The sequence below is a fragment of the Trichomycterus rosablanca genome, chromosome 1 (genome assembly GCF_030014385.1).
Source record: "Trichomycterus rosablanca isolate fTriRos1 chromosome 1, fTriRos1.hap1, whole genome shotgun sequence".
NCBI classification, from domain to species: domain Eukaryota; kingdom Metazoa; phylum Chordata; class Actinopteri; order Siluriformes; family Trichomycteridae; genus Trichomycterus; species Trichomycterus rosablanca.
The window spans coordinates 8,512,770-8,567,675 of NC_085988.1; the positions used below are offsets into that span (position 1 = coordinate 8,512,770).

Here is a 54,906-nt window from a genome sequence, read left to right on the forward strand (position 1 = left end):
ACAAAACTTAACCACAGGTCTACAGGTGTAGTTAGAACTACACGACTTAACCACACGTCTACAGGTGTAGTTAGAACTACACGACTTAACCACACGTCTACAGGTGTAGTTAGAACTACAAAACTTAACCACACGTCTACAGGTGTAATTAGAACTACACGACTTAACCACACGTCTACAGGTGTGGTTAGAACTACACGACTTAACCACACGTCTACAGGTGTGGTTAGAACTACACGACTTAACCACACGTCTACAGGTGTAGTTAGAACTACACGACTTAACCACACGCCTACAGGTGTAGTTCGAACTACACGACTTAACCACACGTCTACAGGTGTAGTTAGAACTACAAAACTTAACCACACGTCTACAGGTGTAGTTCGAACTACACGACTTAACCACACGTCTACAGGTGTAGTTCGAACTACACGACTTAACCACACGTCTACAGGTGTAGTTAGAACTACACGACTTAACCACACGTCTACAGGTGTAGTTAGAACTACACGACTTAACCACACGTCTACAGGTGTAGTTAGAACTACACGACTTAACCACACGTCTACAGGTGTAGTTAGAACTACAAAACTTAACCACAGGTCTACAGGTGTAGTTAGAACTACACGACTTAACCACAGGTCTACAGGTGTAGTTAGAACTACAAAACTTAACCACACGTCTACAGGTGTAGTTCGAACTACACGACTTAACCACACGTCTACAGGTGTAGTTAGAACTACACGACTTAACCACACGTCTACAGGTGTAGTTAGAACTACAAAACTTAACCACAGGTCTACAGGTGTAGTTAGAACTACACGACTTAACCACACGTCTACAGGTGTAGTTAGAACTACACGACTTAACCACACGTCTACAGGTGTAATTAGAACTACACGACTTAATTACACGTCTACAGGTGAAGTTAGAACTACACGACTTAACCACACGTCTACAGGTGTGGTTAGAACTACACGACTTAACCACACGTCTACAGGTGTAGTTAAAACTACACGACTTAACCACACGTCTACAGGTGTGGTTAGAACTACACAGGTCTACAGGTGTAGTTAGAAATACACACGTCTACAGGTGTAGTTAGAACTACACGACTTAACCACACGTCTACAGGTGTAGTTAGAACTACACGACTTAACCACACGTCTACAGGTGTAATTAGAACTACACGACTTAACCACACGTCTACAGGTGTAATTAGAACTACACGACTTAACCACACGTCTACAGGTGTAGTTAGAACTACACGACTTAACCACACGTCTACAGGTGTGGTTAGAACTACACGTCTTAACCACACGTCTACAGGTGTAGTTAGAACTACACGACTTAACCACACGTCTACAGGTGTAATTAGAACTACACGACTTAACCACACGTCTACAGGTGTGGTTAGAACTACACGACTTAACCACACGTCTACAGGTGTGGTTAGAACTACACGACTTAACCACACGTCTACAGGTGTAGTTAGAACTACACGACTTAACCACACGCCTACAGGTGTAGTTCGAACTACACGACTTAACCACACGTCTACAGGTGTAGTTAGAACTACAAAACTTAACCACACGTCTACAGGTGTAGTTCGAACTACACGACTTAACCACACGTCTACAGGTGTAGTTAGAACTACACGACTTAACCACACGTCTACAGGTGTAGTTAGAACTACACGACTTAACCACACGTCTACAGGTGTAGTTAGAACTACACGACTTAACCACACGTCTACAGGTGTAGTTAGAACTACACGACTTAACCACACGTCTACAGGTGTAGTTAGAACTACAAAACGTAACCACAGGTCTACAGGTGTAGTTAGAACTACACGACTTAACCACAGGTCTACAGGTGTAGTTAGAACTACACGACTTAACCACACGTCTACAGGTGTAGTTAGAACTACAAAACTTAACCACACGTCTACAGGTGTAGTTAGAACTACACGACTTAACCACAGGTCTACAGGTGTAGTTAGAACTACAAAACTTAACCACAGGTCTACAGGTGTAGTTAGAACTACAAAACTTAACCACAGGTCTACAGGTGTAGTTAGAACTACACGAATTAACCACACGTCTACAGGTGTGGTTAGAACTACAAAACTTAACCACAGGTCTACAGGTGTAGTTAGAACTACACGACTTAACCACAGGTCTACAGGTGTAGTTAGAACTACACGACTTAACCACACGTCTACAGGTGTAGTTAGAACTACACGACTTAACCACACGTCTACAGGTGTAGTTAGAACTACACGACTTAACCACAGGTCTACAGGTGTAGTTAGAACTACAAAACTTAACCACACGTCTACAGGTGTAGTTAGAACTACACGACTTAACCACTTGTCTACAGGTGTGGTTAGAACTACAAAACTTAACCACACGTATACAGGTGTAGTTAGAACTACACGACTTAACCACAGGTCTACAGGTGTAGTTAGAACTACAAAACTTAACCACAGGTCTACAGGTGTAGTTAGAACTACACGACTTAACCACTTGTCTACAGGTGTGGTTAGAACTACAAAACTTAACCACACGTCTACAGGTGTAGTTAGAACTACACGACTTAACCACAGGTCTACAGGTGTAGTTAGAACTACAAAACTTAACCACAGGTCTACAGGTGTAGTTAGAACTACACGACTTAACCACACATCTACAGGTGTAGTTAGAATTACACGACTTAACCACACGTCTACAGGTGTAGTTAGAACTACACGACTTAACCACACATCTACAGGTGTAGTTAGAACTACACGACTTAACCACACGTCTACAGGTGTAGTTAGAACTACACGACTTAACCACACGTCTACAGGTGTAGTTAGAACTACACGACTTAACCACAGGTCTACAGGTGTAGTTAGAACTACAAAACGTAACCACACGTCTACAGGTGTAGTTAGAACTACACGACTTAACCACTCGTCTACAGGTGTGGTTAGAACTACAAAACTTAACCACACGTCTACAGGTGTAATTAGAACTACACGACTTAACCACACGTCTACAGGTGTAGTTAGAACTACACGACTTAACCACACGTCTACAGGTGTGGTTAGAACTACACACTTAACCACACGTCTACAGGTGTAGTTAGAACTACACGACTTAACCACACGTCTACAGGTGTAATTAGAACTACACGACTTAACCACACGTCTACAGGTGTGGTTAGAACTACACGACTTAACCACACGTCTACAGGTGTGGTTAGAACTACACGACTTAACCACACGTCTACAGGTGTAGTTAGAACTACACGACTTAACCACACGCCTACAGGTGTAGTTCGAACTACACGACTTAACCACACGTCTACAGGTGTAGTTAGAACTACAAAACTTAACCACACGTCTACAGGTGTAGTTCGAACTACACGACTTAACCACACGTCTACAGGTGTAGTTAGAACTACACGACTTAACCACACGTCTACAGGTGTGGTTAGAACTACACGACTTAACCACACGTCTACAGGTGTGGTTAGAACTACACGACTTAACCACACGTCTACAGGTGTAGTTAGAACTACAAAACTTAACCACAGGTCTACAGGTGTAGTTAGAACTACACGACTTAACCACAGGTCTACAGGTGTAGTTAGAACTACAAAACTTAACCACAGGTCTACAGGTGTAGTTAGAACTACACGACTTAACCACACGTCTACAGGTGTAGTTAGAACTACAAAACTTAACCACACGTCTACAGGTGTAGTTAGAACTACACGACTTAACCACAGGTCTACAGGTGTAGTTAGAACTACAAAACTTAACCACAGGTCTACAGGTGTAGTTAGAACTACACGACTTAACCACAGGTCTACAGGTGTAGTTAGAACTACACGACTTAACCACACGTCTACAGGTGTAGTTAGAACTACAAAACTTAACCACACGTCTACAGGTGTAGTTAGAACTACACGACTTAACCACAGGTCTACAGGTGTAGTTAGAACTACAAAACTTAACCACAGGTCTACAGGTGTAGTTAGAACTACACGACTTAACCACACGTCTACAGGTGTGGTTAGAACTACAAAACTTAACCACAGGTCTACAGGTGTAGTTAGAACTACACGACTTAACCACAGGACTACAAAACTTAACCACAGGTCTACAGGTGTAGTTAGAACTACAAAACTTAACCACAGGTCTACAGGTGTAGTTAGAACTACACGACTTAACCACTCGTCTACAGGTGTGGTTAGAACTACAAAACTTAACCACACGTCTACAGGTGTAGTTAGAACTACACGACTTAACCACACGTCTACAGGTGTAGTTAGAACTACACGACTTAACCACAGGTCTACAGGTGTAGTTAGAACTACAAAACTTAACCACAGGTCTACAGGTGTAGTTAGAACTACACGACTTAACCACACGTCTACAGGTGTAGTTAGAACTACACGACTTAACCACACGTCTACAGGTGTAGTTAGAACTACACGACTTAACCACACGTCTACAGGTGTAGTTAGAACTACAAAACGTAACCACAGGTCTACAGGTGTAGTTAGAACTACACGACTTAACCACAGGTCTACAGGTGTAGTTAGAACTACACGACTTAACCACACGTCTACAGGTGTAGTTAGAACTACAAAACTTAACCACACGTCTACAGGTGTAGTTAGAACTACAAAACTTAACCACAGGTCTACAGGTGTAGTTAGAACTACACGACTAAACCACACGTCTACAGGTGTAGTTAGAACTACACGACTTAACCACACATCTACAGGTGTAGTTAGAACTACACGACTTAACCACACGTCTACAGGTGTAGTTAGAACTACACGACTTAACCACACGTCTACAGGTGTAGTTAGAACTACACGACTTAACCACACGTCTACAGGTGTAGTTAGAACTACACGACTTAACCACAGGTCTACAGGTGTAGTTAGAACTACAAAACTTAACCACACGTCTACAGGTGTAGTTAGAACTACACGACTTAACCACTCGTCTACAGGTGTGGTTAGAACTACAAAACTTAACCACACGTCTACAGGTGTAGTTAGAACTACACGACTTAACCACAGGTCTACAGGTGTAGTTAGAACTACAAAACTTAACCACAGGTCTACAGGTGTAGTTAGAACTACACGACTTAACCACACGTCTACAGGTGTAGTTAGAACTACAAAACGTAACCACAGGTCTACAGGTGTAGTTAGAACTACACGACTTAACCACAGGTCTACAGGTGTAGTTAGAACTACACGACTTAACCACCGTCTACAGAACGTGGGAAGGACGGGGGAACCGGAGCAGAGGGACCGTGAGCGGTTACATTCGGGTGTAACATCTGCCTGGACAAAGCCAGAGACGCCGAGCTGATGCCAGTCTGTGTGGGCACCTTAACTAGTACTTTATTTTTATTTCATCCTGCATAATTACATTCTTATCACTATATGATTAAACTAAATAAACAATAAACAGCCGACTGCAACATGAGCTAAATATAATAAAATCAGATAATGAATAAATACCCAGAATAAAGTTGTTATGTAGTTCTAACTACACCTGTAGACGTGTGGTTAAGTCGTGTAGTTCTAACTACACCTGTAGACGTGTGGTTAAGTTGTGTAGTTCTAACTACACCTGTAGACGTGTGGTTAAGTCGTGTAGTTCTAATTACACCTGTAGACGTGTGGTTAAGTCGTGTAGTTCTAACTACACCTGTAGACGTGTGGTTAAGTCGTGTAGTTCTAACTACACCTGTAGACGTGTGGTTAAGTTGTGTAGTTCTAACTACACCTGTAGACGTGTGGTTAAGTCGTGTAGTTCTAACTACACCTGTAGACGTGTGGTTAAGTTGTGTAGTTCTAACTACACCTGTAGACGTGTGGTTAAGTCGTGTAGTTCTAACTACACCTGTAGACGTGTGGTTAAGTCGTGTAGTTCTAACTACACCTGTAGACGTGTGGTTAAGTTGTGTAGTTCTAACTACACCTGTAGACGTGTGGTTAAGTCGTGTAGTTCTAACTACACCTGTAGACGTGTGGTTAAGTCGTGTAGTTCTAACTACACCTGTAGACGTGTGGTTAAGTCGTGTAGTTCTAACTACACCTGTAGATGTGTGGTTAAGTCGTGTAGTTCTAACTACACCTGTAGACCTGTGGTTAAGTTTTGTAGTTCTAACTACACCTGTAGACCTGTGGTTAAGTCGTGTAGTTCTAACTACACCTGTAGACGTGTGGTTAAGTCGTGTAGTTCTAACTACACCTGTAGACGTGTGGTTAAGTGTTGTAGTTCTAACTACACCTGTAGACGTGTGGTTAAGTCGTGTAGTTCTAACTACACCTGTAGACGTGTGGTTAAGTCGTGTAGTTCTAACTACACCTGTAGACGTGTGGTTAAGTCGTGTAGTTCTAACTACACCTGTAGACGAGTGGTTAAGTCGTGTAGTTCTAACTACACCTGTAGACGTGTGGTTAAGTCGTTGTACATAACAACTTTATTCTGGGTATTTATTCATTATCTGATTTTATTATATTTAGCTCATGTTGCAGTCGGCTGTTTATTGTTTATTTAGTTTAATCATATAGTGATAAGAATGTAATTATGCAGGATGAAATAAAAATAAAGTACTAGTTAAGGTGCCCACACAGACTGGCATCAGCTCGGCGTCTCTGGCTTTGTCCAGGCAGATGTTACACCCGAATGTAACCGCTCACGGTCCCTCTGCTCCGGTTCCCCGGTCCTTCCCACCGTCCCGCTCACTGCTGCTCTCCCTGTCCGGGAATCCTCCTCTGCTGGCCGGCCCACCGGTGTTCCCGGTGTTCGAGTGGTGGTGGACCGGCCGCCAGAGGAGGACTCCCGGACAGGGAGAGCAGAGTCCTATAACCTGCCACAGCTCACTTCCGTGTATTTATAATACAAGGAGGAGTCGGTACAAAAGAATCGATTCTAAGAAGCTCCGAGCTGATGTTAAGTTTAAGGGTATTTCTGGTCGAACTGGTCCACACCGAACACAGAATAGAAACAGTAAGTTTGTAGTGTTTAACTTTACACAGATGATTTTGAGTTAAATTCATTTAACCGATTACAAGCTGTTGGAGTTGAGAGTCGGGTTCAAATTCGGCTCCTGATCCTAAGAGTCGACACATGATGTAAGAACATTCGAGAAACAGTTTAGATCGAATGAAACTTCAGAAAAACAAACAAATAAAACGCTAATTTCTGGATAATTGTTTTTCACTTTATATTAGTAAATTAATGAAAGTTAAATCCAAGATTTTAAGCATATTGAAATGAAAGTATATTCTAAAACACAGGCGTATGTTAATACCGTATGCTTAACTGAATAATTGAGTCGATTCCTGAGTCGACTTCCTGTCTGTACACTGATGCAGATTAGCAGTCGATCTAATCTATTCATTTCTAGTGCTGACAAATGAGAAGCGTCTTTAAACATCTCAGCAAATGTACACAGCGACACTAAATCTGCTCAATTCGTCCCATTACAACACATTACACATTATGGTCCATACACACAGCATGAGTATCCACAAGGGGGAGCAATAGTGCTGTGTATCAGTGACAATTTGGCCAACTTAATACTATATTAATGCCCGTCAGGTGTCCACATACTTTTAGCCATACAGTCTACAACCCCTTTAGTGTGTTTTTAAGGGTCAATTCAGGGCATCAATCCATCCCAGGGCATCACACACACTCACTTATACACTTTACCATACTCTTATATCTGTGAGCAATGTTAGAGCAGCAAACCCACCTTCTGCATGTTCATGGGGAATGAGAGAACACTGGATCACTTGAAGGATACCCTTACAGGGACACGGATAACTTACAACTGTATCTCTGGTGTCTATATGTGATACGTCAAGCAGTCAGTCGGCCGCTTTTGAAGACCGTCGTCAAGCTTCTAGTACAACACTGGTTGGATTTTTGACCACTTGGCCAAATTCATTCATTCATTCACTGTTTGTTTTACCAACTCTTTATCCTGATCAGGGTCACAGTGGGTTTCATTGGTTAAAAGGTAGGAAACACCCCGGACAGGTCGTCAGTTCATCACACACACTCATCTAGGAGGACTTTAGTATCTCCTGTTAACCTGACTGCATGTGTCTGGACTCCACACAGAAAGGACCCAACTCACTCCACTTGGGAATCAAACCCAGGACCTTCTTGCTGTGTGGCATCAGTGCTACCCACCGAGTCACCATGCCGCCGAACCATTTTTTTATGTTTCTGGCAGGATTTTTTTTTAGTACAGTCTACATAGTATTCTTTGTGTTGAAGTGAGGGCCTTGGGAAGGCCATTCCCAAAATGTCTTTCTTAATTATTCCACCCACTTTCTGCAGTGCACCAGTTCAGCTAGCACTAAAACAGCCCTAGAGCACCACATTAGGTGTAGTGTTGTTGGGTTTGAATACCTTATTTCAGGCACACAGTGATGTAAAGCTCACCTGACAGAGTGTCCTGCTTTTCTTCCTTATTTAAGCCAGCTCTGCGCAGCAGCGGGCGTCACACCTTTTGTTTGTTGATCCTTTCCTTTTGTTTGGCATGGTGGCTTTCCAGAACGCCACCACTTTCTTTTTTAGGGACACCGGGTTACCCCTGGCACCTTCTAGGGCGTTAGGGTGCGTAGGTCGCAAGGCCGAGGTAAGCCAGGGTTAGTTTACTTTGTTTGGGACAGCTGGTGCGATTTCGTGCAGCCCTCGTGCTGCTTTTTGTTTGGCGTTTTGTAACCAGCCACCGCATGAACGTTAGCAGCGGGTTAGTGCTGGGCTAACGTTCACTGGGCAGCAGGCTCTTTAGTCAAAAGCTTTAAGCAGATTCCCCTCAACCGCTTTGCCTGAGTGGGTTAAGCCACGGCTTTGTCATTCCCCTTGGTTCAAATCTGTGCTTTTGGCATTATCGCCCTTCTCTCTCCTGGTCCTTTCCGGCTCCTTCCCAGCCTATCATGGGCTGGTGACAATGCCGGAGTGACCTGTATAATAAGCCGTTTTGGCTCCGGCTCCTTCCCAGCACAGCTAGTGCTGGTGACAATGCCGGAACAGCTTTTATTTAAAGCTGTATTTTGTTATATTTTGTTTTGTTTGTTTTCTCATCGACTGGCTTACCGGTGTGTCGGCACCTACAGCGCTCCTTATAGAGCGCAGGACCTCTTCTATCGCTCATGGCTAAATGTTGCGGTGAGTTAAGCGAACGCCTCGCTCCTGAGCCCCGCGCTTCCCCTTTCCTTGTGCGTGTTTTTTCTTTTTTCAGTTGCCTGCGGCGCCAGCGGCTTCGTTCGGGGTTCACCGCCCCGTTCCCATTATTTTCCCCTTTTATGTTGTCTTTTGTTTACTATTATTTATTGTTAAATAAAAACTATGATTTGAACTATGATTTGTTCTCTGCATCCTTGGGTCCTATCTCTCCCCTCATAACAGTTTCCATGTGACCATGAAGCTCAATTTGTATCGAGTTTTCTGATTGAAGTAGCAGAAAAATGTAAATTTCTGCACTAAATTGTTTTATATCTGCTGTTTTAAATACTGTATCTTCATCTGCTGTCCATAAAAATAATGAATCTGTGATATTACGATCAGGTTCCAACAATATAATAACATATGAACACAAGACAGACCAAAAAAATCTTCAAATCTTTATTAATACAAAGTCAAGCTTGCAATGTACAATTTATACAATGTGGACAAAAGTATCTGGACACCTGATCATGAGCTTGTCAGACAAGAACAAACAGTGACCTCTGTGTGATCATTTCAGCTAGAACAGTCGCTCTTCTGAGAAGCTTCTCACAAGACTTTGAAGTTTGGCTGTGTGTAGGAATTTGTGCTCAGTCTCAAGATTGCACTGATTGATCAGTTGATGTTCCGGTTCATTCCAGAGCTGTTGAGTGTAGCTGACGTCTGGACTCTGTGCAGTTTCTTTAGACCCAAGCTTTTCTTTACGTCTTTATAGAGCACACTGATGGAATCGGTAAGGGCCTTCCCTAAACTATTGCTGCACAGTTGAAAGCATATTATTTTCTTAATATAATTGATTTATTACACCTGTTAGCGACTGCTGTGGCTGAAAAACATGAATTCAGTAACTAAACGAGGTGTCCCAATACTTTTGTCCACATAGTGTATCACATACTTTCCAACCTTGTATGAAATTTACTCACTCACAGGATGTTCAGATCAGGACTTCACAAACACTTCCTGTTCTGAATCCTCCTCATATTATCACTATTTACATGAACCACAAACCTAGTGAACGGTTCAGTATCTCACTGCTGCTGGTTCAATCATATCAAACATGAAACACCATAATATTAAACACCATCAGAAATGATACAACTCAGCTCCTGACATAAACCTGAAATGTTACATCTGAAATGCTAATAACATACAGAGCTGTGAACAAGTATTCTACGTTTCACATCATCAAACTACTTGTAATATCAGACAAAGACCGACCACGCCTGGTCACATGATCACTCCAAGGCCTGCTGAATCTAAACTTCAATTTACGTTCCTGTCTGGTGATGTGAAGCAGGACAGAAGGTCTCAAAAAACACAGCAGCCACAGACCATCACGCTACCACCACCGTGTTTCACTGTAGGTGCCTCGTTCTACAGACACTCAAATAAAGATGCGAAACTAAGTCATTGTTCAAACTCTGGGACTCCAGTGAAGCACAGTGAGAGTCAGTATCCACAAATGGAGCAAACTTGGAATAGTGGTGAACCTTCCCAGGAATTGCGACTCATCCAGAAGCGCAGAAAAGAACCCAGATGATCATTTAAAGAGAACTGCAGACCTCAAACGCCTCGGTACAGATGTGAAACAAAGGCATTGTTAAGACTCTGGGACTCCACCAAACCACAGTATCCACAAATGGAGCAAACCTGGATGAGTGATGAACCTTCCCAGGAGTTGTGACTCATCCAGAAGAATGAAAAGAAAAGGTCCCAGAGGAACATCTAAAGACCTGCAGAACTCAATCGCCTCAGTACAGATGTGAAACAAAGGCATTGTTAAGACTCTGGGACTCCACCAAACCACAGTATCCACAAATGGAGCAAACCTGGATGAGTGATGAACCTTCCCAGGAGTTGTGACTCATCCAGAAGAATGAAAAGAAAAGGTCCCAGAGGAACATCTAAAGACCTGCAGAACTCAATCGCCTCAGTACAGATGTGAAACAAAGGCATTCTTAAGACTCTGGGACTCCACCAAACCACAGTGAAAGCCATTATCCACTAATGGAGCAAACTTGGATGAGTGGTGAACCTTCCCAGGAGTTGTAACATATTCAGAAGAATGAAAAGAAAAGGACCCAGAGGAACATCTAAAGACCTGCAGACCTCAATCGCCTCAGTTAAGGTCAATGTGCATGATTTCAAAATAGTAAGGACGCTGGCCAAAAAAAACACAAAGGCTCATCTTACATGCCAAAACATCTAGACAACCCCCAAGACTTCTGGGATAATATTCTGTTGACTGTTGAGTCAAAGGTGGAACTTTTTGGAAGACGTGGGTCCAGTTACATTTGTCAAAAATCTAACACCTCACTCCACCTTAACAAGATCAACCCAACAGTGAAACATGGTGGTGGTAGCGTGATGGTCTGGGGCTGCTTTGCTTCCTGCAGGACCTGGACAACCTAAATTCTGCTCTCTACCAGAAAATCCTTTAAACCTTTAAATGTGACAAATCAGCAAAATTAAATAAATCGGTTGGGGGGGGGAATACTTTTTCACAGTCCTGTATACAAAAGTGAGTTTAAAAATATTAAATGTTTGTAAACAGTTGGGGCAAAACATTTTTACAGGCACTTGTGTGGTGCGGCCATCTATAACACTAGCTCCGTACTGCAGACGTCTGGGTTTGAATCTTGAAAGTGCTTTGTGCAGACACGACCGGCTGTGTCTGAAGAGGGTGTGGCTGAAGCCTTGCAACAAAGCGGCTAATAAAAATAAAAGAAAAACTGCTCTTTTTGACAGTTCTACAAGCCCTCAGCAGTTCGGCTTTTCAGCCCGAGCTGGCTTGGTTACGTTTGTGCTTCAAGGCGAAAAAAGCTGCACTGACGCCCTCACAGATGTACCAGTCACCCACGCTCATGGGTGGCACCGATACACCCCCCATGCCATGACATCCCTCGCTCCTGAACTGATCGCAACCTGAACGATTCTTTTCTCATTCAGACTGAAGCACAGAACATTTCTCATTTTCTTTACACGTTTTTTTTTTTTCATGTACGAATCGTTCTCTTCTTTTTTACTTCACATTATGCCAAGTTCACAGTACAGGACTTTCAAATAATAACGATTAAATCAACTCATTTTAACTTGTACACAAGTGCCCTCTTGTGAAGGCTTTGCGTTACATCTTGTAAACCACAGTGGGACCAGATTATGTTTGTGTTGTGGTCAAAAAATCATGGACAACATGTGGGCCAAAACCCCTGCACTACACGACTGGATCTCTTGTAATCGGGAGTCTTTTAAGTCCTCGTGGTTTTCACACTACACACTGATGGGTGATTAGAGGGTCACACACTACACCATCTATCACCAGGAGGAATCACAGGCGAGTCTGTCTGGTCTCCCAAACTACATTTAGTCACCAAAACACAAGCGAGAGGTGACGAGGGGTTTAATGATACCACGTCTGAGACGGGTTTATCCTTTCAGAAATGGATGTCAGCACGACCAGCAGGGATGGTCTGTTCTGTTCTGCAGAGAGAGTCGGAGCTATATAATTTTTTTTTTGCAATGCAGCCTGGGTATTCTGGTTTGGTGTGGATGATAAGGTCACAAATACTGTAAAGCTTGTGCGTGTGCTGATGTTTTCTGATAGAAACCATGCTTGTTAACGTTTATAAGCTCCACCCCCAGGTTCCCCATCACTCCATATCTTGCATTCTCATTTGCTGAAGCTCGACTCATACATTGACTGCAACAATGGATCATACTTCAGGATTCTGAGTCGCCGACAGGTCCAGATATTTAGCACACTAGATATTTTCAGGTCTTCTCTCAGATCGAGTCGTTGAGCGATCGAGAGCTAAAAACAGGGCAAACATGGTGTAGTGTGAACTAGGCATAAATCCACTTCAAGTGAAGTTGAGCAGAGGGAGGTCAATGGCATTTCTGGACATCATAACTTTCTGACTCCAATGGAGATTTTTTTTTTTTACTCCATGTACTTATACAAAAACTTGTACTTATATAAAAACCACATATAATAAAAATAAAACACAAACGTTACACAAAACAACAATCAAAATAATTTTGACCTCTGATGTGGAAATACTAATCAAATACTGTAACATTAACACACTAAACACCGATCAGCCATAACATTAAAACCACCTCCTTGTTTCTACACTCACTGTCCATTTTATCAGCTACACTTACCATATAGAAGCACTTTGTAGTTGTGCTGGTATGAGTGGATCAGACACAGCAGTGCTGCTGGAGTTTTTACACACCTCACTGTCACTGCTGTACTAAGAATAGTCCACCAACCAAAAGTTTCCAGCCAACAGCGCCCCGTGACCACTGAAGATGACCGACTCACAAACAGAAGCAATAGATGAGCGATCGTCTCTGACTTTACATCTACAAGGTGGACCAACTAGATAGGAGTGTCTAATAGATTGGACAGCGAGTGGACACGGTATTTAAAAACTCCAGCAGCACTGCTGCTGTGTCTGATCCACTCATACCAGCACAACACACACTAACACACCACCACCATGTCAGTGTCACTGCAGTGCTGAGAATGATCCACCACCTAAATAGTACCTGCTCTGTGGTGGTCCTGTGGGGGTCCTGACCATTGAAATACAGGGTGAAAGCAGGTTAAAAAGCATGTAGAGAAACAGATGGACTACAGTCAGTAATATGGTAAGTGGAGCTGATAAAATGGACAAGGAGGTGGTTTTAATGTTATGACTGATCAGTGTATGTAATCTTTTGGTAGCTCAGTGGTAGCTCAGCGGTTAAGGTAACTGGACTTATAATCAAAAGATTGCCTGTTCAATTGCCACTGTTTGGCCCCTGAGCAAGGCCCCTAAACCCTTAATCACCCAAACTGTATAAATGTAAATGAAATGCTTTAAGGTAGCTCACAGAAATGCTCTCACCAATCAAACCGGAACCTCAGAAATGTGTGGCGTTAATCAACACTGAAAACAAAAGCTTAGTGGATGAGAAACCATAACGTTTATCAGCAGCTTGGTTCTAACTTTAAAGTTCCTCATCAGTTCCTCCTGAAACACAAGAAACAAAAGGAATCAGGTGAATCCAAACATGTCACTGTTATGGCTGCAATTCTGTTCACATACACTAAACAAGCTGCAGTTTAACAGTTACTTGGTACTGTTGGGGTGCCACTCGTGCACCGACGGTCCCGGGTGGTTCTGAGGGTTTTACCTGGTTGCTGCAGACAGTCATATTGTGAGAACCGGTTCTGAGTTCTGCTCTGTCCCTGTTCTATCCACTGTCTCCGTCGTGGGCTGAGGATGTTTTTCATGCCTTTCATTTGTCACTGTTTTGTTTCTGTTATTTTGGCCACTTGATTTAATCGTGATTGTCCTTTTTTTTGTTCTTGCAGGTGTCTAGATTCACCTCGAGCTTCAGTAGTGTGACGTGACCCACCCCAGTAAAACCCAGTTTAACCTTCCTTACTTTACATAATCACAGACTAAATGTATATTTAGGAACACTGCTACAATGGAAAGTTACTGGAAAGTGGCGTACGTGACATTTTATGACCTCAAAACCCAGTTCTAGCCGATTTAGTTCAGTTCATGTGTTCTAGCTAAGAAATCTCTGTTAAAGGTGGAATTTTACACAGTCCTAAGGTCACTGATGGGAGTATAAAGGGTGATTATTTTCTTTCCCTTTTATAGCACTCTCTGAGTCTCTGTGTGAGACTCTGTCGGTGTGATCCTTCTCTGCAGACGTGATTAAAACTCTTTTCTACACATAATCCAGGATTTTTCCACCACAATATTTAAAAAACATCGTCTGCAGAAATCACTGAAACTCAGAGACTGTTAGGACACACACATCAAGTGTAAGTGTATGTAAACCTTCTGATTTTAGCTGTACAAGCAACTTATCATCTTTACAACAAAAACCCAAAACCAACCTACCTGCAGCACTTTAAGAATGGAACCCATTTCCATTCATGGCTCTATCAGGGTCTAAACAAAGACAAAATAGTTCAATATTAGAACAGTTCACATATTTATTTCCTTTTACTGTAACAATAAAGTACATCATGTACAGCATAGTTGTGTGTTTCTGTGAGTATTTAAAAAAAATGTATAAACAAATGTTCGTTAAATAATTTAAAACTTTATAAAGATGCTTTATTTATCTTTAGCACAAGTGTATGCACATTTTTTCTCCCTTTTGCCCGACTGAGTCATGCTTCCTCTCCACCAATGCCGATCCCCACTGATTGAGGAGAACGAAGTTAACCCATGCCCCCTCCGACACGTGGACAGCATGTGTACGCATTTTGTCACCTACACTCTGATGAGTGCAATGCGAATCAGCACTGTGTACAGAGAGACACACCCTGACAGCACTATTATCCCGTCTCTGTGCAGGCGCCATCAATTATCCAGCAGAGGTCGTAATTGCATTAGTTAGAGAGAGTCCCCATCCGGCTTAAGCCCGCCCATATCTGAACAACAGGCCAATCGTTGTTCATGTGGCTGCTCAGCCCAGTCGGCAGGCAGAACCGAGACTCGATACGATGTATTTGAGATCCCAGCTCTGGTTCCAGCGTGTGTTTTTACCACTGCGCCACCTGAGCGGCCCTTTCCCACTGTCTCTAAGTCAGCTATAGGTCCAGCTTACTATCTTTTATCTTTTATAATAAATTACGATGCGCTACCATAGCTGTGTACATGAGGTTGAGAATGGACATCATTTCATGGTTAGTGGTGGTTTTCCTTCTACTGTAACAATGAAATGACGTTTAGTTCTGCATTAAAACACTGCCCTCATACTCTGGATAAGATTGGTACACAGATTGGTTTAGCTTTTCTAAAAAACTAGACACAAATCCACCTACCTGCACAGGCTGTTCCTCCATTTACAGTTGCAATTTCTCCTGTTTATAAAGAAAAAAAAACTATTAGAGCAGTTCATACAGTTTCTTATTTCCAAGACTATGGGTGTCAAATATAATAAAAACTCAATTACTCATTATACACAACGTCACCTAAACTCCAAATCTTTAAACTCGACGTGTGCGACCCAGTTGAACCGCACAGCAGCATAAAATCATAACCGCTGCTTACCTGAGCTTCTCTTCTTTAAATTCAGACCAAATCTATATCCGTGTGTTGTTAGGGATATAATCTACTTGTTTTTCATCCTGACAGTCATCCTGTATGTTTCCAGAATATTTCCTGAATATACAGACCCATTTTCAACTGTGTTTATCCACCTAACTAACTAAGACTGTCTTTCTCAGATCATTTATTCTCTCAGCTTCCACAGTAAAAAGCTGAAACTGTTCATTTGTTCACTAAACTGTCACTTATACCTCTACAACCAATAAAGAGAGAGTTTTCATTACTAGCTCATCTAAATGACACACACTGGAGAAATCAAATTGAAAAAATAGCAAATCTTGCTTTGGCTCAGAGGAACAACTGAAATTCCGCCCACAATCTGAATTCGGAAGCTCTGATTGGTTTATACAGCTGTTTATCAAGGCCTGAACCACGAGTGAATCACTGAAACACATGAGCACTGATTCATGAAGTTGTTTACGCACGACACCATAATGAAACTGAGTAAGCAAAACAAATGAATCTTTACCATAGATAAGAGCACAGCTCACTGAGTCAATTCCAATGAATAATCATTTGAAAAGAGTCGTTTCTGACTTGTTATACTCAGTGATTCAGTGATGCTTTTACATAGACTGATAGGGAAGGAAGAAGTGAAGAGGAAGAAATAGGGGAGGGTAAATTTCATGTGTATGGACAGAGTCTGAGAGTTTTAGAGCCAAAACGGCACAAATGTATTAAATAATGACACTATAAAGTACTAATAATTCATCTTACATATTTGTTCTGCAATATAATCTGTTTATTGTGTTGAAAAGCTTTGGAGACCAACATGGACTCTTTTCACTCCAACTTCAAAAAATCCAGATCAGAATGAGTTAAAAGCTAAATATTTGCTATGGTGATTGTAAACAACATTTGCCACAGAAATAAAGTGTTGGTAATAGGGTTGGGCGGTTTGACGTTATTACGGTATACCGCGGTATTTAAAAATGGTGACGGTATTTTAAAAAAATGTGAAGCGCCAAATTTCTGCTTCGGGTTTACCTTAAAAACTGAGACTTTAGGACATTCTCGCATCCACAGTAAGGGAGGGGTGGGAGGGGTAGGCGGTTGGAGCTCACTGATTGGTTGTGGAGGTGCTCACTGAGGTGATAACACAAAAACTAGTGCGCGCTCTACATAGACGCGTTTTACGTCATCCTATGCGCGCCGGTAGGGCTGGGCGATATATCGAGATTTTATAAAATATCGATATATTTTCATATGCGATATAAGATAAGACAATATTGCATATATCGATATACTGTAGATGTTACGCTCCAGTTAGATCCGAAAGTTCGTCTTTCTCTTCTCCTAGTTTGTCTCTGCACATGTTCACCTGCCCCGCCCCTCTCCCTCACTGAACACAACTCGCCCTGCCCCTCTCCCTCACTGCCCCGCCCCTCTCCCTCACTGAACACAACTCACCCCTCCCCACCGCTTCACCAGTAATTCCTGCAGACAGCGATAGCATGAAGACGGATAAAGACATGACAGAAGCTATCGAAGAGGAGCTGCTTACTAAAAAGAAAAATAATGACTCTTTTTGGAATTATTTGGAGATGGTTCGAATTCAAAGTATCAGATGAGCAGCAGAATAATGTATTCTGTAGAGAACGCCGAAAACAAGTCCAGATAAAAGGTTCCAGCTCCGTGTACCTTCATTCGTTTTTCACTTCAAATCCCAAAGTTAAAAAACAAGAAAACGAGTCGTTATTCGTTTCAAAAACCAACACAAGCGCATGCACACGCTGACATGCACGTATTTACTTCACATTAAGTGTTGAGAAAGTAATAATAACGTAACGGTGCGTCTCCTGTTGTTCTGACTCTTGTGTTTGTATATGTGATGTGCATATATTTGCTCTATCTGTAAATACAAACATTATGGGGAGTGATTTCTGTACTGGATGTTGTACGTGGTCGTGTTAGTTTATACTGGACGATTGCCCGACGTCCGAAACTTTATTTATTTATTTATCTTCTATTATAGTATTTCTTGTTGTCGGCCAATAAACAACCAAACATTATTAAATTGCATGAACTAACTCTGCAGTAAACAAGGAGCAAACAGCAATTAAACAACAAATAAAGCTGTTAAATAATAATAAAGTGCATGAAGCAGAACGCTGATTAAAATGCATTAAATGTTGTAATAGTTACACCAGTAACATGAACGATTAGTTCTGCCTGTATTACAGAACTGAGTTCTATACAGTAAAAGAAAATATTAATGTAAATGTTAATGTTGTGGCGACATATACATAAAATAATGTATAAAGTCCAAACATGTGGGGGTGGGGTGGGGGGTTAACGAGGGGTTTACTGTAACGGGGTTTTACTTTTAATGTCACACAAGCTCAGCCGGAAACCGTGTCATTCCAACATCTTCCCTACACACTCGCTCCCTGCGCCCTATAGTACACTTAACATTATTAAAGGGCCAGACTATATATTTGTAATTCACATTAGACGACAGGAGATGCCTTAGAAAACAACTTTTTTTTTTCTTAGAATAGCTCTTTTTTTTTTTTTTTAAGGAAAAATAGTTCTTGTGTGAAGCTTCCCCAGCATGAATATTAATAAAAGTGCCTGTAAAAAAATGGGAACATGTAGCTTTGTCTCAGAAGTGTCTTTTTGTTATTACCTTATGGGATAAAAAATTATCGAGATATATATCGTATATCGCCATTCAGAAAAAAATATCGAGATATAATTTTTGATCCATATCGCCCAGCCCTACATCACGGTACCACGCTGGAAATCACTGAGCTCCTGAGAGCCACCCATTCTTCCACTAATGTGTGCCTAGGTGCTTTATATACCTGTGGCCATGGAAGTGATTGGAACACCTGCATTCAATGATTTGGATGGGTGAGTGAATACTTCTGGCAATATAGTGTGTATGCTATTCATATATGAGACCATGGAACACATTAACAGGTTTCCCCTACACCCTTATGCGAAAAAATAAATAAATAAATAAATAAATAAAATAAATCTTTTAAATTCACCGCCACTCCCAGAACCAACTGAGGTTGAGTTTCAAGGTACCGCTACTGAACACATAAAGTATGTCATAAGTAAGTGGGTGTCAGAGCGTGTTCATTTTAAAGCCTTGGTTCCTCTGACCTGTTTCTCCATTGCAACTAGTTTATCATAATCTCATCCATTACAAATCCACCTACCTGTAGATGTTAGGTTATACCCATTTTCGTTGACGTGTCCATTTGATCCACATGGACTCACTAGAAAACCAGAAGAAAATCAAGCCATGAATTTGGTGATCATATAATTATAATATATCATTTATAATACCTCTGTAATATTGCACAAGTTTTAAGGGTCTGGCTCTCTGTCTTATTACTTGATGGCGGACAGAAGTTAGCATGGTCACTTTGACTTTGCCCAGTATACAAAAAGACATTCACCTCATCACCAGGATTAAAATGATCTGCAGTTTGATCCACAGTTGATCTTCTGTTGGTTCGTACCCCCATAGCCTTCATGTTCTCAAGAATTGAGTCTTCGGACCATTGGACCACTGTCAATTCGGCCCTTATAAAAGTCCCTCAGGTCTGTATGCTGATCAGATCTACTGCATTAAACATCCATCAGCCCGACATCTAATAGATCCCTCACCCCCACATGCACCAGTGCTACCAGATAGGTGTTATCATGCACAATTTGGCTCATCAGGTTTACAAAATGTGTCTGAAATTGTATCTATCCACTTTAACGAGTCCAATAACGGACTGTAGTTCTCTTAAACCACCGAGCTCTGTCTTAAACCCTCACACTAGCACAGAAGACTGTATAGTCACTACCACAAATCAGGGTCCAGGTATGCACCATAAACATTTTACCCTTCTGATACCAACACTGTGTCCATTCTTATGTGTAGCTCTATTTTCCTTTTCAGCTTTTCAAGTACAATATGTGAGGTGATGTGCTTCTACTCACTGATTATTCCTTTCTTTTTGAGGATGAAGAGGACCAGTCCGACCAAAAGCAGCGTGAGCACCACCGAAATCCCAGCTCCAATGATTCCAGGCGAAACCACACCACAGTCAAAGCATTTTCCATCTTTAATAAAAAATAATAAAAAATATTTAGATTTAACATTAGAGAATTTATTCATCAAACGGAAGCAACATGAAGATCATAAAATTCTACATAGTTAAGACGCTACCTATAGTCCAATTTGTAATTATCGGCTCCTTGAGGGTGCTGTGGGTGACGTAACAATCGTAACGAGCTTTATCCTGCTCCAGGACATCCACACACTTCCTCAGCTGGTAGCTGCCGTCATCGTTGGGTCTGATTCCTGAAGATGTTGTTAGATGTTCAGGCAGAGTAGTTCTAGACTTTCTTATATACATCTGCACATCAGGAGGGTAGAAACCGGTGGCCAAGCAGGTCAGGGTCAACTTGTCGGGGTTGGTTACTGATTTCTTCGCGAATATAAACACATCCGGTGGAACTGAATGGAGAGAGAACGAATTACGTTTGTAAATGTTTATTTTAAATGTAAGTATTTCATTAGTAGGGGTGGGCGATATAATATCATTCACGATAATACCGGTATAGTTGTAAACTCGATATGGTTTTTGCCATATCGCGATATTGTTAGCAAATGCACGCCACTCGCTCTCAAGCGCGTGAACAGTGAAATAATGGACAGAGAGTAGTACCGGAGTTAGCACCGAGGACGAATCAGTCCCTAAAAGCCGAGCTACATCACTAGTGTGGAAGGTTTTCTGATAATGAAGGTCGGACAGAACGTGCAAAAATACTGTAACGACAAACGGTGGCAACACATCAACTTTATTTCAGCACCTAAAGCAAAAGCACCCGTGTGAGCACGAGGATATATGGAGATATGAAGTTTTTTTAGCCATATCGCACAGCCCTACTGGAAGTGATGCTTAATTTAATGTACATTTAGTAACATTTGTACCTTAGATTTCCTGAGTGTCTTCAAAACAAAGGTGTTCTTAAAATAAACTTTTTAAAAAAGTGTTCTTATATATCGCTAGTGAATATCGTTATCGCAAAATTATCCCAAAATATCGTGATATTATTTAAAGGCCATATCGCCCACCCCTACTCATTAGATCAGTCGTGTACTCACTGTGTGCTTTTAGTGATGCTTCTCCATAGCCCATGAACTTGGAGAGCCAGTCCACACACTCTTTCGCCAGGTAGCCCTTGGTGTACTGGTTTAGAATGGCCACGTCATCCCATTTATTCTTGGTCGCCTGAGCAGCAGGGACCGGAGCGATCCATCTGGAGTTTTGTAGGTCAAATGAGAGGAACTCTGAGCCGTCATAACTGTACTCATCAATGCCGCTAACAAATGAAACGTTTCCATCTGTGTTTTCCTTAACCACACACCCGTGTCTCCACTGAAGAACATGAACATCTGAAATAAATAAAACAACAAACACAGTGACTGGCTGCACAAAACAAGAGCCCTATAAATATATATTCACCAAGAATCACTTTAATTAATAAAGTCAGGATATATAGACACTAAAAAACAAACTTAAATGAATTGAAAAATGATCCATGATTTACTAACCAGACTTGGTGTGGTTCATCCGATCCATCAGGATATCCAGGTTGACCTTGAACCACTGCTCTTTACTCTTGCGGGACTGGGTTCCTTTCTCCCAGTAATCTTCTGGCATCTTCTCCTGCATCCAGGTCTGCATTGGAAGCTTTATTTGTTTCTCACTGCTGTAGTAATCGAGCTCTCGGTCATCGAGCATGCCCAGCGCAATGAACTCATAAATGCCGGGTAGTTGGAGAGGTTTGGAGAGAGCCGTGTAGATGTAGAAGAGGGAATGCTCACCTGTGGGGACAAAACAATGAAACGTTTATTATGTTAATCCATCCGTATCTCCATGTGTGTGGAAAGCTTAAAAAAGCTAATAAAAGTGGAGGCCAGGGTATTAGGTAGGCCGGCTGGGACTCAATAATTATGCTCATTGTCTTGGAACAAGCTGTCCAAGAAGCCCAGTGGTCAGGTGTCCACATACTTTTGCCCGTACAGTGGGTGGCCATTAATAAATATGTTTCTATTTAGTATTTTTCTTGAATTTTATACAATGTTTTCACAAAGCATATAATTAGCATAATTTGAGTAAATTTGAGCACATCCCCCTCCCTTTTCTTGGAGGGCCATCCCTTTTCTTTCCTCCGTGGATGAGTGCATCTGCAACCTCCATTTTAAACATCCTGAGCTTTTGTGCTCTTGCACACCAAGGACTTTGGCATCTCGGCGATACTGCAGCCATCCATTGTTGATGGCACATGTACTACCGGTGGGATTTTGCAAAGGTTGTGGTACAAGGTCACCATCATGTCATCAAGGTCAACACCTCCCATGTGTGCACTATATCTTGACACAATGTCTGGACAAAGAACACTATCATAATAGAATAGATAAAATAATCTCTTTTTGCAGTGAATAATAATGTGTGTTTCTGTTTAAAATTAAACTTTGAACACTACACACTGACCAACATTCTACCCCTAATCTGTCAATGTATCTCTACAACACCAAACAAGTCGCTCAGGTGGCGCAGCGGTAAAGTACGCTAGCGCACCAGTGTTGGGGTTTCGAATACATCGTATCGAACCTCAGCTCTGCCTCTCCGACTAGGTTGGGCAGCAGTATGAACAACGATCGGCTGTTGTTCAGGGTTAGAGGGTAAGAAAGTCGGATCATAGGTCCTCATAACTGGTGCGACTGCGGCCCCTGCTGGCTGACTGATGCCGCCTGCACAGGGCTGAGGAATAATGCTGATGGGGGTGTGACCCTCCGTACACAGTGCCCGTCGGTGTATGAACTCGACTCGTGCATGTGAAAAATGCAGTCTGTACTGACTGTACGTGCCGGAGGGGGCGTGTGTCAGTTGAGAGGCGTCCTCAGTCAGCGGTGAAGGGTCGAATCAGTATAGAGGACGCAATCAGGGTAATTGGACACGACTAGATTAGGGGGAAAAAAATTGGGGGGAAAAGAGGGGAAAAAATATAAACACCACCACAAACACCGTTAGACCGTTTCTTCTTCATCAGCATATTAAGACAATAATCACAATATTTTTTTGTTGTAATTATGTTATTGTTTTATTAAAAATAACTATAATTAACATGTAAATGTACATCAGTATGTCATTATTTACCACTTGGTCGGTAAGTCCTGCACTACTGTTCTAAGCGATGGGGATGGAGATGTACATATATCCATTTAACTACAAACTACGCAATTAACCAACTAGTTAACAATAAAATCTGCTGCCAACAAGTTTTATTATCAAATACTATTTATTTCTTCATGCTGTTCCTAATAAAGTGGCCAGTGTGTGTTATTTTAGTATCTCTAGAAGGTTTCTATCATATTTACTATTTACAAACTCACCCACTTTAACAGATATAGATTTCAGGTTTAATAATTCTTTAAAAGTGTTAAAGAAAGATTAAGAGATTTAACCCTCCTGTTATGTTCGTTTCTCATCAATTTGACCCGGGGCATGTTTAATTATGCAAAAGTGTCACAAACCAAAAAATCCAAATAATCATTGTTTATATCTCATTATTAACTCCTTCTGCTTGGCTTAATAAGTGAAATCAATGAAGTTTTATACCAAAAAATACTTTTAACTATATCTTTTTGGATTTTGAAACATTAAGACGGGTCAACAGTTATCTTTACACATCTTTATAATAGCCTGGGAAATAAACTGTACAATCATTATTATCTGTTAATATCAACACTATCTGTTTAATATTCTTAATATTCCTTTATGTCTCCTCATTTCACTTATCTGGTCACTTCTGCACTTTAACTGTGTAATATATGTATATAATCTCCATCTTGCACTTCTGGTTAGATGCTACTGCATCTATTTCGTTGGCTCTGTACTTGTTTACTCTCCACAATGACAAAGTTGAATCTACTGTAACCTGTGAACTAAATATCACAGTTTAATATCAACAGCCCTGAACTGAACTAAACAACTCTGATTACCAGCTCTGTACCAGCCTAGTGGCTCTATATAAGGAAGTAAAAAAACGTGTGTGCAAAACAACCGTGTGCCATCAAAATCTGCACCACACAACACTGCTAACAGACCCTTTACCACCAGGAGCTTGTTGGACATCTCATTTGTTGCTGTAATATCACCCACTATTTTGGGAAGTGTGCCTGTGGGAATTTGTGCCTGTTCAGTCAATAGACTCAGTTGATGTTTGGAGAGAAGAGCAGGCCTTCCTGTGGCCATGTTGTCTCTCATTACCTCTCAAAGAAGTATAAAAATACTCAAATAAACATCCAACACCAACAATCCGACATGTTAACACCTTATATAATAAAGTAGATATAATTTAGTACAGCTTTGTTACACAATGTTGAGTTTTTAGTTCGTAATAACGCTGTACATTTTTACTTTCACTTTTGAATCACCGTTATAAAACTGTATCATGTAAACTTACCCTCTCTGTTTACTGCTACACCAGTTCCTGCCATCAACATACCCAACATACCAACCAGTATTAGCATCGCCATTATCACCAGTCCGTCCTTGTTCTAAACATAAACCAGTTTGTACAGTCCTCTAGTGATAATAACACTTCAGTTGGTTACTGTCTGCGGCCCGTTCACGCCACCGTTGATGGAACGCCAATAGAACGAGGTTGCCAAATCAAGCAAAAAAAACCAGCTGCAAAAATCCCCCAAATTCTGCCTTAAACCCGCCCTCCAGGAACTGTTAGTTAGTTTGTTTATTAGGATTTTAACATCATGTTTTACACTTTGGTTTCATTCATGACAGTTACTCATTACACAAGATCCATCAGTTCACAAGTTTATATCAAACACAGTCATGGACAATTTAGTACAGTAGACCCCTGACTTACAAACTTAATTGGTTCTGAAGGGCTGTTCTTAAGTGAAAATGTTTGTTAGTTAAACCTATCTTTCCCATAAGAAATAATGTAAATAGAATTAATCCGTGCCAGACCTCCCAAACCCCCCTTACCCCTAACCTCTCTAATTTACATTTTCTATTTCTACATTTTCTACCTTTCTAATGTCTTAAATGCTCTTATTTGTTATAAATACAAGTATATATAATCTTAAATTATAGAATAGACATTCCTGTAATAAACAATAATAAACAACAATACACAGTAGTACTGTACTGTACATAAAACACACACATCACATTTCAGTACATGTGCTGTACCATACACCATAATACATTTCCTTCTTTTTAAACAACAATGACTCATATTTCTCTATTATTTCCTTCTTTATTTACATTGACATTTTCAGCATTTAGCAGACGCTTTTATCCAAAGCGACTTACACAATGAGTGGAACACGATGAGGAATTGAGGGTTAAGGGTCTTGCTCAGGGACCCAACAGTGGCAACTTGGTGGTGGCGGGACTTGAACCGGCAACCTTCTGTTTAATAGTCCTGTACCTTAACCACAAGTGTAATTGCACGAAATAAAGAATACTTTACTCAGCCGACTTCCTTCTTCTCTCTCACTCACTGCCCCCTCTGTCTGATACACAGTGACACCTACTGGCAGGAGAAATTATACAACACAAATAGTAATAGATTTTTTCATTTTCTCATCACTGCACTGCCTCTGCACATTCTTTGGGGACATCTTAATATTGAATTTTACAAAATATAAAGAAAACACAGAAAAAACACTGTCCGCTGTCCTAATTTTTGTTCACTATATATATATACAGTGGGGAAAATAAGTATTTGATCCCCTGCTGATTTTGTAAGTTTACCCCCTTACAAAAACTTGAACAGTCTATAATTTTTATGGAAGGTTTATTTTAACAGAGAGAGACAGAATATCAACAAAAAATCCAGAAAAAAAACATTAAATAAAGGTTATAAATTAATTTCTATTTAATTAAGGGAAATAAGTATTTGATCCCCTACCAACCAGCAAGAATTCTGACCCCCACAGACCGGTTATGTGCCCATGAGGCACACAAATTAGTCCTGTCCCTGTATAAAAGACTCCTGTCACAGAATCAGTTTCTTCCATTCAAATCTCTCGACCACCATGGGCAAGACCAAAGAGCTATCAAAGGACGTCAGGGACAAGATTGTAGACCTGCACAAGGCTGGAATGGGCTACAAGACCATCAGCAAGAAGCTTGGTGAGAAAGAGACCACTGTTGGTGCGATCATTCGAAAATGGAAGAAATACAAGATCACAGTCAATCGCCCTCACTCTGGAGCTCCACCTATACGGCAATTCAGTGTCTCCAATTAACCTAACTGCATGTTTTTGGACTGTGGGAGGAAACCGATCGACTGGAAGAGCAGGAAAGATGAATTTCATGCTTTTTGTACTAAAGTATCACACAAGTCGACTCAATGTGGTGAGTAGAACCTTCGTTAATGTGCTGGGTTTATATTTTAATTAACTTTGTGTGCTGTAGACACAATCCTGACTACCCACCAAGTGCTGACACTCCCATAGGGAACCGTTGTAACGGGGGTGGGACATTTTTCTGTACAGCTTCCGGGTTGTGGAGCTCTGTATAGTTCCAAACATCCCATAGAGCCCCATTCATTTCCACCACTTATCAAGCATTTTCAGCTGTTTGTTGCTTTGTTTTAAAAAAATAATGAATTTAATGTCATTAATATACTTAATACTGTTATTGTTTAGTATTTGCTCAGCACTAAATGTTACATGTTTATCCTAATTAATAGGTATAACTGAATTTAGCTCAGTCAGTTAAGCTTAATTAATGACACACGAGTCTTTTCACCTAAAATGAGTTGATTAATCAAGAGTCTTGTTACAGAAATGATCATAAAACATCAGAGCCATAATAAATCATTATACTTTTACTTTCATACTTAAGTACATTTGAAGGTAAATACTTTAGTACTTTAGTGGAGGTAAAGAGTATTTTTACTTTTACTAGAGTAATATGTTACCTTGGATATCTCTACTTTAACTCAACTACATGGTTTGTGTACCTTGTCCACCACTTACATTAGACAAAATGAACTAGTGCATATTCATAATGAATTCATTCATGTATTACATGTAGGAATCAATGATTAATCACTCATGAAATAAGAGATGAATGAAGCTATTTCATGTACCTGCACTATAATGTTAAAGGTACGGTAGTGTGTTTATCAATCTGTTCATTCAGTGCAGGTAAACTTTATGAATCCAGCCACATGGCTTAGTGTTTAACCAAAATGATTATTATTATTATTATTATGAATCCTCAGGAAAGTAAAGGGAGATTAGTTTATGTAAAAAACAAAACAAAAAAACTGTTTAATCTCTGTACTGTATCTTGTCTCTACTACTTAATGATATGGCATTATGTAATGCAGGGTTTTTTCAAACTTTTTTTCTGGTGACCCACATTTTGTCCATGATTTTTTCACGCGACCCAGGCAACATAAATAAATATATTTATGTTCTTACACTTTTGGTTACATTCATGACAGGAACGGTAGTAACTTATTGCACAAGATTCATCAGTTCACAAGTTTAATATCAAACACATTCATGGACAATTTAGTGTCTCCAATTCACCTCCATAGCATGTCTTTGGACTGTGGGAGGAAACCGGAGCATTCGGAGGAAACCCACGCAGGCACGGGGAGAACATGCAAACTCCACACAGAAAGAACCCGGACCACCCCATGATGTTGGGGACGAACCCAGGACCTTCTTGCTGTGAGGCGACAGTGCTACCCACTTAGCCACCGTGCCGCCCTTAGAGTAGGGGAACAGTTTACAAATCCAAACTATCTTTATAGACCCTGGCACTGATTTTTAGTTTTTTCTTGACTGGCTCAGTAGCAACGCGATTAGCTTGTAGCTCACTGCCTTCTCCTCTTGAACTTTCTCCCGTTTGCTATTGAAGATTACACACCTTTTCAGTTGTTTCTGTAGCCACTGTCTCAGTATGTCGTTTTTTCTTGGCAGTTGACCTATTCATTTTTCAGCTCCGATGTATATATTATTCTGAATAAAAGGTTTGAACAGCAGCAACTAGGCTCAACACAGATCTGAGCTGCAGCACTGTAATAAAGCCCGCGTTCGTGATGTGCCTGTTAAAAACAATCCTGTTTATGTGAGCCTGTTAAAAATATATTTATTTTAATTACTTATTTATCTTTGGGCGACCCATTTTTTTTTGGCTCACGACCCATCCAAGGGTCGCGACCCAGAGTTTGAAAAACCCTGATGTAATGTATGCTAATATAATGTACTGTGTGTTAACAAGAACGACCTATTATAAGTCATTATAAACATCAATCTTTCACTTTATATACCAAACTGACATTAAAGCAGATGCAGTAAATGTAAACGCAGTTGAAAATACCCAGAAATTGTACAAATGTTTATTATTTAGTGTTTAATATTTCAGTCACTGCTGCCGGTCCCATATGAGAACATGACAGCGCCGGGTTTGTTTGGAACTCTTGGAGGGGCACATGAACCACGTGACCGCGTGGCAGCGAGATCAAGGAGCGTCGCAACTCTCTAAAAAAGAGGTTCCAGACAGTGAAACTAGCGGGCCAATCTGGCACCACAGAATACTTGGTTTTTCAGCCCGAACCGTGACGTCCGTCAGTGGGCGTGTCATGTTGTACAGCATAGCGCGTTAGCTACAATGGCGTCAGCTGGCGTCTCGTATGGAGCTTAATGCTGCATTTTTATCTTTTAAACTTCACTTGATTACAGTTTGCCGCTGATATTTTCAATGCGCCTTTAAAAAGGTGAACTGTGTGATATGACGTGGTAAACGTGACCCGGACAGAACGAAACACGCTTAACGTGAAAAGTAAAGCGTGAAGCTTTTTCAATTCCCCGAGCTGCATAAACACCACACGTGAAGTGAATACAGTTAAACACAGATACACGTGGTATTATAGAGCGGATTTGATGGTTATTTCACACAGATGTTTGTTCGTGTTGTGGAACTTTAATGATGTTTCACAGCTCAAGCTGAGCGCTGAGCAAATCGGTTATATGAGCCGAGAGTCGCGGTGAAAGCAAAGCACAAAACTCCTCTCACGTCAATAAACTAAAGAAAACAACAACTGAGACAAACACATTTTTACATAAAAACAAACATCTGTAACAGCAGCACAAACGCTCACACATAATCTACACGCTCCGCCATGATATTACTTCTCTTAACTCTTAGTAAGTAATGCCCACCGATGATGATGACACTGCTTGGTTCTCAAAAACTGGTGGAAACGCGCGTCGGTTCTCTACAGAACACCAAGGTTCAGAGAAACCTGAACAGAACCGGTTCTAGAACCATGGTTCTTTTGGTGGAAAAGGGGTATCTATCTACGGCTCTGGTTCTGCCGATGACAACACCCTTTTAAATGTAAGGCGGTGAAACACCCGCCCCAACGTGAGGTAAAGGCCAATGAGATGGCAGAAATTTTGGAGTGGCATCTGAAATGACCAATCAGAAAGAGAAGAAAGAGACCCTGTTAAGGCCGCCATTTTCTCTCTTGCACTGTCTTTTCCTTTCCGATATTTTATTATCTGTTAAGAAAATTATTTCCATACCATAATAATTTACGATTAAAAATCGGTATATTAGTCCTTCATATCTACTTTTTATTGTCACTTTATCTCAAGCATTCTTTCAATGTCCTCTCTTCCCTTGCCAGGACTCCTTTCCAAACTTTCAGTTTTACTGTTTTACCGCCTTGCTGTGCTGCTTCTTTTCGATTTGATTAAAATCTATTTGTAGTTTTAGACCTTTTATTTATTTATTTATTTTTAAACATTTGCGCTTTTTCACCACAAGCCCACAAGCCTAGTTTAGCGTTAAAACAGCGAATCTGGCAACCCAGAATTAAACGCGGGTGCTTTTCTCTCCACCAATAGGAACCCGCAGCACTGACGTCATCACCTGTTGCTGGGTAGAGAGTGGTTCTGCAGGTTTTGCACATGATGGCCGAGCATGAGGGCTTCACATCATCATCACTCCGACTTGTTCTCATTAAAATAAACATTATATGGCCAAAAGTACTTGGACACTTGACTGTAAGCTTGATGCTTGAGCATCTTATTTGAAAAACAAGCGGTATTAAAATAGAGTGAGCTCTGTGTGATCTTCTCGGCTGGAACAAGACAGCCGTCCTTCTGAGAAGCTTCTCACAAGACATTAGAAGCATGTCTGTGGGAATTTGTGCCAGTTCAGTCGAAAGATGACAGCAAGATAGCCTCAGTTGACGTTCTAGCCCATTCCAAAGCTGTTAAGTGGTGCTGAGGTCAGGGCTATGTGCAGGACACTAGAGTTTATCTATGTCTTTACAGAGCTTGATTTGCAGCAACACTTTAGGACCTTCCTTAAACTGTTGCTGCAAAGTTGGAAGAATATGACTTCTTTTTTATGAATTCAATGTCATGTATTGTACTTTTCTGCCACTATTAAGAATGTAAAGAGCTTCACTATGCCAGCAAATACAAATAAGTCATGCATCTGTTTTACTTCTTTATTATCTTTATACACATCAGATATGTATACATTAATGCCTTTTGTATCTGACTTCAAGCACAGTCATTACTATAAGAAAAAACTCCAATATCCACAGTTTACCTTTTATAAGTAATACATACAGTGTAATTAACTACATAATTATGTTCATTATAAACATCACATAAAACCATACCAGTATACAGTGTAAAACTAGCTTATACAAATGAAATACACCCTTTAAAAAGTAAAAAAAAAAAAAAAAAGCTTCAGTAGTACAGCAGTAGTACAGATTGTTGTTTTTTTTGGAGGATCTGTAGCAACTCAATGTAAAAACTACATGTAATGTAATATATATATATATATATATATATATATATATATATGTGTGTGTTTGTGTGTGTGTGTGTATATATATATAAGTTTAGAGGTATGGTATATTCGCACCACAATGTAATACCTTACTTCATTATGTGCATAAATCTTATTACATTATTAGATGAAGATTTTATTACATTATACTCAGTTATTACATTATGAGTTGCTACAGGATCTAAAAGACACTGAGGTAGTCAGAAAGACCTGTTAATTTTAAAAGCATTTATGTTCTGTATGATAATAAATTATTACCATCAGTGTGGATACTCCGACACTGTGTACATGGTGCCATTTGTCTCATGATCGTACAAAAGCTGCTTGGGTTTGGTAAAGCGTTATGTAAATCATGAATGATGATCAAAGCAACAGCGTACAGAGGAATTATGTATTACCTTATTATTATTATTACCTTCCACCAGCTTCTATTACATACTACTTTTACAATCATTACTTATCACAAGCAGTATCAATTCACACGGTAAAAGATGCATTATACAGGCATAATAAATATGCCTGTTCCCTGGTGATACCATAGTGGTCAGGAGCTGGTAGCTGACCAGCCCTGTGCTCGAGGTGAGAGGACGTTTACGTCTCACTATTTAAGATGCATTCGAATCAATCTGTAAAAAAGCTAAGGACAATTAATAAAATAGATATTTCTATAAATGATTAACTTTGTGGTTAAGAGCAATTTTGCATTTTCTGGTTTTTACAAGCTTTTTAATGCTACATTTCAGGGCTTGTTAAAAGTGCTAAATCTTTATAATCAGTATATCAATAGATTTTAAACAATAAAAACAATAAAAAGCATGTTGGATGAGGGACCATAACCTAAATCCGAGTTACTCAGCAGTTCCTCCTGAAACAGAAAGACAAATAAGATAATTTATAATGTCCTTAATGAGGCTGCAATTCTGGTGACACGCGGGAAATAAGTTGCAGTGAGCTCTTACACGAACTACGTTTACACTTCTAGTAGTCACTTAGAAAACTTGGACGACTGTGGTTCAGTTATGCCTCGTTCACACTACATGATTTTTGCCCTGATTTTCGCTCGCCGACAGGTCGGGAGCAACTTGGCCTTCGCTCGGGGCTCGAAACTCGACTCTCGATCGCTGTGTGGGAACTGTTCAACAACTCAATCCGAGCAGCTCGCCGAGTGCTCGCAGACTCAAGAAAAACATCTAGAATGTTAAATATCTGGACCAGTCAGCGAGCCAAAATCCTGTTGTGTGAAAGGCGTTGCAAGCAGGTTGTGAATGGCAGCGAGTGCGGTGTCGAACTACAGCCAATGAAAACGCAAGATACAGGGTGAGGGGAAACCCGGGTGGGACAGGGGCATAATGTAGTTTCTATCAGAATACATCAGCACACACACGCTTTACAGTATTTGTGACCTTATTGTCCACACCAAACCATAATACCCATGCTGCATTGCAAAAATATTCATAAACCTCCAAATTACTACAGAACAGAACAGACGCCCCCTGCTGGTCGCGTAGCCAAATCCACTCAGATTCATTTATTTTTACGCTGCACATCAGCGCACAAACAACTTTGATCGCTCGCTACTTGTTGACGTGCATTTTTGGACGTGGTGTCATTAAACCCCTCATCACTTCTTGTGTGCGTTTTCGTGACAAAACGTAGTTTGGGAGACCAGACAGACAACGACTTGAAAGACTCCCGATTACGAGAGATCCAGTCGTGTAGTGTGAACCGTACAGCGACCTGAACAAATGAAAAGTAGTGTAGTGTAAACTTGGCATTAGTTGTTTAGGAATGACCGAACATTAAAGCTATTTTTGCCTGGCTAGGTCACTGTTACCAAGTTAAGTTAACTTAAAAGTATATACACATTCTAGTCTAATAAAACTCAGCCTCTGTACTGACTGAGAACCAAGTTACTCATGTTTTATGAAATAACTTGTGGTCACTTGGCTAAGACTGTAGAAAATCTTAGTCTGTACTCTGCTTTTGTATTAACATTATGCACCGAACCTTCAACAAAGTGGAGCAGTTATGCTACCGAGTTGGTTTTACAGATATCTGTGACCATAACGGTGTGACCACAACTTTAAACATATCTAAATACTGCATTTCCTCCTTTTTTCTCCCAGTTTTTAGTGGGTCCAATTTGTACCCAATTGCGTTATGCTTCTTCTCTACTGGTGCTGATCCCTGCCCCGATTGAGGAGAGCGAACTGACAAATGCCCCCTCCGACACGTGTGCAGTAGCCGACCGCATTGTGTGAGGCGAGTTCATATGCAAATCAGTTTTGTGCACAGAGAGACACACCCTGATCAACACATTATTCCTCTACTCTGTGCAGACGCCATCAATCAGCCAGCAGAGGTCATAATTGCATCAGTTGTGAGGTTTCTATCTGACTTTTCCCTCCCTGTATGAACAACAGCCAAACGTTGTTCATGTAGCCACCCAGCCCAGCCGGATGGCTAAATACTGCTTTTGATAATGGTTTGATCCTGATCGTTGCTGTTTTTTAATATTCTTTTAAGGTCTGCATGTTTTATTCCTTGTATCGCACTCTCCTGATCAGCTGTCTTCCTAATAAAGATGAATAATAATTGTATTAGGATTACCAGAGTTCTCTCATGGCTGTTCCGGTAGCATTGGGGTGTCCTCTTCAGACGTCTCCTGGTTTTGACCTGTAAAGAATTAAAATTCCCTGGTTTGTTAAAGAAATACAATAGAATTGGTTTCTTTCACCTATCAGTCAAACATTGTTCACAGCTATATCAGACTGCTCGTCTACATCTACTACATCAATCACTGATGACAGGATCATTACCAGAGTTATTCGAAGCACTGCCAAAGCTGCCGTTGCGGCCAGCTGATCCATTGCCCACTCCTGGAAAATAAAAATAATAGTAACATCTTAGTTTAGATATGGCACAATACTACTTTAATTGTTAAACATGTTTTTTCCCAGAAGATACATTACCAGAGTCAGATCCAGATTCAAGGCTTTCCTTGCTGCTCTTGGGTCCATTGTCCATGTCTGGGACTGAAAAATACAAATTTCAGGTCAGATACAGCTGTAGAAATAATGGACAACAATTCTTTTTAGTTTAAGATCCATTGGTTCGTTTACTTTGCCATCCGAGGTCTCTCAAAAGTCTACGCTATCACCAAAGTTCAAGAGCGTCAGCCTTCTTTCTGTCCTGCATTTTTACTGTCCAGCTTTCACCTCCACAAGGAACCACAGAAGGTCACCACAGTCTGGACAGGCCCCCCCCCCCCCCCCACCAAAGTCGGCTAGCACAATTTCACTTTTATACACCGACGGGCACTGTGTGTGGAGGGCCACACCCCCATCAGCATTATTCCTCAGCCCTGTGCAGGCGCCACCAGTTATGAGGACCTATGGTCTGACTTTTTACCCTCTAACCCTGAACAACAGCCAATCGTTGTTCATGCTGCAATCCAGCCCAGTTGGAAGGCAGAGCTGAGATTCAATACGATGTATTCGAAACCCCAACTCTGGTGCGCTAGCATACTTTACCGATGCACCACCTGAGCGACCCATAATCAAGTTCAATCAGGGTGGAATAATAGTGCCTATGGACTTATGTCAAGAGAACCAGGTGTACAGTTCAACTCATAATGATGTGGATTGAAGTTCTTAAAGTGTATAATCATGTATTAATTAAGTTTTAATACACAAAACCGACTTACCTGCAGGCACTTGAGTATAGACCCCATTTCCATTCACATTCACTGCCACTGATTCTACACAAATAAGAACGTTAAATATTAGAGCAGCTCAAGTGTTTATTTGGAGAAGAAAAGCCACAATAATGCACATAAGTTTGGAATAGTATTTTATTAGAGATTATCAGGGCAAAATTATGTTCCGCCAAGTGCTGGCAGTAGGGGTGAAATAATAGTGCACATTATGTTTAATTTAATTATGTACCGAGTTTCTATACACAAAACACACCTACCTGCAGGCACTTGAGCATGGTCTTCATTCACATTCACAGCTGTCACTGGTCCTACACAAGTAAACATATGTTAAATATTAGAGCAGTTCATGTAACAATAAACACACTCAATACATTTTATTTTTGTTATACAAATCATTATTAAATACACCTAATGTAAACCACTTTTATATATATATATACACACACACTGATCAGCCATAACATTAAAACCACCTCCTTGTTTCTACACTCACTGTCCATTTTATCAGCTCCACTTACCATATAGAAGCACTTTGTAGTTCTACAATTACTGACTGTAGTCCATCTGTTTCTCTGCATGCTTTGTTAGCCCCCTTTCACCCTGTTCTTCAATGGTCAGGACCCCCACAGGACCACCACGGAGCAGATATTATCAGACACAGCAGCGCTGCTGGAGTTTTTAAACACCTCACTGTCACTGCTGGACTGAGAATAGTCCACCAACCAAAAATATACAGCCCCTTGGGCAGCGTTCTGTGACCACTGATGAAGGTCTAGAAGATGACCAACTCAAACAGCAGCAATAGATGAGCGATCGTCTCTGACTTTACATCTACAAGGTGGACCAGCTAGGTAGGAGTGTCTAATAGAGTGGACAGTGAGTGGACACGGTGTTTAAAAACTCCAGCAGCGCTGCTGTGTCTGATCCACTCATACCAGCACAACACACACTAACACACCACCACCATGTCAGTGTCACTGCAGTGCTGAGAATGATCCACCACCTAAATAATACCTGCTCTGTGGTGGTCCTGTGGGGTCCTGACCATTAAAGAACAGCATGAAAGGGGGTAACAAAGCATGTAGAGAAACAGATGGACTACAGTCAGTAATTGTAGAACTACAAAGTGCTTCTATATGGTAAGTGGAGCTGATAACATGGACAAGGAGGTGGTTTTAATGTTATGGCTGATCCGTGTATATATAGTAGAAGTAATATAAATATAATATGCTGAGATCTTTTGCTTTTATAATGAACGTACTACACACAAGTGTTACTTATGTCCATTCCCATCCACAACTGCCACTGGAGCTGAACAAATTGAACTATTAGAGCAGCTCAGACACAAATCTACTTTACCAAGAACTATCTAACTCATTTATTACTCTGAGTAAATCCACAAAGCAATTACATCATTCTGTGTTTATGTGTTTATTTTAAAGCCTTGGTTCTTTGTACTTGTACTTCCATTGCCACTAGATTATCATAACCTGATCCATTACAAATCCACCTACCTGTATCTGTTGGGTTATACCCATTGGCATTTCTGTCTCCATTCGATCCACAACTACTTGCTGAAAAAAAACAGTAAAAAACAAGTAATTAAAATGATAATTAATTATTTATTTATTTATTTTCACCAATCGCTTCATCCTGCTGAGAGTTCCAGAAATAAAATTATAAGTATATTATTAGTCTTATTATTATTATTATAGTTATTATTATTATTATTATTAATTAGTCTAGTTATTATTGTTGTTAAGTGTTGTGCTTATAATGGCTTGTTTGTGACAGTATTCATCCCTCCTGTTGCTGGCTATCCTCTTCCTCTATTACCTTGAAACTCTTTCAGGCATAATTGTCTTTCCCAGTAAATTGGTTTTCCTAATAATGTGTCCAAAATAAAAGTGCTTTGCTAATGTGTTTATTTATTTGATATTTTTATGCCACTTTCTACACTTGATTGTGTTATTTATGGCATGATCAGTGTTTTGTTTAAGTCATTTTCTTTTATATTTTTGTTTTCATTTTTGTTACTGTCAGGAAGTTTAAGACTTTTCTTGTGTTTTCTTGGTTTAGGGCTTCTTTAATAGTTCCAGGTATGTTTAGTTGTTGTCTCTCTCTGGTGTATTTGGATTAAGATATGTTTTATTGTAAGTTGCATGTGACATCTTTCACATATTGGGTGATTGTCTCCTTTTATTAAGTATTGGTGAGTATGACTTTTGTATGACCTATTCTGCATCTTGTGTTTATAACCTGATCCACTCGTCTTTGCTTTGCTAATGTAAAACCAGTTTGTTTGTTTGTTGATCTGTGTAAAGATCCATAATACTCTGGTAATCTTATCTCCCTGAGGACATTCTATCATGTTATGTGGTCAAAGTCCAAAGCTTTGCTGTAATCAGTAAGGTACATGTTTACTTCCTTTATGAATGTCTCAGCTTTTACTATAATTCCAGTATAATACATCTGCTGTGTGATTTCGTCCCCCTGCCTCTTCTGAATCCTGCTTGCACATCAATGTAAGGCTGTGATCTGCATTGAAAATTCTCCCTTATATCACATAACAGTTGATTTATGTAATTTGAAGTTGGGGATGATCAGTATATGTGGTAGGTTTACTCTGGCACCTCGATTAAGACCTTTCTGCTACGGGAGACCCTGACAAATGAAACTCCAGGCAGCAGAGCTTTAAGCTTTCCTGATGCTCACAAGCCTGTTTCTGAGCTCAAACTACATGAACGTTTATTTGAACCCTATTTTCCCTTTCAGTCTTACAGGAATAAATGTAATATGATGAGGTTTTACTCACTGATTATTCCTCTCTTTTTAAGAATGAAGAGGACCAGTCCGACCAAAAACAGCGTGGCCACCAGCCCAATCACACCTCCAACGATTGCAGGCAAAACCACATCACAGTCAAAGCATTTTCCATCTTTAATAAAATACAAATATTTAGATTTAACATTGTACATTTTATGATCTCCATGTTGCTTCTGTTTGATGTTATTATGAGAAATAAATTCTCCTCTATAATTAAGCTGCTACCTGTAGACCACTTTGTAATTATTGGCTCGTTGAGGGTGCTGTGGGTGACGTAACAATCGTAACGAGCTTTATCCTCCTCCAGGACATCCACACACTTCCTCAGCTGGTAAGTGCCATCATCGTTGGGTCTGATTCCTGAAGATGTTGTTAGATGTTCAGGCAGAGTAGTTCTAGATTTTCTTATATACATCTGCACATCAGGAGGGTAGAAACCGGTGGCCATGCAGGTCAGGGTCAACTTGTTGGAGTTGGTTACTGATTTCTTTGCGAATATAAACACATCCGGTGGAACTGAATGGAGAGAGAACGTATAACGTTTGTAAATGTTTATTTTAAATGTAAGTACTTTACTTTACTTTACATTAGATCAGTCGTGTACTCACTGTGTGTTTTTAGCGATGCTTCTCCATAGCCCATGAACTTGGAGAGCCAGTCCACACACTCTTTCTCCAGGTAGCCCTTGGTGTACTGGTTTAGAATGGGCACGTCATCCCATTTCCTCTTGGTCGCCTCAGCAGCAGGGACCGGAGCGATCCATCTGGAGTTTTGTCCATCAAAGGAGAGGAACTCTGAGCCGTCATAACTGTACTCATCAATGCCGCTAACAAATGAAACGCTCCTATCTGTGTTTTCATTAATCACACACCCGTGTCTCCACTGAAGAACATGAAGATCTGAAATAAATAAAACAACAAACACAGTGACTAACCATGTGTGAGAGCAACTAGTTTGTTTACATTAGTCCATATTAAATTCCTCATCTAGTTGATTGGAATATGGAAGCAGGAGCTCAGACTCTTATCAGACGCTGATCAGTTATTTTGGTTCCATGATACAAGTAGGGTTAATTATTCTTGACATCCCAGATACAATTAGAGCTTTATAATAAATGGAGAAAAACACCATTTCACTATTAAATTTACTAACCAGACTTGTTGTGGTTCATCCGATCCATCAGGATATCCAGGTTGACCTTGAACCACTGCTCTTTACTCTTGCGGGACTGGGTTCCTTTCTCCCAGTAATCTTTATCCATCTTCTCCTGCATCCAGGTCTGCATTGGAACCTTTATTTGTGTCTGACTGCTGTAGTAATCGAGCTCTCGGTCATCGAGCATGCCCAGTGCAATGAACTCATAAATGCCGGGTAGTTGGATAGGTTTGGAGAGAGCCGTGTAGATGTAGTAGAGGGAATGCTCACCTGTGGGGAGAAGATAAAAATGTGTCTCTATTATCCATTATATCTCTAACCTGACGTATAAGGTTCATCTGCTTTAGCCACGTCTATTGCTAAAACTGCTGACATGGTGTATGAGTTTAATTCATTGCTAATATGTACAAGACCGACTTTCAATCACATGGATCATCAGGGCCACTCTCAGAGTGAAATCAGCAAACAAACTGGATACTCAAGATGTGGTATCCAAACTGTTATAAAGAAATTGAAAGACTCAGGAGAGGTCAAGGACAAAAAAGGACTGTAAAACGTCCAAAATAAAAGGTTTCTCAGAGTTTCTTCTTTGAGACACAGAAAGAAGTCCAGCAAGGATCTGGCAGCTTTATCAGGATGCCCAGGTTGACTCTTCTACAGTCTGAAGAAGCTTGATCAGGAGTGGTCTTTTTGGCAGGGTAGCAGCCAAGAAACCACTATTACGGAAGAGGAACATGGTAAAAAGGCTAAGATATGCTACAGCTCACAAAGACTGGAATATAGATCAGTTTGGAATCTAGGTTTTTGGGTCCAGTCACCAACAAAAGATGGAAGAATGAGTGCTTGCGGTCTTCACTGAAACAGGTTGGACTTTCTGTCCAGGTTCAGAGTTCATCATGCTATTCCTTTTGGAAAGCGTCTAATTACAATCCCAATCGCACTGGTAATAAAGTGAAATCATACTAAGAGAGAAAAACAGCTGATAAAACACCGACAGTCATGGACTGACCTCCACAGAGTTCAGACCTCAGTATTAGATGGGATCACCCGGACAAACAATAAAGCACCGACAGGTGAAGTGAATAACACTGATTATCTCTTCATCACGGCACCTGTTAGTGGGCGGGATATATTAGGCAGCAAGTGACATTTTATCCTCAAAGTTGATGTTAGAAACAGGAAAAAGAGGATGACGAGGGCCAGATTGTGATGGCTAGACGACTGTGTAAGAGCATCTCCAAAACTGCAGCTCTTGTGGGGTGTTGCTGGTCTGCAGTGGTCAGTATCTATCAAAAGTGGTCCAAGGAAGGAACAGTGGTAAACCGGCGACAGGGTCATGAGCGGCCAAGACTCATTGATGCACGTGGGGGTTGGCTCGTGTGGTCCGATCCAATAGACGAGCTACTGTAGCTCAAACTGCTGAAGAAGTTCATGCTGGTTCTGATAGAAAGGTGTCAGAATACACAGTGCATCACAGTTGCAGGGCTGTTTTGGCAGCAAAAGGAGGACCAACACAATATTAGGAACATAACATAATGTTATGCCTCGTCGTACACTAATTATTTCCCTTGTGTTTAGAAGTAATGTAATGATCACTGTCTGGATGACATCCCATCCAAACCAACCCAACTTGCCCGGTAAATAGCAAACAAGTTTCACCTTATGATAGCGGCACCTCAGTTTTCAAGGTACAGGACTAGTAATCGGAAGCTCTCTGCTTTAAGCCCTACTACTGCCAGGTTACCACTAGTTGGGACTTCAGCAAGGCCCTTAACCCTCAATTGCTTGGATTGTTCATGGTCACAATTGTAAGCTGCTTTAGATAAAAGCTTCTGCTAAATGTCATACATGTACAAAAAATTTCCTTTACTTCAGTGACATGCACAATAATGTAGACTAAATGGTTCTACCTTCCTCTCACACAGCATTTGTGGAGCAGTAAGCTTACACCAAGTGCAGCCCATATTAATTCATAGTGGCTGAGATGTTTACTTATTTATTTTTGGATTTATAGTCAGTCATGCTAGGTATTATGTTTCAGTCTATTTACAGCCTCAGTCTTTACACAAAGTCTCCCAAAGTGTTGAAAAAGCTCCACAAAGTCTCCCAAAGTGTTGAAAAAGCTCAGCAGTCCCCCAAAGTCTAGAAAAAGCTCAGTAGTCCCCCAAAGTCTTGAAAAAGCTCCACAGAGTCCCCCAAAGTCTTGAAAAAGTTCCACAAAGTCCCCCAAAGTCTTGAAAAAGCTCAACAGTTCCCCAAAGTCTTGAAAAAGCTCCACAAAGTCCCCCAAAGTCTTGAAGAAGCTCAGCAAAGTCCAACAAAGTCTTGAAAAAGCTCTCAAAAGTTCTCCAAAGTCTTAGGAAAGCTCCACAAAGTCCCCCAAAGTCTAGAAAAAGCTCAGCAGTCCCTCAAAGTCTTAAAAAAGCTCCTAAAAGTTCTCCAAAGTTTTAGGAAAGCTCCACAAAGTCCCCCAAAGTCTTGAAAAAGCTTTTCCAAAAGTCTCCCAAAGTCTTGAAAAAGCTCCAAAAAGTCTCCCAAAGTCTTAAGAAAGCTCAGCAAAGTCTCCTAGTCTTGAAAAAGCTCCACAACGTCCCGCAAAGTCTTGAAAAAGCTCAGCAAAGTCCACCAAAGTCTTGAAAAAGCTCAGCAAAGTCCACCAAAGTCTAGAAAAAGCTCAGCAGTCCCTCAAAGTCTTGAAAAAGCTCCTAAAAGTTCTCCAAAGTCTTAGGAAAGCTCCACAAAGTCCCCCAAAGTCTTGAAAAAGCTTTTCCAAAAGTCTCCCAAAGTCTTGAAAAAGCTCCAAAAAGTCTCCCAAAGTCTTAAGAAAGCTCAGCAAAGTCTCCTAGTTTTGAAAAAGCTCCACAACGTCCCGCAAAGTCTTGAAAAAGCTCAGCAAAGTCCACCAAAGTCTTGAAAAAGCTCAGCAAAGTCCACCAAAGTCTTGAAAAAGCTCAGCAAAGTCCACCAAAGTCTTGAAAAGCTCCCCAGTCTACCAAAGTCTTGAAAAAGCTCCACAAAGTCTTGAAAAAGCTCCACAAAGACCCTCGGTCTATGTTACAATGTATTTACAGAGTGAAAACACCAGTGTAATAAAAACCTTACATTTACATTTTTAGCATTTAGCGACTTACATTACAGTATACAGTCCCTGACAGAAGTTCTGTCGCTTATCCATGTTGTGGAAACAAAAGCTTATAACCTGACTTTAAATTCATCCATTGGTTTTAGAAATGACTCATATGAAAGCTGAAACCCTCCCAAATGAGGTTTAATTTACGAAAATAAATTTGCTTCACTGCAGAAATATTGATCATTTAATGAACACAGAAAGGTCAGATCTTGGCAAGACAAAAGTTTTGTCGCCTTGTCATATAATGCACCCAATCCTAGTTTACAGCCTCACCTGTGCTCACTAATTGATCGGTTAATTAGTGGGTGTGTATAAAAAGAACCCCAGCACCCCAAACCTTCACTTGAACTGCAACTTCACCTCTGACAACATGCCAAAAATCCACCCTGCGACCAAAGCCTTGATTATCAAGAGGCTGAAGACCAGATCCACTGCAAAGGTGGCTGGCACCTTTAATGTGTCTCAGCGTCAAGTACAAAGAATTAAAAAAAGATTTGAAGAGACTGGAGATGTTTTTGACAAGCCCAGGTCCGGCAGACCCCACAAGACAACTGCTAAGGAGGAACATTTGTTGGTTAGAAAATCCAAAGCCAGCCCCTCTTCCACTGCAGCAGAGCTCCACCAGGCCTGGTCACCTCAAGTCCCTGTGTCAACTAGAACAGTTTGTAGGATTCTGTCTCGAAATGGCCTCCATGGTCGAATCAGTGCCCAGAAGCCAGCACTAAACAAAAGGCAATTAAAAAACCGTGTGGCATTTGCCAAGGCCCACAGCCTGCTAAACGGATGGACGCTGGAAAAGTGGCAGAAGGTGGATTTCTCAGATGAATCTTCAGTTGAATTACACCACAGCCGCCGCAAATACTGCAGGAGACCTACTGGAGCCCGTATGGATCCAAGTTTGGTGGTGGAAAGATCATGGTCTGGGGTTACATTCAGTATGGGGGTGTGCGAAACATTTGTTTGATTTTCATATTACTTTCTGTGGGCGACAAAACTTTTGTCTTGCCAAAATCTGACCTTTCTGTGTTCATTAAATGATCAATATTTCTGCAGTGAAGCAAATTTATTTTCGTAAATTAAACCTCATTTGGGAGGGTTTCAGCTTTCATATGAGTCATTTCTAAAACCAATGGATGAATTTAAAGTCAGGTTATAAGCTTTTGTTTCCACAACATGGATAAGCGACAGAACTTCTGTCAGGGACTGTATTGTCTGAGCAATTGAAGGTTAAGGGCCTTGCTCAAGGGCCCAACAGCAGCAACCTGGCAGTGGTGAGACTTGAACCAGCGACCCTCTGATCACTAGTCCAGCACCTTAACCACTAGGCTACAGCTGGTTTGCCTACCTTACACCACCCTAAATAATAAAATGTAGAGTTCTTTATCTTTCTTTTTAGCACATCACCATCAGCACATCATTGTGGGCACTCTACCAACAGGGTGGTAAAAGCTGAACACACTCAGTGGGGACTCACATTTGGGACATAGGACACATACTCAATAAGTTAACCAATGCGAGTTGCGGCTTTCATGATCACTTCAGCTGGAACTTAACCCATTAACTGCCATAATCCCCCCCGTCTGGTAACGGCATGTGTCAGTCACTTAGAAAAACTGGACATTCATGTGTTCCAACTGAAAGAAATTGGCAGTTAATGGGTTAACTACACCAGTTGTAGATTAAGTCTTATTTTGTTCTATGGGAAATAAGTCTAAATGAGTCTGATAGGACTACTAGATTAAATAAACCTCACAGCATGGTTTAAGCCTATTCGCCATATAGAGTTGCGAGCCCGATTTAGATCTCCACTTGGCACCAAATTAGTAACTCTATACTTGTTTAAAAACAACTTATACAAGCAGGAACAGGCTGCCAATCCAACACTCTAGTAAACAACCTTCACATATTTACATGTTGTGATTCACCATGGCTGCCACAATGAACCTGGGTGTGTCTGGTTTAAACTAAGCTTATTATAAAGATTATTATTACATTTGGCTTAGTGGTGGCTGAGTAACTATAAGGAAGGGAGAGCTATAAAGGTGTTGTATAACTTTTATAACATTATAACATTTTAAACCACCTCCTTGTTTCTACACTCACTGTCCATTTTATCAGCTCCACTTACCATATAGAAGCTTTTTGTAGTTCTACAATTACTGACTGTAGTCCATCTGTTTCTCTGCATACTTTTTTAACCTGCTTTTACCCTGTTCTTCAATGGTCAGGACCCCCACAGGACCACCACAGAGCCGGTATTATTTGGGTGGTGGATGAGCGATGAGCAATCGTCTCTGACTTTACATCTACAAGGTGGACCAACCAGGTAGGCGTGTCTAATAGAGTGGACAGTGAGTGGACACGGTATTTAAATACCAGCACAACACACACTAACACACTGCAGTGCTGAGAATGATCCACCACATAAATAATACCTGCTCTGTGGTGGTCCTGTGGGGGTCCTGACCATTGAAGAACAGGGTGAAAGGAGGCTAACAATGTATGTTGTAGAGTAACAGATGGACTACAGTCAGTAATTGTAGAACCACAAAGTGCTTCTATATGGTAAGTGGAGCCGATAAAATGGACAGTTGGTGTAGAAACAAGGAGGTGGTTTTAATGTTATGGCTGATCGGTGTATATCGTCATATGTGGCGTTTAGATTCAAGATCTGAATCAATTCGGTGTAATAAATAGATCAAAACCAAAAGAAATCAGACATGAACATACATTTAATATAAGTAAGACGTAAATCTGAAAGTAAACACGACAGATTAATAATAAAGCTTAAAGACATTCAGATCTTCCTGCTTCTACTTTACTTTCGTTTTCAACAAACTTCGTGTTTACGTGAATAAAACCAAAATAAATACATATATTTGAGCTTTAAATGAAAGTGAAACTTACCACACAGAGCTGGTACAGCAGCCCCGAAATACAGTAAACCCACAAACAGAAGAATTTTAGATTCCATTTTTACATAATACCATCACAAGATAGTCCAACCTGAGTCAGATCCAGAATGAGATCTCAAATCAACCAAGTAAACAAGCACAGCTACAGGAAACAGGACGTGGCTTCCACCAACCAATCACAATATTTATTACAACAGAGCCCGACCAATGATACTGAACATCATCAGTATCCAGACAGATTTCACTTTTGCAGGTGTTGTGACTTGTTCAGACAAGTCAAGCAGCTTTCTTCCTGGAGGAGTATGTGAACTTATAACCATAGTAATATACACTATATGCCCAAAAGTATTCAGGACACCTGACCATGAGCTTGCAGGACACAGCATTTCACAGCATAGGACATAGCCTAGTGGGTAGAGCTTTGGGCTATCAACTGAAAGGTTGAGAGTTCGAATCCCAGCTCTGCCATGCAGCCACTGTTGGGCCCTTGAGCAAGGCCCCTAACCCTGTCTGCTCCAGGGGTGCCGTACAATGGCTGACCCTGCACTCTGACCCCAGCTTCCAAGCAAGCTGGAATACGTGAAGAAAGAATTTCAGTATATGTATAAATGACAAATAAATTCTGTTAGGGCAGTGATAGCTCAGTGGTTACGGTACCAATAATTAAAAGGTTGCCGGTTCAAGCCCCACCACCGCCGAGTTGCCACTGTTGGGCCCCTGAGCAAGGTCCTTAGCCCTCAATTGCTTAAAATTGTGTTCAGTCATAATTGTAAGTCGCTTTGGATAAAAGCGTGTGCTAAATGCCGTAAATGTAAATCGTTTTAAAACAGAGTGACCTCTATACATTTAAAAGATCACATAAAAGAATATATCAGTGTCAAAATGTGACAGCATTTGTATGGCTGGGCACTGAAGTCGGTCAATAAGTGTCAGTTGATGTTCCAGTTCATTACTGAGGCTGAGGTAAGTTTCCTTAAATTTAGCTTTTTTATATGTCTTTATAGTTGGGATGTAACGGGGCGGCACGGTGGCTAAGTGGGTAGCACAGTCGCCTCGGACCCGGATCCGGACCACGCTCTTTAGTGTGACCAGCAGCAATAATAAAATAAAAATAAGATAAAATTATTACAAAATATATGAAAAAGTACAAAAGATGTATGACTTGGTGCGGCACAAAATAAGCTAAACTTCTAAGAAATATAAATATTTAGATATATATAATAATATTTGGATATATACACATCGTTAAATAGTGCAAACAGAGCAGTGTAACCGTTATCTTATCATTATTATTATTATTATTCTATACAACATTATATCATACATTATATTACTGATTATATACAACAGTTCCCAATGTCCCAATATCTGGATGTAAGTTTTGTATGTTTTTACCGTTTTTACCAGTATAAGTCTGGTTTTATTGGGGAATTCTGGTTTACTGACCTTCTAAAATATATACAGAGAGTGGGAGTGGCTGATCTAATATTGCCTGTATGTGTGAGTGAGTGAATGGTTGATGCCCTGTTCAGGTGTATTCCTACCTTGTGCCCAATGTTTCTGAGTCTGACCAGGAAGTAGCGGTTGGTAAAGCAGATGGATAAATAGTTTCTTTGCTTTAAAATGCCAAAACATCTTAAATTAATTCTTTAATATAAGTTTATGTATAAGTTTAAAATATGTGTTTGTGTGTATAAAAATGCACATCATGACGATCACCCATATATCCACCATACAGTGTGTTTATTTTAGAACTATGACCCATATCATTGCTTTAAATGTCATTTAATTAAATAAAATTTGTACTTTATTGGTTTATAAACACAGAGGAAATTGACAGTGGAATAATAACGTCTAATCTGTCAGATTTTACTCATTTTAAATAAACTGACAGGGTTTCGTATGTAAAGAGCTTTTAATCCATGGAAAATCTCTCATGCTTTATTTCATACAGAATTGCAGCAGTGTTTACATCCATTATTTACAACAAAATCGAATATATTACTATGGTATGTACACTCTACGGACAAAAGTATTGGGACACCTGACCATGATCGTGTTGGACATCCCAGTCCAAATCCTTGTGCATTTCCTTTGTAGCTCTAATATCAGACAGTCTTCTGGGATAGCCCCTGTTAGCAATGGATGTGGCAGAAACAACTAAATGTAATCATTATAAGGGGTGTCCACATACTTTTGGCTATATAGTGTACTTCAGAAAGAGCACTCGGTATGTTACAGCAGGAAGTTGAGTCTTTCTGACATTGTACATGTATATATATATATACTGTATTTATATAAGAATAATAATTATATATAGATATACACACACTCTTCTGGACATCATCATTTCCTCCCAAACCGAAATCCAAACCCGCCTTTCTGCCTGTTAAACGCCTGCAGCCCCCCGGCGATGGACGTCAGCGCCTCGTTCCTCTTCACGTCGCCCTCGCCCACGTCCTCGACACCTCCTCCCCTCTCGTAGTGCATCGTCTCCATCGGGTGTTTCACAAAGGGTTCCAGCGCCCTCCGTCCCAGCTCCGCCAACTCCGTTTTCTCCAGCGGCTCCGCCATCCAGGCCTCCAGCAGCGCAGCCTCCCAACTGGAGATGCCGGGGTGCCGGGGGAACATAAGACCCCCTCCAGGAAACAAAAAGAGCACCGGCATGAGCAGAGACCAGCAGATGTGGGACGGCTGGAGGTTCATCTGGACGAAGGGAGACAAAAATCAAGAGTTACCAAAGAGAGAAACCAAAACTGTGAGACTGTGGGAACCTTTCGGACCTTCATCGATTATTAGAAGAACCAAAAAGAACCAAAAGCAGCTTTACCTTCTACTCAGGTGGCGTGGATCTGTCCCTCGTCTGTCTCGTTCTTCCTTAAATACGTCCCGTTTGAATTCGTTCTGGCGTCGAACTCTGAAAAGACTGGTCACCATTGGTCAGCAGCTCCCTGACGCAGGAGTCGGAGCGATGCCGCGCTGATCAACATTCCTCAAGCATAGAAACACAGTTAGCTTAAGTGGTGCACCTTAAGTGGCCAATTACTGACCAGTGCTCTGTTCGTTAGGAAGATCTCCGCACACAGTGACTGATTGGTCTCGCTGGGACGTCTGAGAAACCTTCAGAAGAATCTCGCTGAGGCTGTGTGTTCTAGATGAAGATCGTTAGGTGTGTCCTGTACTGATGATGGCTGGAGTTTCTATTCTTCAGAAATGGACAGTCACTGGGATAATCACTCCTGACACCAGTTCAGATCCTGACCAAAGTTTCCAGAGGTCAATAAAATAAAAGAGGACAGAATGAAAAAGAGTTTAAAGTTTATTTTAAGATGTCACATCATTGATTAATGATACTCTATATGGCCAAAAGTATGTGTACACCCCTTGTAATGATTGAATTAAGTTGTTTCTGCCACATCCATTGCTAACAGGTGTATAAAAATACGATATAAGGTAAATTATGCTTTTAACATAGCAGCAACAGTTTGGGGAAGTCCTATTTCACTTTCAGCAAAGCCCTTCAGAGACATAGATTTGATAGTTCTCTGCATGCTTTGTTAGCCCCCTTTCACCCTGTTCTTCAATGGTCAGGACCCCCACAGAACCGCCACAGAGCAGGTATTACTTAGGTAGTGGATCATTCTCAGCACTGCAGTGACACTGACATGGTGGTGGTGTGTTAGTGTGTGTTGTGCTGCTGGAGTTTTTAAACACCTCACTGTCACTGCTGGACTGAGAATAGTCCACCAACCTAAAACATCCAGCCAACAGCGTCCTGTGACAACTGATGAAGGTCTAGAAGATGGTCAACTCAAACAGCAGCAATAGATGAGCGATCGTCTCTGACTTTACATCTACAAGGTGGACCAACTAGGTAGGAGTGTCTGATAGAGTGGACAGTGAGTGGACATGGTGTTTAAAAACTCCAGCAGCGCTGCTGTGTCTGATCCACTCATACCAGCACAACACACACTAACACACCACCACCATGTCAGTGTCACTGCAGTGCTGAGAATGATCCACCACCTAAATAATACCTGCTCTGTGGTGGTCCTGTGGTGGTCCTGACCATTGAAGAACAGGGTGAAAGGGGGCTAAAAAAAAAAGCTGATATAATGGACAGTGAGTGTAGAAACAAGGAGGTGGTTTTAATGTTATGGCTGATCGGTGTATGATTAGTTAAAATGTTTACCGGTGTATTTAGTTTTTTAGCCTTTACAAATATTCTCAAATCATATTATGGACTGTAGATGGTTAAATTGATAAATTCATAAACTGAGTCAAACCTACACTATATGGCCAAATGTATTTGGACACCTGAGCATGAGCTTGTTGGATGTTACATGTCATACATGTGTACCATCACCCAAACGTGGTTCTGTTTTTGATATAAAGATCTCATCTTCAAATACTGTATTTAATTCAATTAATGAATTAAAAATAATTTATAATTCATTGCTATCTGTATATATTTATTTACATTTTCCATACTGTCACAACTTCTTGGATTTGGGTTTGTGCATGTAAAGACACATATGGAACATTAGCACCGTTCCTCAGTGTTGTTGGCAGGGTCAGTTCGAGGGTCAAACAGGGTTTAAGCTACAATGTCAAAAATCTGTATGAAATCAAAAGTCTCTGTGAGTGAGATCACCTACATCAACAAGTCATAATAAGGTTAAGAGAGTACATAACAACAGCTAAAGGACATGTAAAAACCTGTTTGAGCACATCGTGATGGATGTGTCTTTTAACAGAGAATTACAGCTACGCAAATGAAGTGCAGACAAAGATGAAAAAGAGAGTCATAAAAATAAGGGATTAAGTACTTACGACTTACGAAGTCTGAACTTCTATACACTCCATAGACTTTGAACGCCCCTTCGAAGTTCATCAGATTCATGCGTTTCAGCCGCTACAGTTGCTAACAGCTGTAATAAATCTTCTAACTTTGATATAACTTCCCTGATATAGCTTCCAACGTTCCAGCAACAGTTTAGGGAAGGTCCTTTCCTGTTTCATCATGACAGAGCCCTGACCCCAGCCCCACTGAACAGCTTTGGAATGAACCATACATTTACATTTTCGGCATTTAGCAGACACTTTTATCCAATCCAAAGTGAATTACAGTACCATGATGGTGTACTGTCTAAGTTATTGAGGGTTAAGAGCCTTGCTCAAGGGCCCAAGAGTGCCAACCTGGCAGCGGTGGGGTTTGAACCAGCGATCTTTTGATTACTAATCCAGTACCTTAACCGCTGTGCTACAACAGCCCTACATCAACATACAGTGTCAACTAAGCTTTCTTGACTCCTAGCCATACAAAATAGCCACGGCTTCTTGTAAGAAGGACGTCCGACAAGCTCAAAGTCAGTTAAAGGTGTCCAAATACTTTTGGCCGTGTTACTTTTAAAGATGTGGCACCAGACAGTGTTGCTTACAATGAAGACGCTTGACAAAAATCCACATCCAGCACCCCTAATGCACACTATATTATAAGGAAGAAACCAGACTGTAATGGACCTCCACCCTCCATGAGCAGTGTGTGAAAACAGTCATGATTAAACGGTCACCAAATTCCTGATCCTGGCCTTTTTTAATACTAAGTTAATTAAATTACAATCAAATGTCACAAAAATGTTCAAACCATTGGCCTGAAGTTCCACTTCAACCAAAACTAAAATACACCCGTCCAACAATCATACTTCCAGTTAAAATCCAGAACACTCAACACCTAAATACAAGGTACTCATCATTTCAGCTAACAAAACAAAAACTGGAAAATCAGGCTCTCATGTTTCATGCTCTAGTTTTACCCAATCAGAGCAATGGAATACTCCCTAACCAACTGAGAGCTCTGATGTGTTACATAACCATATTTATAAGATAATAAAACATCTAATATTACAGACAGATAATTGCTTATCCCATTTGGGCCAGACATAAATCCTAAGCGGAAACACAGCTGAGTTTTCTGGGCATGAGCACATCTCAGATGGACCAGGAGACGGTGGAAATGAGTGCTGTGGTCAGATAAATACACATTCTTGAGTGTTTTTGGAAAAATGGACATCGAGTTCACTGATAGATTAGTGTCTCATTAATAGGAAAGCTGATGGAACACAGGGACATTTTATCAGCTCCACTTACCATATAGAAGCACTTTGTAGTTCTACAATTACTGACTGTAGCCAATCTGTTTCTGTACATACTTTTTTAACCTGCTTTCACCCTGTTTTTCAATGGTCAGGATGAGCAGGATCACCAGAGAGCAGGTATTATTTAGGTGGTGGATGATTCTCAGCACTGCAGTGACACTGACATGGTGGTGGTGTGTTAGTGTGTGTTGTGCTGGTATGAGTGGATCAGACACAGCAGCGCTGCTGGAGTTTTTGAATACTGTGTCCACTCACTGTCCACACTATTAGACACTCCTACCTAGTTGGTCCACCTTGCTGCTGTTTGAGTTGGCCATCTTCTAGACCTTTATCAGTGGTCACAGGATGCTGCCCATGGGGCGCTGTTGGCTGGATATATATATTGGTTGGTGGACTATTCTCAGTCCAGCAGTGACAGTGAGGTGTTCAAAAACTCCAGCAGCGCTGCTGTGTCTGATCCACTCATACCAGCACAACACACACTAACACACCACCACCATGTCAGTGTCACTGCAGTGCTGAGAATTATCCACCACCTAAATCATACCTGCTCTGTGGTGGTCCTGACCATTGAAGAACAGGGTGAAAGGGGGCTAACAAAGCATGCAGAGAAACAGATGGACTACAGTCAGTAATTGTAGAACTACAAAGTGCTTCTATATGGTAAGTGGAGCTGATAAAATGGACAGTGAGTGTAGAAACAAGGAGGTGGTTTTAATGTTATGGCTGATCTTTGTGCAGTGGTAGTGATAGTGAGTAAACATCTGAGACTGTTTCAGTCTCATCACACTGAAACTAAAACATCATAAACACATTAAGGTTACCATTATACACCATTCCACCTTAAATAACTTTTAAATCATTATGCATATAATCTTTAAAAAATAACATAAAAGTAAATGCAGCTTTAATGTTGGAGTAGATTAAAAATGAAACAGTCTCCCCCGTCTCACACACACACACATTACAGAGTAACATCATCTTACAGCAGTGCTGAAATTCTTTCACTTTCTCATCACAAACCTCAAACTTCCATTCAATGGTTTACAGGAAATCATCTGGTGGAGGAGGGCGGAGCAACACATGTTTACATATCATGTTTCTCTGAGTGCTCGGTTGGTGCAGAGGTAAATAACTCTGGCCCACTACCAATGGGATCCAGGGTTGGAATCTCCAGCGGTGATATGTGCTGGCTACACAGACATGAATGGCCATGTCTGAGAGGGAGTCTCTGAAGCCCTGTGATAAATAGGCACACTGGTAAACCCAAACATAGCCAATCATGGGCATCTACACGCTAACTGGTGGGCTAGAGTGATAGACCATTACCCTCTTTGACACTGAGACAGTTGTAGTCTGGTAGTTTAGGTACTGGATTAGTAAGCAAAAAGTCGCTGGTTCAAACCCCTCCACTGCCACTGTTGGGCCCTTGAGCAAAGACCTTAATCCTCAGTTGCTTAGACTGTATACTGTAATTCACTTTAAATAAAAGCATCTGCTAAATGCCTGATATATAAATGTAAATCTTCTGTATGTTAGTCCTTCTTTACTCTGTCCTGGAGGAGAGACCCTCTGGATGGAGACCCCAGGGCAGAACTAGGACCTGGTGGAGGGTTTATAACTCACAGTTGGCTTGAAAACATCTGCAGATCTTCCAGGAGATGTTGGACTCTGGCTGGAGAGAGAAGTCTGGGCTAATCTTATCAGCCTCTTTCCACCGTGACCCTCACCAAGCAAAACGGATAGAAACAGAACTCAGGCAGGGTACCTACATGGACAGTGATTGGCTCGTTCGTCAGTGTTGGATGCCAGGAGGGAATTCCTCATAACTGCTGCAATTCTGACCTCTGCTGGCTGATCGATGGCACTGCACAGAGATGGGGGATAATGGAGATCAGTGCGTGATTATATACAGTACGTACACTATATTGCCAAAAGTATTCACTCACCCATCCAAATCATTGCATTCAGGTGTTCCAATCACTTCCATGGCCACAGGTGTATAAAAACAAGCACCTCGGCATGCAGACTGCTTCTACACACATTAGTGAAAGAATGGGTCACTCTCAGGAGCTCAGTGAATTCCAGCATAGTACCATGATGCCACCAGTGCAACAAGTCCAGTCGTGAAATTTCCTCCCTACTAAATATTCCACCGTCGACTGTCAGTGCTATTATAACAAAGTGATTGGGAACGACAGCAACTCAGCCACCAAGTGTTAGACCACGTAAAATGACAGAGCGGGTCAAGCCCGGAGTGGCTAATCGGGAGATTCGGGAGGATTCCCGATGGGCCGGCTCATGTCAATCTCGAGTTTGGGCCGGTTGGATGGGAAAAATAATTTTGACACTTATCTGTCACCTATCTAATCTTCTTCTTGCATTCATTCTCCATTCATCCGACAGCGCAGCCCCTACATCGCAGTAGATTAGATGGGTTCTACCATCTGAGGGATTTCTCCCCTCCCTAATGTTTAAGTTGGTTTGGCCCACGAGGCGTCTTTTCTGGAGCACCGGTAAAAGTGAATATAGCGACAGAATAGCGCAAACCGACCATCAGGCTGTGGTGATGGAGGGCAGAAAGAGGCCAGGTGGAGCCGAAACGGCCAGGTGAAGGCTATTGCGCAACATTTGCAACGTCAACTTAGCGTAGTTTATTTTGTAGAACCCAATACACACCATTAATCACAAATATCCAGTTTCAAGCTGAAAATAATAACCATAATTTGAAGTGTAATATATTAAATAGCCTAACTCACTATCAATTTTACACCATCATAATATAGGCTAAATTGTGTACAAATTTAAAAAAACTTCAAGCATGTTATGTTATTCAGCAAAATAGGCTAACCCTTAATGAAATGTTTTTTTTTTTTAGCCTCAGAGCAGCAGATAAGCCATGTCTCATGTCTATAGACAATGACGCCGTTATTAATAGTTACAGAAACCAGTGCACTGCTTAGGAGGCTTTTGATGCTGTAGGTAGCCACTAAATATGCGTGTAGTGAAGCTACTTAAGAGTTTAGTGTAAACCTAACAATAGAGAACCTCTGTTGGGAAGACAAATGCAATTTTTATTTCAAATTATTTTTATTTCAACTTATTGCTCCTGTACAAATGTAAATACTTTTTCATCTTTATCACATTTTTTTACCTTTTAAATCTTTATCTGATTTAAATTTGAATTAAACATGTTTAAGTGAAGTGTTTTCTGTTAACTTACCAACATATACCTGAACTTATACCCAATAAAAAGGCATTGTAAGAGCTAGCTGCTGTTTCATTTATTCAGATTGCTCCTCCATGGAAAAAGTGGGCCGGGTTTGGGCATGAAACTCCCGGGCTGAAAAAGGGGCCCACTCCGGCCCTGGAGCGGGTCAGCGGATGCTGAGGAACATAGTGCGCAGAGGTCACCAACGTTCTACAGAGTCGATCATTACAGACCTACAAACTTCATGTGGCCTTCAGATTAGCTCAGGAACAGTGTGTAGAGCTTCATGGGATGGGTTTCCATGGCCGAGCAGCTGCATCCAAGCCTTACATCACCAAGCGCAATGCAAAGTGTCAGATGCGGTGGTGTAAAGCATGCCACCACTGGACTCTAGAGCAGTGGAGACGTGTTCTCTGAAGTGACGAATCATGCTTCTCCGGGTAATTGGATACGACTAGATTGGGAGGAGAATTGGGGAAAAATGCAAACTTCAGGAACTACAGGAAGCAG

General features: G+C 40.9%; 3 protein-coding genes across 3 annotated transcripts; all 3 read right to left on the minus strand.

Moving 5' to 3' along the window:
- Window positions 1–9,653: 9,653 nt before the first annotated feature.
- On the minus strand, window positions 9,654–25,053 carry LOC134333992 (zinc-alpha-2-glycoprotein-like). The gene is made up of 9 exons (XM_063016211.1): window positions 24,880–25,053; window positions 21,962–22,234; window positions 21,512–21,802; window positions 20,570–20,860; window positions 20,341–20,463; window positions 19,566–19,625; window positions 16,110–16,148; window positions 15,178–15,228; window positions 9,654–14,289 (listed from the first exon to the last, which is right to left on the minus strand). Exons 1-8 carry the CDS (start codon window positions 24,950–24,952, stop codon window positions 15,188–15,190), a joined length of 1,191 nt encoding a protein of 396 aa, XP_062872281.1. The 5' UTR covers window positions 24,953–25,053; the 3' UTR covers window positions 9,654–14,289; window positions 15,178–15,187.
- Window positions 25,054–31,261: 6,208 nt separating this feature from the next.
- LOC134334094 (zinc-alpha-2-glycoprotein-like) lies at window positions 31,262–45,119 on the minus strand. Its single transcript, XM_063016307.1, has 12 exons — window positions 45,020–45,119; window positions 38,980–39,252; window positions 38,436–38,726; window positions 38,053–38,343; window positions 37,817–37,939; window positions 36,516–36,575; window positions 35,259–35,309; window positions 34,990–35,043; window positions 34,256–34,318; window positions 34,103–34,162; window positions 33,894–33,959; window positions 31,262–32,148 (listed from the first exon to the last, which is right to left on the minus strand). Exons 1-11 carry the CDS (start codon window positions 45,084–45,086, stop codon window positions 33,904–33,906), a joined length of 1,389 nt encoding a protein of 462 aa, XP_062872377.1. The 5' UTR covers window positions 45,087–45,119; the 3' UTR covers window positions 31,262–32,148; window positions 33,894–33,903.
- A 2,254-nt stretch (window positions 45,120–47,373) lies between these two features.
- Window positions 47,374–47,964, minus strand: qrfp (pyroglutamylated RFamide peptide). The gene is made up of 2 exons (XM_063005325.1): window positions 47,914–47,964; window positions 47,374–47,733 (listed from the first exon to the last, which is right to left on the minus strand). The coding sequence occupies exons 1-2, from the start codon at window positions 47,962–47,964 to the stop codon at window positions 47,374–47,376; spliced, it is 411 nt and encodes a 136-aa protein (XP_062861395.1).
- Window positions 47,965–54,906: the final 6,942 nt, after the last annotated feature.

Excerpts from the sequence above, each read along its gene's own strand:
- LOC134333992 (XM_063016211.1), bottom strand. The coding sequence starts at position 24,952 with ATGGCGATGCTAATACTGGTTGGTATGTTGGGTATGTTGATGGCAGGA. Across the intron at positions 20,464-20,569 it reads AATTACAAATTGGACTATAG|ATGGAAAATGCTTTGACTGT; the intron begins GTAGCGTCTTAA and ends TTTTTATTAAAG. Across the intron at positions 15,229-16,109 it reads TGGAGGAACAGCCTGTGCAG|ACCCTGATAGAGCCATGAAT; the intron begins GTAGGTGGATTT and ends GTCTTTGTTTAG.
- LOC134334094 (XM_063016307.1), bottom strand. The coding sequence starts at position 45,086 with ATGGAATCTAAAATTCTTCTGTTTGTGGGTTTACTGTATTTCGGGGCT. Across the intron at positions 39,253-45,019 it reads TGCTGTACCAGCTCTGTGTG|GTGAGCATTCCCTCTACTAC; the intron begins GTAAGTTTCACT and ends TTCTCCCCACAG. Across the intron at positions 38,344-38,435 it reads AGCATCGCTAAAAACACACA|TTCCACCGGATGTGTTTATA; the intron begins GTGAGTACACGA and ends CTCTCCATTCAG.
- qrfp (XM_063005325.1), bottom strand. The coding sequence starts at position 47,964 with ATGGTGACCAGTCTTTTCAGAGTTCGACGCCAGAACGAATTCAAACGG. Across the intron at positions 47,734-47,913 it reads AGAACGAATTCAAACGGGAC|ATGAACCTCCAGCCGTCCCA; the intron begins GTATTTAAGGAA and ends CCCTTCGTCCAG.